Genomic DNA, 71592 nt, shown 5'->3' with positions numbered 1-71592 from the left:
CGTCTTTAGACCATGATGTCCCGGGCCATGAATTATGTGGTAAAGGATTCGCAGGATATGAAATGATATTCTCGGGCTATGAAGATGGTGCCTCTGAACCATGATGCCTTTGAATAATGATGTGCAAGATTAAGAGATCCTCATGCCATGGCATGGTGTCTCCCAGCTATGAGGATGATGCCTTCGGACTATGACGCCTTCGGACAAATTGGCTATGTATCAGCGCATGAGATGCATAGATATGATGCTTGAGATAAAACAAGACAAAGCTTAGTCCTGTGTAGAGTCGGGAGCAGAGCTTAGTCCCGAGAGTAGAGAATAATGAAAGGTTTGGAGCATAGCAACATTTGTGGTTATGCTAGGAGAGACAATGCTTAGTCTCATGCAATGAGAAGTCAATGCTTAGCTTTGTGCAGTTGAGGAGGCAGGGCTTAGCCTCATGCAAGATGGAGACAGTGCTTGGTCTCATGCAAGGGCAAGGCAATGCTTTGCCTTATGCAGTTGAGGAGGCAGGGCTTAGCCTCATGCAATATGTGAGACAATGCTTAGTCTCATGCAATGGGAAGGCAGGACTTAGCCTTATGCAATTGAGGAGGCAAGGCTTAGCCTCATGCAAAATTTGAGACAATGCTTAGTCTCATGTAAGGAAAGGGAGAGCTTAGCCTTATGCAGCTAAGGAGGAAGGGCTTAGCCTCATGCAAGATTTGAGACAATGCTTAGTCTCATGCAATGGGAAGACAGAGCTTAGCCTTATGCAATTGAGGAGGCAGGGCTTTGCCTCATGCAAGATTTGAGACAATGCTTAGTCCCATGCAATGGGAAGGCAGAGCTTAGCCTTATGCAATTGAGGAGGCAGGGCTTAGCCTCATGCAAGATTTGAGGCAATGCTTAGTCTCATGCAATGGGAAGGCAGAGCTTAGCCTTATGCAATTGAAGAGACAGGGCTTAGCCTTATGCAAGATTTGAGACAATGCTTAGTCTCATGCAATGGGAAGGTAGAGCTTAGCCTTATGCAATTGAGGAGTCAGGGCTTAGCCTCGTGCAAGATTTGAGACAATGCTTAGTCTCATGCAATAGGAAGGCAGAGCTTAGCCTTATGCAATTAAGGAGGCAGAGCTTAGCCTCATGCAAGATTTGAGACATCGCTTAGTCTCATGCAGTGAATAAATAATAAGTGATAGCGGAGTATTTCTTAGCTGTGGATGAGTTCAGTAGCTTTGTTGTTGTGAAGACAGTGATTCTAAGGTGCGCACGTACTGGCGACTATCTCTTGTTCCTGCATTCAAAGAAAAATCGTGAGTTTTGCGAGGGAGGTTGGTTTGTGCCTTTGTCTGCCCCGCTCCACGTTGGAATCCTATTCAAGTTACCATGGGTGCATCTGGCTAAAAATAAAGTTTTCGAAAAATATGCATGCATAGTTATTCAAAACACAGTAATGTGCAATTTAAAAATTGATTAGATGAACCAGTAACTGTGACACTATCAGAGACATTGCGACCTTCTTGCCATAGAATTTTGAGGGCCCTCCTCAAATTTCTGCCCCAGTTATCTAGACAAATTTCTGGCTATTCCGCATACGGTGCCGTTGGCTGAGCTTGCCCCGGAACTTTGAGGGTCCTCCTCAAAATTCTGCCCTAGTTTTCGATTATGGGGAAAATAAAAATTTTATTGAATTGTGACCGAACCCATAGGGCTGCCTACGTATCCCCTCTTAAATGGGAATCAGGTCAAGCGTAGTTCAGTTACATCATAAGAAGAAATGCAAATAGTTTAAACATAGTATCTTTTGATTGCATCTGAGTTGAAAGGCTTTGGCCAAATTTCTCCATCCATTTCTGCGAGTATGAGTGCTCCACCTGTTAGTACCCTGTGAACCATATAAGGTCCTTGCCAGTTGGGTGAGAATTTTCCTTTGGCTTCATCCTGATGTGGAAAGATTCGTTTCAACACTAGCTGCCCCGGTACGAACTGTCTAGGTTTAACCCTTTTGTTGAAAGCTCTGGACATTCTGTTCTGATAAAGTTGACCATGACACACTGTACTCATTCTTTTCCCGTCAATGAGAGATAATTGTTCATAGCGACTTCTTACCCACTCTGCATCACTGATTTTAGCTTCCTATATAATTCTTAGGGAGGGAATTTCTACCTCGGCGGGAATGACGGCTTCAGTACCGTAGACCAATAGGTAAGGAATTGCCCCGGTTGACATGCGGACTGTGGTCCGGTACCCCAATAAGGAAAATGGTAACCTCTCGTGCCATTACTTGTGGTTGTCTACCATCTTCCTCAGTATTTTCTTGATATTCTTGTTTGCGGCCTCCACAGCTCCATTCATTTGAGGCATGTATGATGTGGAATTCTTGTGCTTGATTTTGAAGGTCTCGCACATAGCTTTCATTAGGTCACTGTTGAGATTGGCGGCGTTATCGGTGACGATGGACTCTGGAACCCTGAATCGACAAACAATACAGTTCCTGACAAAATCTGCGACGACTTTCTAGGTTACAGCTTTGTAAGATGCAGCTTTAACCCACTTTGTGAAATAGTCGATGGCCACTAGAATGAACCTGTGCCTGTTTGAAGCGGTGGGCTCGATTGGTCTGATGGCATCCATTCCCCAAGCAGCAAAAGGCCAAGGTGCACTGGTTGCATTAAGTTCATTTGGAGGTACTCGTATCATATCTGCGTGTATCTGGCACTGATGACATTTCTGGACATACCGGATGCAGTCTGTTTCCATAGTCATCCAAAAGTATCCGGCTCTAAGTATCTTCTTGGCTAGGACGAAACCATTCATATGTGGGCCGCAGGTTCCGGCGTGTATCTCTTCAAGTGGTTTGGAGGCTTCTTTGGCGTCAACACACCGTAATAGCCCTAGATCTGGAGTTCTTCTATATAGAATTCTTCCACTCTGGAAGAAATGGTTAGACAACCTCCGAAGTGTGCGTTTATGGGTGTGGATTGCGTGCTCTGGATATTCTCTTTTTGTCAAATATTCCCTTATATCATGGAACCATGGATTCCTATCTGTTTCTTCTCAACATGAGCACAGTAAGCCGGCTGATTATGGATTCTTACCGGAATGGGATCGATGAAGTTCTTGTCCGGGTGTTGTATCATGGAGGACAAAGTGGCCAATGCGTCTGCGAACTCATTCTGGATTCTCGGGATATGTATAAACTCTATCTTCGTGAACCTCTTCATCATCTCTTGCACATGATATAGATATGGTAATATCTTGGTATTCTTTGTAGCCCATTCTCCCTGCACCTGATGTACCAGCAAATTTGAATCGCCAATTACCAGTAATTCCTGGATATTTATGTCAACAGCCAAATTGAGCCCCAATATGCAAGCCTCATATTTTGCCATATTATTGGTTCACAAAAATCTGAGTTTTACAGATACCGGATAATGTTGACCTGTTTCTGACACCAAAACGGCTCCAATACCCACTCTTTTGAAGTTTGCGGCTCCATCAAAAAATATTCTACACCGGTCGTAAGCTTTGGCGATATCTTCTCCTACGAATGATACTTCTTCATCAGGAAAATACGTTTTTAGTGGTTCGTATTCTCCTCCTACAGGAATTTTCGCAAGATGATCCGCTAATGTTTGTCCCTTAACCGCCTTTTGAGTCACATAGACAATGTCGAATTCACTCAACAATATCTGTCATTTTGCCAGCTTCCCTGTAGGCATGGGTTTCTGGAAGATGTACTTCAGAGGGTCCATCTTTGATATAAGATATGTGGTATAGGAACAGAAGTAGTGCCTCAGTTTCTAGGCTATCCAGGTCAAAGCGCAGCAGGTGTGTTCCAGCAAAGAATACCGTACTTCGTAGGGTGTGAACTTCTTACTCAAATAGTATATGGCATGTTCTTTCCTTCTCGTCTCGTCGTGTTGTCCCAAGACACAACCGAAATCCCCATCTAATACGAAGAGATAGAGTAGCAGTGGTCTACCAGGTTCTGGCGGGACAAGGACTGGCGGTGTGGACAAATATTCTTTGATTCTGTCAAAAGCTTTCTGGCAGTCTTCAGTCCAATTGGGTGCGGCATCCTTCTTTAACATTTTAAAAATCGGCTCACAGATCATGGTTCATTGTGCTATGAAGCGGCAGATGTAATTAAGACATCCCAAGAAACTCATCATGTCTTTCTTGTTCTTTGGAGGCGGCAAATCCTGGGTAGTCTTGACCTTTAATGGGTCTAGCTCAATTCTTTAGTGGCTGACGATGAACCCTAATAAATTTCCTGTGAGGACCCCGAAGGCACATTTTGCGGGATTCAATTTCAAATTGTACCTCCGAAGCCGATCAAAAAATTTTCTCAAGTCTGCTATGTGATATGTACTCTTCTTGGATTTGATACTGACGTCATCCACATATGCCCCTATCTCCTTGTATATCATGTCATGGAAAATAGTTGTCATGGACCTCATATAAGTGGCACCAGCATTCTACAGACCGAACGACATCATTTTATAGTAGTACACCCCACATGGTGTGATAAAAGCCGTCTTTTTGGCATCCTCTTCATCCATCCAGATCTGATGATTTCCTGCGAAGCAATCCACAAAGGATTGGAGTTCATGCTTGGCGCAATTGTCGATCAGTATGTGTATGTTGGGTAACAGGAAATCATCTTTGGGACTTGCTCCGTTTAGGTCCCCGATAATCAACGCATACTCTAACTTTCCCAACCTTCTTCGGAACTGGCACGATGTTAGCCAACCAAGTTGGATATTCAACCACTCTGAGAACCTTAGCTTTGATCTGTTTGGTGACTTTTTCTTTGATTTTCAAACTCATATTTGGCTTGAACTTTCTGAGCTTCTGCTTTACAGGCGTACACATTAGGTTGGAAGGTAGTTTATGAGCCACTATAGACGTGCTCAAACCGGTCATATCATCATAGGACCATGCAAAGATATCCTCATATTCCTTTAGGAAATGAGTGTATTCTTCTTTCTCTGATGGTGACAGGTGAATGCTTACACGTATTTTCTTGACTGTTTCGGAGTCTCCTAGATTAACTGTTTCAGTCTCATCCGAATTGGACTTAGGCTTGTTTTCAAAGTTTTCCACTTCTCTGACAATTTACTCGGGTATTATATCCTCTTTCAGATCCTCTAAGTCATTATCCTTATGTTGCGTCGTCTCATTACATGTCATAGTCGTAAGTTCATCGGGGTAGGTAATAATAATGCTGTAGAAAAAAAACGTAAAGAATAATAATAAATACTAAAACATCAATGCATTTAGATAAATCTTGAAAACGTCAAACAGGTGCAGCTCGATGACCCGAGCAATTATTTCAAAACAAAACATGCTTAAAACAAAATGCTGAAAAAGTCTTAAATGCTCATAAAAATTACTTTTAAAAATAAATGATGCTAATTGCCAGGCTACCCAGGAACTCGATGGGCCCTTGATGGTGCAGCAGTCCAGTTCTTGAGAACAGCTCCCTTCTCCAAGGTCTGAATAATGAGTTCTTCCTCCTCTTCCTCCTCAACTATCGCATTGTAATCCATGTCTCCATCGTCCAAAAATAGATTCCTTATACCAGCTAGAACTTCATCTTCTTCGGACTCCCACATCATGTCAGCTTGGTGAAATGACTAGCTCAAATGTGGTACTGGTTTCTCTAGAGGGTAATAAGGACCACGCCATGGTCGCGACCAATTCTGATACTCGTGCCAGGTGTATTCATACCAAAGCCGAAATGTTGTGCCGTGACACTTTAACTGTATTGGTTTGGTGATCCCCTGGAGATTCTTGCCGAGACCTTTTCCATGCTCATACCCTGTCCATGCCAATATGCCTTCTATCTTACTGCTCCACCATTTGTCCTTTTCAATTGCGTTGACGCGCTCGATGCGATGGTATGTTTCTCCACCCAACTTCCTTCTATTCTCGATGACTAGAACAGTTTGACTAGTGTAAATGGGATTACTTCCGTCCCCATGGATGATCACTTCCTGATGGTTCCACTCAAAATTCACGACTTGATGTAGAGTAGAAGCTACGGCCCCAGCGACATGTATCCAAGGTCATCCCAACAATAGGTTGTAGGTAGCAGATATGTCCAACACTTGAAACTCAACATCAAACCAGGTTGGACCCATCTGTAGGCTGAGGTTGGTTTCCCCAATTGTGGCCCTTTGAGACCCATCAAATGCCTTCACGTTCATAGTCCCTGCTCGTATTTCATGCAAACCTTTACCCAATCTTTTCAAAGTTGTCAGTGGATAGATGTTGAGGCTGGAACCTCCATCTATCAAGACCCTGGCAATAAACGTATCCTCAAATTGCACTGTGATATGCAGTGCCTTGTTGTGACTTAGTCCTTCTGGTGGTAGCTCGTCTTTATGAAAAGTGATCTTGTGGCTTTCCAACACTTATCCTACCATATTGGCCATCTCTCCACTGGTAATGTTGTTGGATACACAAGCCTCATTCAACTTTTTCATCAATGTGTTCCTGTGTGCCTTAGAATTCTGCAGTAGTGATAGAATGGATATCTGAGCAGGGGTTTTGTTCAAATGATCAACCACAGAATAATCCCTTGCTTGCACCTTTCTCCAAAGATCATCCGGGCCGGTTTCAATGATGGGCTACTTGGAAGAGGCTTCTTTACTTGTTCCCTCAAAATGCTCGTGTGTGTAAATTCTAAGAGTCCTGGTCATCCCTTGTGCTGCACCAAATTCTTCCATTTTTCCTTTCCTCTTGGCTTCTGCAACATAGTCCCAGGGTACGGCATTGGACTTGAAGGACGGTGTGGGTGCTACCGTCACAGTGAAGGGTATGGTTACTTATACTTCAAATGGAGCAGGTGCAGCTGTTGTTACTTCAACCTCAAACGGGGTTGGTGTGGCTACTTCAACTTCGACTGGTGGTTGTATCTGTACCACAATAGGAGTGAGAGTGACCGTAGGTTTCTTTGGGTCATCCCCTTCTCGAATAAGCCCAATTGACCCTTTCGGGTCCCATTCTTCATTAGTTTCTATCACATTCACACCCTCGCCCCTGTGATCTGGGAGGGGATTGTTGCGGACGTTAGGTGTAGCCTCCTTTTCTTGTATGACCTTGGTATCAATTAATGTCTGTATCTTGTCCTTCAAAGTGCAACATTCATCGATGGTGTGACCTTTCATGCCGGAGTGGTAGGCACATATTTTATTTGGATTGACCCATTGAGAAGAGTTTTACATGGCAACAGCGGGAATAGGGATGACATATCTAGCAGCTTTCAGTCTCTCATATAACTGATCGATAGGTTCAGCAATAGGGGTGTATTGTCTGGGCGGCCTGCAGTCAAAATTTGGTCTAGGTTTCTGATAGTTTTGGCGGGCTGGCAGGGAGTGATAGTATGCTGGCTGGGTGTTATAAGTATGGTAGGCAGTGGTGGGTTGTGGATATCTGGGAGGTGAAGGATGATATGTGGGTGGAGGTGTTTGGTATGTAAGAGGAGATTTTGGACCTTGGGCTACCATCACGGCCCCTACTTCTTTCTTCTTGGATATACCCCTGACTGCAAAGCTTTATTCGTAGCCTGTAATGCCTCAAAATTAGTTACCATTGTACTCTTGATCCCTTCTTTAATCCTTTCCCCCAATTTGATGATGTCGGAGAATTTGTGATTCTCGATAACCATTAACCTTTCGTAGTATTGTGGATCCTGGGCCCTGGCGAAGAACTTATTCATCTGTTCTTCTTCCAGTGCTGGTCTTACTTTTGCAGCTTCAGACCTCCACCGAGTAGCATACTCACGGAAAGTTTCCGTTGACGTCTTCTTGAGATTTTGAATATAGAAAACGTCCGGTGCATTTCTGTGTTAAACCTGAACCAATCCATGAAATCCGATGCCATGCCTACCCAACTAACCCATTTCTTTGGGTTCTGACTGATGTACTAAGACAAGGCGTCTCCAGTGAGGCTTCTCATGAACAGCTTCATGTGGATTCTTTCATCCCTGCCAACTCCTACAAGCTTGTCACAATATGTTCTCAAATGCACCTTCAGGTCATCTGTTCCGTCAAACATCTCGAACTTGGGAGGTTTGTAACCCTTCAGCAGTTCTACGTCTGGCTGAATACACAAATCTTCATAGTTCAAACCCTCAATGCCTTTACCACCTTCGACAACCTGGACTCGGCTTGTGAGCTTCTTAAGTTCCTCTGCCATATTCTTGATGAGCAGGTCCTTCTCAGCGGATTCTGGTGTGTATGGGGTTTGTTGAGTGGGGTGAGGTAGAGTTTCTACGTATATGGGGTTACTTTGGTAGATACCGGGGATTTGGGTGTAGTGATGATCATTGGTTGAGTTCTGCAGATCAGGGATATATTGCGGTGTATTTTGAGGAGTATAGTAGGTAGTACTTTGTGGATACTAAGTCGGAAGATGTTGGTGTTGAGGAGGAGTTGGCACTGGTGGAGGGTTAGAATTTTGAGGAGGTGTGGCGTATTGATGAGGTGCGGGAGGATTGTGTTTTGAGGAGGTGCTTGGTTTTGGGCGTTCTGTTGGTTAATATCCGGGACGTTTAAGGTGAGGGAGAGGTTTTCCAAGTTGTGGACCTGCTCAAGTTCCCCTTGCAATTCAAATATTTTCTACTCCAACCGTAGAACCAAATCATTCTGTGCCGGAGTACTCCGACCATCTGAAGTTTCAACATTTTCCGCATGCGCATAGTTATCTTTCCTGATACCACTCATGTCATCCATCTTAGCATTTCCCTTACTTTTAGGATCACTTGGAGGATGAGGAGGTGGAGGGCCTCTGGATCTGGTATGATACGCTGATGATGCCAGTATGCAAGAACCAACCTTAGGGGATGGGAATAATCAAAACAAAGAAAAGCAAAAAGGTAAACAAGTCAGTAGGGGATTTTGGAAGGATATTTGCAGTATTTAAACATGTATTGTGAAATTATAAATTCGCGTCCTAATTTTGGGGACCTCATTGTGCCTGAGGTAGGCCTAGCGACACATAGATTTGGAGAAACTTGATGCCGATAACTGCCTTATTTCATTAATGTAATAAATAGATCAAACCTCTAAAATGACAATAATTAAAAGAGTTTCTAGTGGCATTTTCCTTATTACAATCAATTTCTAAAATGACTCTAGAAAAGCAAATAAATAATAATTCTATTCTATTTGGTCCCGGAAGGACCCTCTCAAAGCTTGGCCTTCTTGGCCCCATTGATCAGATTCCCTAGGTCGCGCATGTCCAGCAGCAGATATACCCTTGCTAGGTGTCCTCCTTCATTGCCCTCTGCATTCTGACAATCCACGATCCTTTTCCTCATCTTCCCTTCAAGTTCCATCAGACCCTACTCTAAGTACTCCAATCTCTCTGTTGATTTTGCAGCAACTTCCCTCCATTCATTGATTGATTCCATGTCTATCTTGTGTTATTCCAAATGTCTGGCTTCAGACTCAAGGATTCTCTTGCGCAACCTCTTGTATTTTACTTGTGCTTCAGCAACATCGTCTATGACCCTGTTTCCTCGATCGACCCCTGGCTCGACTTCTCCTGCTATGTCATCATCCAACCATGATAGGTAGAAATATACATGACCGATGTGGTACCGATCTGGTTCGATGGTATCCTTTTTCACAATAATCTTCAGATGCCACATGTGTTGGGCCTCACACTTGAATGGAATGGCACCACCCTGAAAGTCTGCTTTGTAGTGAACTATCTTAGAAACTCGCGGTATGACTTATTTTCTCCCAGCCTGTCTCATGACATTGATAGGAGCATAAAGATAGATACCCCTCAACTCGATCAGCACTAAGTGAGGAACACCCTTGGACCTGATGATGAACTCGCTAGTAGGGAACCACTCGAACATCCAATGGACCTTGTCATCAGTCAAATTGCTAAAGAAGTGTACCCAATCCAGGGCGTTTTCCGGTTGTGCAAACCTGTCTAGGATGAAAGTCATTCTTTTTGGATGGTGAAAGGCTATGTGGACTGTCCTCATTGAAGATGCTCCAACAACCATATTTGCGGTAACAAATTACAACCCTCAAAATATTTGAATCCCTTCGTACAACGGTCCAAAGCTCTGTATATCTCTGCCACGATCATTGGGACAATAGTGTAAGTCTGTCCCTTAATCCCTTCCATTAAGGTCTTGGTAACCATAGCCAAACGAGTGTGAATCCTGTCTCCTTGAATTGGAAATACCATCATACCCAGAAAATAGACGATGAACACAAAAACCCGACGATGAGTCCAGTCCCGGAAAGTAATGGCAAACTCATCATGATAGATACGGTAGGATGTGTTATGCCCATAAAGCGCGTAGAGGAAGTCGAAAGGTATGTAGGACTTTTTCAGGCAGACTAACTCGTCATTCTTTCTAAGACCCATCATTTTCAGAAATCCCCTAGAAGTACGATTTTCCGGTACCAGCAGACCAGGGCTATCCCAGGGTAGCCCGGTAAAACCTCCTATTTCCTCAAGAAGGGGAGTCATCTCTATATTACCAAAATGGAAAGCAGCCTTTTTTCCTCCCAGAACATAGTAGCGGCCTCGGTCAGTATATTTTTTGGCTGAATGTCCAGCAAAGAAGGTAAATTTCCAAGAATTATTTTCACATGGTTCTTGTCGCTTGGCGAGAGATTTTCCCACCATTCTAGCAATAGAGGTGAGATACTCGAACCATGCCGAACATGGGGACTTCGTGCCTCATTTCTGTAAAACAAATAAAGTTAGCCCTTTTCCCCTCCGGGTTTGACTACTTACACATTAATGATTAGCATATCGGCACGTTTTCTCCAAATAATGCACATATCATGATCGTGCCCGTTGGGATTATGGAAATCCCGTTGGACTTTGGACAAGGCTTTCCTTAGAGAGTTATTATGCGTACAACATTCTAACTCATGCTAGGTTTGGACATGATGCATGCACAATTAACATCAGAGTAGGGTTTTCTATAGAAGTCTAGACCGGTAACCTCAAGCGGACAATTTGAGAGGGAAAGGCATGGAACCGTCGACTGCACCGTTGATCGACTAGTTTTACCGCGAATAAGCCTTTCTAAATTTAAAAAGGGTAATATAGGAAGAGCGCGGACACTCATCAAGTGCCGCTATGGTATTAATTGCGCACGAGTGGAATATGATGCAGAGCATGTAATTATGCAAAAAATAAAACAACACCTTGTCAAGTATTTTGCATGATAAAAGCGATAAATGCGGTATTTAATAAATGTAAAGACAAGAAAGAAAGAAAAACAAAGAATAAGTTAGTTCGCATAATGGAAAATTATAATAAAGCGGTAAAGGGGGTAGGGATTGGGAAATACATAAAGATTGAAGCCAGCGAACAAGGTTAAACGAAAAGTTGCATGTAAGTTCATGTAAAAAGGAAAATAGGGAAGGGGGTGTGCATGTAGCAAATAAATGGTGAATTTGAGCATAAAATAATAAAGACACGTTTATCGGGGGAGACTAATTCACACAGACCAAGTTCATTATGGTAAGAGCCTAAGGATATCCCCAGCAGAGTCGCCATGCTGACGCGCCCCTCTTTCTCGCGAAATTGGGTTTCGACATTGACAACTCTTTTAAAAGGAAGGGTTATTAAAAGAGAGAGTCGCCACCTAACGATTAAGGTGTGTCACCAAAGATCGGGTAAGGGCTCAAATTACCTCGAGGAGAAGGTGTTAGGCACTCCTCGACATCCACAACGGTGGGTCCCGGGCGAACTCAAATCATGTGAATTAGTCTAAGAGAAAAGAAACAATTTGGACAAAGAAAGAACTATTTTAACAGGAATGGGGGGTCCTAAGTTTTTTAGCCTAAAGGATTACCCCGTGCAACATAAATAATACTTCGTAACTCCCTCAAGACGGGGTGTTACTCATATTATTCAGCGGGCACAGACTATCATCTCCTGCTACCCGATTACTATCTTTAAGTTGTTTACCTAAAGCGCTCTATTTGATTCTAAGTTGTACCCTATGCGTGCACTACCCGTCCCATGCCTATGGTCCGGGAGGCATTTGGACCTCTATTTCAGGGTAGTTCTAGACTTAACTTAGGTTGCTCAAAAGGAGAAAACTAGGCGACATACAAAAAAATAGTTAGGACTTTCAAATAGAAACAAGTATGGGCTCAAGTTACCCTCTGCATTTAGATATCAAATGCACGCCAAACTGATTAGCATTAACAGGTTTTATTAATTGCAAAATCCTACAGGCAGGATATCTATGTGATATTGACGAACGAGCAGACAGTCGTATACAAAGTCAATTTCTTAATGCGATTATTAGGACCTACAAAGTTTGCCTACTGATTTTAGCATGATACAATTAAGCCTACCAGCATGGTATCTAGGTGTTTTGTGCGATAGTAAATAGTGGCAGGTCACATAAACAAACCTAGAATTATTTGTTTTAATCCTATAGGCATGTTTTCTACTGAAGGTAACAGCACAGAAAACGGGCATAAACAACAACTAAACAGATTCAGGCGTGCATTCTATAACTTGATCCAGTTTGAATCCTATAGGCATGATTTCTATAATCTGAACAGTTTTGAATCCTATAGACATTATTTCTACAATCTGAATAGTTTTTGAATCCTATAGACATGATTTCTATAATCTGAACGAAATAGTATGCAAGCAAGAATTCACATACACATCGGACCATACCATTTCTATAGGCATGGTTTGTAACGGAACATAATTAAGCCAAACATTGAGCCTATGGACATGGTTGCTAACACATAATGACTGAACACAATAAGACACTTAGAAGCATGATTTCTAACATATAACATCCAACATCACAGCATTAACCCTATAGGCAGGATTTCTACCCCCACTTTATAGCAAGTATAAAATAAGAACATAATGCTGAGAGAAGAAGCCTAACACAACCTACTCGAAAAAAATCTTACCATGGGAACGGGCCTCCCAACAGCCCTTCGAGAGTTTGCGCCATGAGTGCTTGGAGTAGGGCATCTGTGAGACGATACCTTCGACCCATTTCTTGAGTCGAGGAACAGTATTTGGGACTCGGACAATAGCTGCACCACCACGGATATTAATGAGAAAAAGAGGGATGAACACGGAATCAACATTCTAAGGAAAGTTTTTACTTACGTGATGCATTCTACCTCTTGGGGAATGGCCTGAACTCGTCCGGGATCAAATCTGAGGTCCTCACACAGACAAAACGACCATGCCAGCCTCGATCCCGATCCTCATCGATGCTCAAAAATGGGGCTTTGCTAGCTCGGCGAACAAGGCTTGATCAGTCCCTCCCCCCCCCCCCAAAAGATTCGGGGACTGTATAAACGGAGCATATGGTTGATGGTAAAGGCGCACGAATCGATTTTATCCACAAAAAATCAGAGGAGGATCACAATCCTCCAGAGTGAGGGGTGAATTTGGCCGAGACATACCTCGTACCTCTTGCAGAAATCCAAGATGACCGGATCCACTGGGCCCAGTGTAAAGGGATAAGTGTAGACACTTAGGTATCCCTCAAAGTGAGTAGTAATGGCCACCTCAGGGTCAGGGATCACTATATCCTTTTCAGCCCAGTTACAGTCCTTTTGGACTAAGGGGAGATCATCTTCAGTGATCGAGCAAATATACCTCGATGCATCCTCGCATCGACCCTGCACCGTGGAGGGTTTCTCGATCTTGAAGTCATCGAAAATCGAACAACCCCCGGGAATGAACATCTTCAAGGGAGGTTCGGGAAACGGTTCGTCGATGGCCGCGTTAGCAGCGGATCTCCCGAGGTCGACCACATCGGAAGTGGTCTCATTGGTTCCGGCAGTTGTTTGGGAGGTAGAAGTAACCTTTTGGGGGACAGATTTTGAGGTTTTAGCCATTGTTCTAAGAGAAAGCTTGAAGAAGATGGAAAAAGGTTGAAAACTGGAGGCTCAGATATGTTGGCTTGAGTGGATGTTGAGTAAAGATTTCAAAGGAATATCGAATACCGGAGGTAAAAATGCTAGAATGTGAAAGAGAGTAGTGAAATCCTGAGGGTACGAGGGTAGACGGTTTAATGAAAAGTAAAAAATGAACGAAATAGGGGTTATTTATAGTGGTGTTGTGACGCTTCGCCTCTAGGGACAGCCAACCAGCGGCTGACATACATTTAATGTCATTATGACATGACTGACGAGACATTATAGGTTTTATGCCGTTTATGTTTCGGTGTATCGAAGAAGGAATCGGGACGCTCATGTCGTTTCTCATCAACTTACTCTCCGAGAAACGAGGGGACTATCTGTGTATGGGTAAAAATCGGGCTCATGATACACTTCGGCCTCCAACAGGGTAAAACGAGCTCGAGATATGATTGCAAAAGATCGGAATCGAAGCAAGGATATCCTCGAGTCAGAGTACAGGGGCCGACCATCGACCCTCGATAATATCGGAGTCATGATTCGAGATCGACCTAAAACCTGAAGGACTTCGGAGAGCGTCGCCGGGCAATCAAGCACGGCCAACACGAGGCTATAATATCCGTGACCGGCCGGATATTACGGCGTGGATCTCGACACGTATCGATATAGAACCGGCAATTAATTAAACAAAAGATTTTTTACTTTTTATAGAGTTATACTTAGAGTAGGATTCCCCTACTATATAAATGGGGGTCTGATAAGTCATTAAGCACATTGTAACACGCATTCCAAAGCAATATACTATTATTTTCACTGTTATTCTAAGCTTTTCTTTTATTCATCAATATTGACTATTGTGAGCCTGGATCGAGGGCAAATAGTTCACTAAGGATGAAGACATCCTCCCCGCGTGGTTTGAACTTACTGTATTTCTATTTGTTCGTTTTAATCCAATTTATCATTTTGTATAAAATTAATTCGCATATCCTTAAAACCATTTAACATCCTTCAATCAAATCTTTATATTCATATTTTCAGTAAAGTCAATTGATTTAAAGGAGAATATGAAATTCACTGGGCGTGAGCGTCTTCGACTTTCTCATACAGTCTTTTCTTGCCACGTGGCATCCATGCACGCACCTCCAATTTCTTTTGGACAGCAAAATATCTGTTTTTTTTTTTAAGTTCAAAATGTATAATGTACTTCGAAGAACACAATTTTACACATCATTACATTCTTACGGCTATAAAAATATATCAATATAGCTAACATAAGAAATTTTGAGTTAAATAGTTTTTATATATATATATATATATATCGTTATTCTTTTCTAATAGGTTAAAAAGAAAAAGAAGTCATACAAAAAAGAATCAGAATGCAATAATTAATCAATCTATATTTACCATATACTCAAGGAAACAAACATAGAGGAGTCATATATCTCCAACTACACGAATACATCAAACTCGCAAACTCTGATCTGTCTACGGTTTCAGCTAACTGAAAATTAAAGAAAAAACAAATCTTAATTTTTTCAAACATCAGAAAAAGGAAGAAAATATTAGAAAGAGATAATGTCTCTCTGTGTATTGAAAAGTGAGAGTTTAACTCAGTTTTTGGTGTTCATGCTCTTATTAACATTTTCCTTTATAATCTCTGTGGATTCTTCAGCATTTCCCTTCACTGTATCTTTCATTTTTTGTGTGGTTTCCTTAACTGAATCCCATGTTTGTTGAGCTGTGTGTTTTGCTTTTCCAGCCACGTCTTGTGCTGTGTCTGCCACCTTATCTCCCATTGCTTTCGTCCTGCTTATTGCCTTTCATACACACATCGAAAATAAGTATTAATTGATAACTTGAAATAATTTATAAACGATAAGTAATACTTATAGTATAACATGTTATATAATCTTATCATTAGAAATGGCATTAAAGGTGACTAGATACAGTTATACCTTTTTATAACAGACATCCTTTATATCAATATTTTACTGTAACAGTCAAGTTATTTTTGGAATCAATTTTTTATGTTATATCATTATATATATTTTCTATAATAGCACTTTATAATAGTAGTTAAAAGACTATATATGGAAACAAACAAGTATGTTATAAAGAGTTTTGGTTGATAACAAATATTGATTGATTAATTGGCTGAGAAAGGTCCGTTAGTTTATTTCCCTCCTACTTCAATGTGTTTCTTTTTCTAATCTTTGTTTTCTATTTTAGTTTAAATTTGATATTTTCACTCAAATCAAATAGTAAGAATTATATTATATCATCTATTTAATTACTTCAAGAAACCAAAATTATCTAGAAAGTTCTTACATAAATTTTGATAAAATATGTAATTGAAACAACTGATATTATTTTTTTGTTAGTTAATCTTAAATTAGTTTATGCTAAATTATTTACTGTGTTACACGATAATTGTTAGTTTATTTTATAAGTCCTCTTATATTATACTTAGTTTCTATTAGTTTATATGTATTTGTTTTTCTTGTTGTCTTTCTTTTTTTTTTTAAATACAACTTTATCAAAATAAGATTTTAGGTAAATTCTCTCCGATACTTTATTTAATTTTAACAAATCTTTAAATTCTCTGAGGTAAAATTATTTGATTAAATAGATCAAATTTAAATATTTTGAGTTAAAGTAAATTAATGTTTTAAATTTTTTAAATTGTTTGCCCAACATTTTTTTTAAAAAGGTATCAACCTCAACTTTTATAAAATTTTCATTTTGTGGTAGCATTATAAAACAAAAAGAAAAAAAAGTGTTGCATAAATCTCTCTTGTTGTGCCGTGTAATATTCCAATTATCAATTAATATCTTTATTTACTAAATTCGCTTATATAAAATTTTGGGTCAGTCATTGCATGCAAATAAATTTAACTTACCTCGTCAGCAGCCGAGGCAGTCTCGTTTTTAACTTCTTGACTGGCTCTCTTGGCGGCATCAGCCCCTTGCTTCATTGCGTCTGCACCCTTTCGTACTGAGTTTTGAGCCTCATCTTTAAATGCCGTTGCTAGGTGACGATTAGTTGTCCGCTGCACAAATTCATGTATTACACATTAATTAATGCTTAAACAAAAGAAATACCTTATTAATGGCGATATGAATTATTAATAGCAACGTGGCAGAGCCGGTAAAGTTATCTCCGTGTGATTTATAAGCAGTGGTGGGCGCACGTGGTGGCAAGCGGGTTCAACTGAAGCCGCTTCATCAAAAAATAATACTGTGTATATGTATAAATTAGGATTAAAACTGCGTAAATTTTGTATAAATATTTTATTTGAACTCACTTGACAACTACTATTTTACGACTAAAGTTATGTACTTCTAAGATTGAACCCGCTTGCATAAAATTTCGGGTCCGCTACTGCTTATAAGTCACCGATTCAAATCGTGGAAGCAACCAATAATGTGGCAGAGATACCTTTGTACAAGAGTGTCATCCAATCTGTTAGGATCGAGAACCTGGGTAGTGCGGAATATAGCCTAACAACGGTATAATGGCAATAACAAAGACAATGGAAGTTGATAACAACGACAATTAAAGTAGATAAAGAAGACACAAATTTAACGTGGTTCGGTCAAAGTGACCTACGTCCACAAGCGGAGAAAGATAATTTACTATAACAATAAGAGTACAAAAGAGAGTACAAAATTAGAGTAAATACTCTAATTAATCCCAAATACCCTAAGGGAATAACCTCACAAGATCACTCCAAAGAAAGGGTTCACACAAGTGCTTCCCAACACTAACTCTCATACAAAACACTCTTAATAAAGGAAGAAAGGAAGAAACAAGAAATGAAAACTCAAGTCTTATTGGTGTGTTTCCAAATGAGCAGAGAGTCCTCATTATATAGGAAGAGAAGAAAGAAATGCTTGGCTAACAATTAGCCACATTCTCTCAAAATACAAGGCCATTTATTTGGCCAACAAGGCCTTAAATAAAAGGCTCCAAATGTGCCAACAAGGCTCACAAATAAAAAAGCCTAAAAATAAGGCCACCTTTTATAAATCTCCACCTTGGCATAATTTTGACTGATATAGTAAATTTGCTTCACCTTCTCCGCAAAAACCCCAATGGGCATATGTCAAAATTTAATGCCATCAAAATCAGACAAGTTGTCTGATACCGAAACTGCAGTAGGGCCTATAACAGTGAAGCCCAATAAAGTATACAACGAACCAGATCTGTGTGCTTTCATGATCACAAGAGCATCTTGAAAAACTTTTAAAACTCCGCCTTCACTAGCGAATTTGCACCCTAGGGATTCTAAAGTGCCCAAAGATATGAGATTTTTCTTCAACTCAGGAACATATCTAACATCAGTGAGAGTTCTCACCACATCATCGTGCATTCTGAACCGAATTGTACCTTTGCCAATAACGTTGCAAGTAACATTGTTACCCAGTTGGACAACTCCACCTGCAACTGAATCATATGTAGAAAACAAGTCCCTGCTAGGACACATATGATATGAACAACCGAAATCTAAAATCCACTCATTGTCTAATCTGAAACTAGTTTCAGTTGCTAAAAATATAGTTCCCTCAATCTCATCAGTTGCTACACTAGCTTCGACGGTGTCAGTATTTTTGTGCTCATTTTTTCTTTCTTTATACTTTTCTTTATTTTTCAGTTTATAGCATTCTGAGATATTGCGACCTTTCTTATGACAATAATGACACTGTAAATTATTGTATCTGGATATGAAGTCGGATTTGTCCCTAACAAACAAGCCAACTTCCGCTTGAGTTCCACTAGCTTCCCCAGTAATATCACTATCTATCTGTTCTTTTGATTTTAAGATAGATTTAATATCCTTATAAGAGATATTATCCTTTGTATAAAGCATAGTATCTCTTATATGCTTAAAAGATGGGGGTAGAGAACAAAGCAGTAACACGGCTTGATCATCATCTTTAATTTCAGCATCTATATTACTCAAATCCATAAGAATGGAATCAAAGGTGTCAAGATGAGAGAGAATAGAGGTACCTTCACCCATACGAATTGTATAAAGCTTCTGCTTCAGGTAAAGTCTATTTTCCACCGTCCTCTTCATATATAAGGTTTTCAATTTTTCCCACATGCCTTTGGCTGTGGTTTCTACAGAAACTTTACGTAAAACCTCATTTGAGAGATTTAAAATGATACATGCTTTTGCCCTTTTGTCTATGACTACAAACTCCTCATCCGTCATTTTATCCGGCTTCTTCTCCTTTCCTTGTAATGCCAAGTCTAAGCCATCCTGAATTAGGATAGCTTCCATCTTTAATTGCCACATTCCGAAGTTTGCACTTCGATCAAATTTCTCAACATAGGTCTTTGTTAGAGTCATTTTGGCTATTGAAACTAACCCGGTTAGATCCGGCTCTGATACCAATTTGTTAGGATCAGGAACCCGGGTAGTGCGGTATATAGCCAAACAACTGTATAATGGCAATAACAAAGACAATGGAAGTTGATAACAACGACAATTAAAGTAGATAAAAAAGATACAAATTTAACGTGGTTCGGTCAAAGTGACATACGTCCACAAGCGGAGAAGGGCAATTTACTATAACAATAAGAGTCAAAAGAGAGTACAAAATTAGAGTAAATACTCTAATTAATCCCAAATACCCTAAGGGAATAACCTCGCAAGATCACTCCAAAGAAAGGGTTCACACAAGTGCTTCCCAACACTAACTCTCATACAAAACACTCTTAATAAAGGAAGAAAGGAAGAAACAAGAAATGAATACTCAAGTCTTGTTGGTGTGTTTCCAAATGAGTAGAGAGTCCTCATTATATAGGAAGAGAAGAAAGAAATGCTTGGCCAACAATTGGCAACATCCTCTCAAAATACAAGGTCATTTATTTGGCCAACAAGACCTTAAATAAAAGGCTCCAAATGTGCCAACAAGGCTCACAAATAAAAAAGCCTAAAAATAAGGCCACCTTTTACACAATCGATATCACTTCGGCTATATATATATATATTTGGAACACGAATACAAGCTTTAGAACCTCCGCAAACTTACGCTCGGACCAAGTTATAATTTAATAATAATTCGATATTGCTTGCACAAAATCTCGCGTATGGCACTAAATAACAATGATCACGAGAAGGATTGTAACGAATTCCAACCTTCTCAAAAACTTTAATATGGATTTACATCTAATAGATAGATCATAAATTCAAGTTATATTCGTAAAACCCAAAAAAAAAGAAGACAATAAGCACCTGGAAAGGTCTGAATGCTCCACTAACAAAAACTCTACTAAGAGCAGACGTCATGCTTGCCATATCTCTCTAATTGAATTTTTTGAGTTTGTTTCTTGAAATTGATTTGGTTTTTCTGTTCTTTTTCTAGTCTACTTTCTAGTAGAGTTATAAATAGGGAAAAATTGCCAATATTTTCTCTGTTTTCATGGCTGACAAAAATTCCTTTAAGCTAACCATTGTTAGGAACTTACAAGAGCAATACACGGATCACTGTCTACTTTAATGCCTCTCGTCTTCTTCTTTTTTCTTTTTTCTTTTCCCTTCTTTGGAAAAAGAAACCAAATAAATAGTACCATAAATAAATCGAGTATTTAGAACAATTTTTTTCTGTTGACAAATCTCTTTCTTCTTTTCGGGTTATTACTCATACCCGATACTTACACCAAATAATAATTTATCATTGTTAGGTGAAAATTGATGAGATAGTAAGATATACTTTAAATAACCATACTTAGTGGTAAAATGCATACTCCTATATAAGTGAGTAAGTTTTTTTCGATATTCCCCATTCTTTATCTTTCGTTTTTTGGTATTTATTCTGTCAAAATTCATTTTGCTTGTTTTAGCATTTCAAATATATATAAAGGAGAAATAGTCCACGTTCATAATAAGGATTAATCATAGAAGATAAGGATTAATTGACAGATTGAACTCATTGGATATATATAGAGGACTTTGTATATATTAATTGATCATACTGAATATATGAATTTTGGAACAGCCCAAAAACTGTGGAGAATACAAATTATTCATGAACCAATAAAATAGCAGTAATTAAAAAGTAATTTGACTAAGGATCAGCACAATAACAACCCAAAATCCCAGCACCAATCTTAGTACAAACGCCATTCTGATATCCTTCCTTAATACAAGCTGCATTACAATCTGGAAATTGAGAACATTGTCCTATAAAGACCACATCTGCTGCTTCACTTGAAATCAAAAGAATAGCCAAACAAAAAAATCCAATTAGTAAAATAGATGTGTTAATAGCATTCACCTTTCCCTTTGCCATTTTACTGTATTGTCTGTCTGTCTCGTTCTGTGTACAAACATGTATGTCTTGGAATGTCTATTTATACAAAAAAATTGGTCCTTTTTTGGAATACTTTTAACACTGTATATTATGTTAGATTATGTTCATAGTATGAAAATCAACTGAACAGACCTCCTATGGTAATTTTATTTTTTACTTGCAATGATAAAATACATTCTATATAAAAGGAGCTGAATCAGATCTTCGTTGGCCAATTTAGGTTATTATAGTAACATAATGAAGGGGTTGCAACATTCACACTATTCCTTTTTCAATGTATATTTTAGGTCCAATGCTAGTCAAATCTTAATCGACATATGCATTTCTGCATAGAATATATATTGTCGAAGAGGTGCCATTTTTTAAAGTTTTTCTGGCCAGTTTCTATACAGAAGAAAGTTAAGCAAAAGACAAAAAGGCCCTATATACGAGGTATCAAAAAATAAACCAAAATTTTAACAATACACTTTTATCATCTTATTGATTAGAAAATCTAAATTAGATTAGATAGTCAATAATTTCCCAGCCTTAATTGGCTTCCTTTAACGTGTGCATTGCATATTACAATCTCTGTAAGATACAGCATGGAGAAATTACTTGGAAAACTAATTAATACCGGTATTGAATTTTTTTCTATAGAATCTTGCATTACATTGGGGATTCAGGTAGGAAAACGGGAATGGGAATGGGAATGGAAATCGAATCCACACCTGCTGTGTGAAAAACTTCCACTAATATCATTAGTGACTCTGTTTAAATTTTAGCTTAATGTTTTAGGACCTTTGACAAGAGTGGATTGCTCTAGTGGTGAGCACCCTCCACGAGGTTGTGAGTTCGAGTCACCCCAAGAACAAAGTGGGAATCTTTGGAGGGAGGGAACCGAGGGTCTATTGTTTAGACCTTTTACATAGTTTCGCGATTAAGTGGAAAGATCTCTTCCGTTTCTCTTTCCAATCTCTGTTTGGCATCGAACCATGTAAAGCAAATCTAGTGCACAACTCAACAAGGAAACTTGAAAGACTTTGCAATGTATCTATCTTTTGCCCTCAACATTGTAAGCACCCAATTAAAAATTATGACAACTCTAAAAACAGATGGAAGTACTGAAGAATAGCACTTCCAATTTCCAAATCGACGTATCTTTTGCCCTCGGAATGGTCAAGCGCACTGGCTTATACCCCTCGGAATGTTCAGAACGCTATCTTATTTTATAAGCACTCGGAACCAATTAGATACCGAAAACAGATTCAGCACCCAATGAAAATGGCTGATGAAAAGCACAATAATTTAATGTTGAAACGGATGAAGCGCAAATTGAGGCTGACATAACCAACCAGATGTTCTCAATGAAATATTTTGTTTTTTGCCAGAAGATCAGAAGGCAACATAGGTAAAGAGAACTAAAGTGTTTAACTGAAAACAGAGTAATCAAAGTCATGAACAAGATGAACAGACGTAAAACACTATGATTACATGTAAAGTCCTTCTGGCACTCCCTCTTTCTTCTTGAACATGACCTTGTCTTTGGCCTTCTTGAAATCTGGATGAGTAACCTGTAGAAATAGAATACATTTGTGTCAACAATCTACAGCGCCAGGTAAACTATCAACCCCAAAGTTTCAGAGAAAAGACAACAGATATTTTTGGCGACCACCACAGACCACAGAACAGGAGTAGGATCAGGAAATTTAAAATGTATTTTTGAATATATTATGCCTTGGTAAAGAACAGTACCACAATTCAACTATAATTAGATATTTGATCTTCCCTTCTCCTCATAATCTTTTTACTTTTCCAGACTAAACTTTCAATATGCCAAAGATTTGTTTTTAAGGTTAAGGATTTTATATGCAGAGCACAAAGCTGACGAAGTATAACATCAATATGCTAAAGAAAATTAATGGTCCAATTTACAACATACCAAAAGAAACTCAAATATATCTTCCATTTTTCAACATCCTGAACATGTTAAAGAATCAATTACAATCTACAGTCTATATTTCCTTGACCAATAAACCTCGTCTTTCCAGACCATCTTCACAACTCTTCCAACTGCATGAGTACAATAAGATGGACAATGCACATATTCGGGCACATAACACCATATAACAAGACGGAGGATGCACTTATTCAGGAGCAAATAAGATCAAACTCCATCTCACCACTCCACAAAGCTTAAAATAATAATAAAGTAAGAGCATTTCATTTCAAGTGGGATTTGCTAACCCAGAACTGCGTGCCTATGATGAATAAACCTCGAAATAGACATGTCATACCAACAAAAGAAAGAAGTTATCTGAAATTGAATCAAACATGCAACCCATCCCCTACCCCCCGGAGGGGGGTGCTTTTTAGACATATATTAGAGCATGCCTACCTATCATGAAATATAAATTGAACTGATTACCCATTTTACGTCTCACCTTCATACGCCGCTCTCTTAAAGCGAGTAATCCAGCTTCAGTACATATTGCCTTGATATCAGCTCCCGAAAACTCATCCTTGGTCATAACAAATTCTTCCAAGTTGACATCATCAGCCAAAGTCATCCTTGCTGTGTGTATCTGCATACCACATACAAATGTTTCACGAAACGGTATGTAATCCAGGAAGCATCACACAAAGTATGTTTCCCAATAATAGTAATCTTTTCTATAAGTCAAAAGGTTACAAAACAATAATACTGTAATGCACAAACCTGGAAAATGCGCCTCCTTGTTTTAATATCTGGAAGAGGGAACTCAATTTTCCTGTCTATCCTACCAGGCCGAAGAAGGGCGGGATCCAGGCTCTCAATTTTATTTGTTGCAAGAATCACCTTAACATCTCCTCTGGAATCAAAGCCATCTAACTGGTTCAGCAGTTCCAACATAGTCCTCTGAATCTCTCTTTCACCACCTGAGTGTGCATCATACCTGAAAACAAACACATTAATTAGCACACATCACGAATTCCAACCTCAAGAACAGATGCCAGAAATAGACCTTTTTGTACCGACTGCATCAATTTCATCAATAAAGACAATTGAAGGTGAGAGATCATCAGCAACTCTGAAGAGTTCCCTGACCAATTTAGGCCCATCGCCCAAATACTTCTGGATCAATTCACTTCCAACAACACGTAAGAAAGTGGCTGAAGTGGAGTTTGCAACTGCCTGAACAAAAAGGTTAAATAAAGTGCTTGAGTATTTTCATATTATGGGCTAGAGAAACATCATATTCTAAAAGTAACGGAAAAAGGGTCAATAACAAGTTGATTCCAACTGTTTGCACTAGAGAGACATTCGATTCCAGAAGTAGATAAGAAAACACCTAATAACTAGTTGAGTACAACTGTTTGCACATGTACATTGAAATGTATCAGAATCTATTTCACTCGAAAGTCAAAATAGTGAAGTGCCACAACCACCTTGCTAAATTCGAACTTCGCTACACATTTCCCTCATCAAGTCACAGGTAGTCTTGTAAGAAGTAGATATACTTCAAATTTCAAGAATTCCACTTACATTATAAGACTTGTTAATTCCAACTAGGGAAGTGAAAATGGAAGCTCAACCAAATCTCTAAACTCAGCAAACACAAAAAGAAATTTCACAAACCTTCGCAAGCAAGGTTTTGCCTGTGCCAGGCTCTCCATACAGAATGACCCCTTTAGGAGGTTTAATACCAATGTCTTCATATAATTCAGGGTGAGTCAAAGGAAGCTCAACCGCTTCTTTAATCTCCTGAATCTGGGCATCTAATCCACCAATGTCAGCATATGATTCCAAGGGAGCTTTCTCAACCTTCATGACAGACACCATTGGATCAACGTCATCTTGTAGAAGCCCAACAACCGATAGAACCTGAATGAGGAAACATATATTGTCAAAATGACCCACCCTCAGACTTAACACACTCACTTTACTACTACTTCAAAGGAATAAAAGGAAGAGATCTGCAGAGAACAATTATCAGCTTTTTTTGATAAACCTGCAGAGAAACTCTTATCAAATTGAACAAACTAACAAACAAGATAAAAAATCAAAAATAAATTACCCAAAAAGTACTACAGAAGGCACTAAATTTGGAGTCTAAATACAATGAGTAAATTGGCTAATAAAGGAGGTTACAGCTAGTCAAAATCACTGACCATCTAACTTGTTAATAAAAATAACTTAGAAGCTCTCTTACGTAGTTATCCTTACAAGTAACAAAATCTGATTAAATGAATTCTTTTAGCATTATGACTAATCAGTCACCTACAATACAGTGATACCAAACATAAATTCCAGTCACTTAATTTTTCATATTGCTTCCACATTCCAAATCCCAAACTTACTAAAAGCTAAAAAACTAAATATCAGAACTTAACAAATAGAATTATAGAACCATAACCCTACCTAAATTTTTGAACTTAAAGCTAACTGAATCACAAAATTACTCAGTATTAGGTCTAAATTGTACAAACGCCTCAGTCTACTAGTGAAACCCTAAAAACTAAGAGGCAATCACATATTACCAAAAAAAGCAACAAAATAAACAAAATACAAACCTTGTTATGCATCAAAATAGCACATCCAGGTTCAAGCTGATCCTTATCAACAAACGATAAGATTCCAACATAATACTCCGGTCCGACCGACGACGAAACAATAGCATGATTCTCATCAATAAGTTCCTCCAAATTCCCTACACTCATCGGAGATCCACGTAGATCGTCAACTTTAGATCGATCCTCTTCCGTTTTCTCTTCCTGAGGTTTCAATCGTTCCTGATTAGCCACAAATTCCTCTTCCATTAACAAGTAATCCTTGATTCGCTCGAGCTTTAGGAGACGGAGTTTGCATTTTGTTAACGGTGTAACCGTTGGGAGTCGAGCTGCTGCTTCGGAACCTTTCTGTTTGCGCTGTTTCCGACCGACGCGTGCCGGTGGTGCAGCTGGTTCGAACTTCTTCTCCTTCTTGTCTCCGTCGTTCTTCCGGTCGCCGGGCTGTTGCCGGTTAAGTCCGCCGGGTGTTCCCTGACCCATGACTTTTAGCTGTGACTGAGAAGAGAGAGTGGAGGAAGGGGTTTCGAAATAGGTTTCGGATTTTTGTTTGTGCTTTTCTTTCTTTCCAAGATATAGATATTCGCGTGAGTAATTTTGAATAGAGTTTTTATTTTATTTTTTTGGTTAATTTTGAATGGAGTTTCACATCTATAATTATCTCACATCGTTTGGTATAATAATTTCGGGATTAAATGCAAGATTATTTTATCTTATATTTGGATGAATTGTTAAATTTATAATTAGTAATTTCGGAATAAATTAATCCCACAATGTCAGTATTATTTTATCCCACATTGTAGTATAATAAACTCGGGATAACATTAAAATGATAAGATGCTCTTCTCCAAGGCACTTTCTCAAAGTATTTTAAACAATTCTAGTTAAAAATAAAAATAAAACTTTATCTCGACTTATCTATTATACACTAAATACATGTTTATATTATACATCGTATATCCTATTTTTAGTCCAATGATCCAAACATCTTCCAATAGAATTATATTTACTAAATAATTCCGTCATTATTTAATCATCATACTATAATCTCGAGATAACTTGTTATCCTATTAAACAACCCCTTATCGAAATTAGAAAAACTCGATGCCATCATGAAAAATAATTACAGGTATTATTGATAATAAGTAAATTAATTAGGTGAAAACTAAAATAAACAATTTATTATTACAAGTTAAATTGCACCTACACCACAAACATTATTTACGCCAGCAATTGATCTTAGGCTGAATAGATAAATTGTCAACCTTCTTTGTGGATTCATTTCAATATAATTCGATGAAGTTGAGACCATTTATATTTCATCAGAGATGGTTGAGTCTCTGATTGAGTGGGTAAAAACATCTTTTTTTTTGAGTAAAAACTAAAGAAATGTTGGTTGTCTTCAAATTAACATACAATCTACAGAGCGTTGCATAAAACTTTTGGAAATTTCTTCTACGGAATTGTCACCTTCTTCTCAATCATCTTTAATGTGTGAATAGCTTTTAGAGTCAATTGAAACAGAACTTGTAAAGACAACAAAAGGAAAACAATCGCTGTAAACGTTACATTGCAATGTCAGTGTAAATCCTACACCAAAACTGTTTACATTACTTCACAGAAGACAGCTGCTGAACCATATTAGTGGTGGGGCATGACTATTCTTTTTCAAAAGAACCAATTGAGACTTATCTTTCCAAGCCAAAAGAGAAGTGGAAACTGAGCTAGAGCAATGAAGAGGAGGAGGTAATGATGTCTGCTTGAATCATAAGTCCTCACTTCTGCGAAAAGAACTCTCTTCATCGTCTTCACTAAGAATATTCCCATGCATAAGCTTGTCCATGGCATCAAGAAGTAGTAAGAATGGCTCCATATAATTGTTCCAAGAAGAGCTATGGACAATCCTGTGAAAGCATATCCAGAGTATGACACGATATCAAGGAGAGGAGCCTCTCCACTACCCAGTGACAACAATGTCATCTTCAGCAAAGAAACTTGTAAAAACCAACCAACCAACCCCTTGATGAACAGCCAGTTTAGAACTTCTGGGGTAAACCTGGCAAGAGAAGAAAAGATTCAGAATCAACATAAACAAAAGGATGAAGAAGCAATGGTGGAAATCATTCCATACTTCAATAGTATTGCAACATGATACCTAGAAGTCGAGTCACATTACCAACTGCATCCCACCACTACTACAAAATATCACTCTTACGACCCAATTTATTCTCCTACCTATTTTGGATAGTCTCTGATTGGTTTGCTCACTCTTAAAAGGGTAAAAGTTTTTCTCCATATTCTCCAAATCTTTTTCAACCCCATACTATGGAAACCACTTCCATAGTTAAAAGAATTTTTAATTCTTCAAAATTAACCGTATGTTCACTTTTCAATCCACGTCTATTTTAAATACAATAAAATTCAACAGCCATGCCTCACAAACTAGGACATCTAAATATAAGAGGAAGAGATATCTCAAAGAAACGAACTATGTCTATTAAGTTCAGTTTAAGCAGCAGTTTTGTTCTTCTGTACAAGCATGCGACATCTATTGGCACTTTAAACAAAAATGAGCTAAGCAACCACTTGCCTAATTCGACACACAAATTTGCCAGTAAAGAATCAAAGAAACTTCTTAGTATTGACCACCAAGAGACCAAAGCCTAGAAAGTTTGAGGAAACACTAAGCTTACCTTCCCTGGAGACCCAGTGATAAGCCAGCAAGAACAACGTAGGTACCAAATGCCATGAATGGAATGTACAAATCAGGAGCATTTATGTCATAGATAGGGGGTTTATAGGATAGCCTGCCACCTACCGGCTCTGTGATTCTTGTCCAATGACCCTACAGACAAATGAAAAGTTACAATATCGAGATCTAACGCAACAATGAGAAAGATCAAGGGTTTCAAGAGCTTACTCTGTGTAGAAAAGGGAAAAGAACAACTTTCAATTTGTTTCTCACGTACTGGTCATTCACTTGGAAGTAGTACTGGGGATCGGAAAAATACCTACTTATCTGTTCAATTGAGAAGTTGTTAACAGGAATTCCATTTCCAACACATAAGCTAAACCACTTGAACAAAATAATCCAGCAATAAAATGTCCACAGACAGAAAATGTTTTTGATGAAGTAGTCAGAATGGAAAAATGTATTGGGCAATAAAAACGTTACTTATGTACGGCTTCAAAGAAATGTTTAGGGAACTTTAACAAAAGGGTAAATGCTACACCATATCAAAGAGAAGGGGGAAGGCGATCTGGCTTAATTTTGTTTCGAAGGGGATTTTTCTGTGGCTGCCTACAGGAAAATCATTTGTATAACAACATCGATTTTATATTTAAAAAAATTGATAAGTACGTAACCTTACTTCCATGCCTCATTATGAATGGCTAATTGTTCTTCTTAATTAACAAGGGCTAATCTTAAATTATTTTTTTAGGAAAGTTTGGAACACAATTGTCATGTAAAGGCAAAGCTTTTTCTTTGAAACTCACATAACTTGCACACCCGATTCAGCCTAGTACCAGGAAACAAAGATGACTAATCTTTTGTGTAGTCGCCAACCAATACCTGCGATACGAGCGTTCCCCTCAAGCCCACTAATGAACCAAAACCTTCAGTACTTATCATTGGATGTTGGTCATTTCCACTCCAATTGAATTAGCTTAGCTAGACTCCACCACTATATTGCGTAGACAAAATCACTGATAACCCCTTTCAAGCTTTCTCCCGAGTCCTGCCCCTACTGAATACCATACTATACCACCCCCATGCCCTATCGTACTCAACGTATCCTTCCAAGCTCAGCCAATATGGGAGTTCCCTATTTCAACTTACACTTACTTTTTGCAACAGCAACTAAACACACTTGAGGAAATTAGTGAACTTCATGGTAACAGAGCAAATTCAGAAGACTGTACCAAAATTTTCCAGTTCTAAATTATATTTTATTTCTTCTCCGTTTGACCTCCTTTTCCTTCTCTTATTTGGAGTAAATGGGGCTTGACATTAGTCATTCCATGCTTCTCCAGAACAATATGTCCATCAGAGCTACTCTTCCCACAGAAATTCTACTATTACCACTAAATATGAATATCTATCTACCTAAATAATACTGCCTTCGTTTCAATATATGTGAACCTATTTGACTGGGCACGGAGTTTAAGAAAAAGAGAAGACTTTTGAACTTTTGGTGTAAAATGAGGCACACATGTGTGACTATAAATCATTGCATAAAGGTAAGTTGTTTCCAAATATTGAAAGGGGTCATCAAATCCTAATGTAATCCAAGGCACGCTATAGGGATAAGATTATATATCTATATACCTGATTGTTGGTTGAATTGCGCAAAGAAATTTTCAAGCTTTTCTAGTTCTCTGCTCACGCCAATTATGTATCCTCAAACTCCTCAAATAATAATGACCCAAGCAACAGATCAAACAATTGTTCTTCTTTGTTACTACTTAACGCGGCCGTCGGGAACAAGTCTTCCGCAGCTTCTTTTTCTTAATTTGATTCCAAAGCTAATGAGGTTTAATTTTTCCTTTTTCTTCCTTAAGCCATTCTAAGGCTCTGTAAAGTAAAGAACACTGAGAAGCTGGGTTGGCCCACTTGTTTCCTCATTTAATCTAAAGTTTGGTCCAATATATATATTCTTAATCAAGTAAATGGTATTTATAAGGCTATTGATGGCCTCATATACTGTCAGCCACGTTTTTGGCCTCCAAGTCAAACAAAAGTTTGGTTCATCCATAAGCTCTATTTCCATATTTAAGGTTAAATTAGACCAAAAATGACGGGGTATTATATTTTTTTGGCACGAACTAAAAATGAAATAAGTTCATATAAATTGAAACGGAGGGAGTAGGATTTATGTCTCCTCCCTAAATAATTTTTCTTTTTCTATTCTTTTTAAAGTTAATCTTATGAGTTTACTGCTCAATTATGGAGCAAGGAATAAGGAAAAGGACATACTGAGGACAGATTTGTAAATTGAAAAATGAAGAATGTGATTAACAATTGAAGAATGGGAATAGCTTCACCTAGCTTCAATTGCTATTCTGTGACATCTTCTGGCTTTTGAAGTTCAACTTAGTTCTAAAGCTAATCATGCATAGCTCACTTTTCTATTATGTGACAATGCCAGTTAGATGGTGTCATCAAAGTGAAGGAAAATTGTAAATGCTATTTAAAAGTTATTGATTTTCAAAAAGTTGTAGAACTAACCTACCTAAAAACAACAATGCAAAAATAAAACAAAGAGAAGTACTGTTTCCTTGCTGATCTAATGTCATAATGTATTTTCAAAAACCAAAAACTTCACGATCAATCTATAGAAAAAACTTCCTTAGTAAGTAGCAAAATGTAGAAATATGACCAGTCCATGAAACAACTTACATTGCTTTGAACATATTCAGAACTGGAACCAAGGATTTTTTCTCCATAAGCACCTAGGCCACTTCTAATGAATCCCGAGCTACCACCAGAGAATGCATTTCCAAAAGGACTTGCCTGTGGATTAACAGGCGGTCTTGGCATTCCAGACTGTGCTCCCAGGTTATCATACATTTCTGCAGAAGGATTCTTCTTTAATCAAGACAAATGTTAGTAACTCGACATAAGCATAGTTCATTTGTCTGATTGCTTGATTAGGTCTAAGGTATAAACTACCAAACAGGGCCAACCCAATTTTCTAACATCAAGAACAATGCCGACAGGCAGCTCATTATTCCCGGTATCTCATATTTCTTTCTTGCTATAAGCTTGACATAAACCAAAGATGATTGTCCAGCCCAATTCAGAAACTTCACTTATCCCACCCAAAATCGTTTTAGCCATTTTTATCAGTAAATGCTACCCTCAGGGCACCCCCCAATAAGTGCATAACCTCAATACGAACATATTCAGAGAAAGGACAGGCAAAGACTAAGTAGTCCAAAAAGTCTGTAGAGCCAGAAAAAGATTTAAGTTATATACACCAACACTGTAAAGATTTTCTTAGACCATCAGTGTATTTTGACCTATTATAAAAGACTGCTTTCCATATTTTAAGGTTAATAATTAATGTTTGTAAAAAGAATCACATGCAATTGCCTAGTTTCCTTTTAATCAGTGCATAAAACTTATACACGCCAGAAAATGACTCCATCACTTCGTTTAAACCACATCCCACTTAAATTTATCTTCTTATCATATCTAGTTTTGACTGAACACGGATTTCCATGCAAATTTATCATCTTATAATTACATTACTAATTTTTCTGCAGGATAAGAGAGAATTCATCACTTAATAGCAACTTCAGAAACCAGAAAAAGGAGAATTCCTCAGGTTACACGTACATTTTGCAACTCTTTTGTTGTTAAAAAAAATCACCCGATTACATAACGGCCTTTTTCTGGAAACACTCATCAAACAATTATTTCACAAATCACATTGATTTAAATTACCAATCAACTACCGATGCAATAAGTAAAACAAAATAGAAAAGAAGAGAGAAGGAAGTGTATGCATATAGGAAAAAGAAATCAAATGAAAATTTGAAGATTAAACAAAATAGCGTAGATTACCAGGAAAATGCAGGGAAAAAAAGTTTAATGAAATAGAGATCCTAAAAACTAATAATGGAGATCTGTAATAAAGGCTACTATAAGAAAAATTCTCAGAAAGAGAAAAAACTGAAGGACTTACAGATTGAAAGTCTGTCTGAGGAACAGATGGAAGCCAAGTTTGCAGAAGAATCTCAGAGTTTACAGTTAACTCTTAACTCCAGATTTCAGAGTTCTAAAGTTCTAACTTCTAGAGAAGGGTCAATTCCTAACTTCAGACGCAGACCCGTATATTAGAACCCGACCCACTGGACTTCGTCTATTCGGGAAAATGACAAAATTGGTCCTTATGTTTGGTGATATGTTCAAAATTATCCCTTATATATATACTTGAGCAGTTTTAATCCTCTAAGTTTGACAAAAGGGATCACACTTTCAGTTTCCATCAAATATTTTAAAAACGTTGGTTGTTATTCTTAACGAAAACTGTGGGAAAAAAAAATCTTTAACACGAGCTCACACTTTGAAGCACACTTTTTAAACTTTCTTCTATTTTTGGTCTATTTGTTGAGTTTAGTATAGTTTTTTTAATACAGTTTCTACTTTTTTTAAATCTATTTTCTAGCGTCTAGTGCAATTTTGAATATTGCAGGTCTGTAAAATTTGATGAAACTTTTCTTCGCCTTTCTGATTAATTTTTTTTTTACATTTCCTATTTAATCTAACAACAAGAGTTCGTTAAATATTTGACGGAGACAAAAGTATTACCTTTTACAAATTTAATTTAAAGGACCAGAACTGTTCGTGAATATATTTAACGAATCATATTAAACCTATTTTTGCCTTTCTCTTTCCTTTTTGTTTCCACCTCTCTATGCTTTTGCACTTAGTGATAGAGTTTGAATCGGTGACATGCGCCTAATCCTTATTCTCATGTTGCTAAATTACCACAAAATTTTTATGTACTGGAATCACAAACTAAGTATGTTAAATCAGAATAGCTTCACTTCAGTAGTTAATGATTGAACAAGACGGTCTAGTGCACTCCTTCCCAATCTTTTTACTATTCGGATTCAATTTTGTAATTAACAATTTTCCACATTGCATTCAAAAATAGAAAAATCAAGAGTTAACATCTAACAGCTTTCTATCCGTGTTAAAAACCTTTTCCAAGCATAATCTGATTAATTGCCAGTTACAAACTTGGATCAGTAAGTACAACCACAGCTCAACTGTTTCAAGAAAAAAAAATGAACTTGGAGAGGCTAATCACATCTTTATATGGGATCAAAAATGCCTCAACTTTATCAAACGGAAAAAAACCCTCAAATTTATATAATCAAAACAATTAAACAGTGTGGCATTCACAACAAACTTTCAAAACAAGAAACACTATGTATTAGTCTCAATATTACATTCACTAGGGATAATCTGACTGAGCTACTAATACTGATGGCTCTCCCAAAAAAGTAGAAACCTGAGAAAAGTAGCTCAGCTCCTTTTTAAGGTCATTACTCATCAGTCTTATGTCCTGTCATACAACACAACATATTCTGGAATGACTAATATTTAGTGTTACAGAAATATCATTATCCTTTTCTTAAACTCCATATTTGTTGTTTCCAGCTATAAAACTCGGATAAGGGGTCCACACCTCTGCCCTTCTCCATTTGATACCAAACTCGAATCATAGCAGGATCAGAACTCGTCAAACACGCCTACCACACACCATGTGTTGTACTATCTTTGCCGTTGAACTAAAGGCCCGGGGGCATAGAACGATTATTATCCGCGCTCTAAGCTTTCACCTGACAGCTGAAGCACAACTAAGGATCATCATCATAAGGTACATTTTGGGCTGGTGAAGAAGAGAGTTCCAGAACAAAATTTCCACTGGTTCGAAGCTCAGCCAGCTCAGAAAAATCAGCAAGTTCTTCTTCACATATAATATTTCCTCTCAAATCCAAATGCTCCAGTTTACCTAAACCAATGGCAGAGGAAAAAGGTCAATGAGTTCCAAAATTAACTGACATTAAAGGTACAGAATAATAGAAAACATATATCTCTTCTAGTTTCTCAAAAAAGCATTAGAACCATCAGGCCCCTAGGAACCAAATGAAGACTAAAAAACATCCAAATTAGGAAATTGTTTTATATGGGAGAAATCGCCTGTGAGCCCAACCCCACTTCGTAAAGTATTAGCAGGTTCCAAACTCCGGGGAGTATGGGCCTGCCTCTCCACCCTCCTCGGAAAACCTATATCTCTTCTAGTTTCTCAAAAAAGCATTAGAACCATCAGGCCCCTAGGAACCAAATGAATACTAAAAAACATCCAAATTAGGAAATTGTTTTATATGGGAGAAATCGCCTGTGAGCCCAACCCCACTTCGTAAAGTATTAGCAGGTTCCAAACTCTGGGGAGTATGGGCCTGCCTTTCCACCCTCCTCGGAACTTAAATACCGTACTTTTGTCCACTGCATGATTTGAACCCCTGACGTGCACATACTCACACTAGAGGTGCTGCGTCCTTACAGTTGAACCTAAGAACTTAAAGCTAAAATCAGCTGAAACAAACAACTTCTGAATGAGACTATGCACAAAAGAACACAGTTCACATAATTAAAATCTTCTTTTACGCATCAATTTACTTGCTGATCATATGAATGAGGTGAAAGATTCATGAAATAGCCGATTTCAACGTATTACTTGTGAACTCGACTAAATGTTTTATCCCAAAACTCTTAAACTGTGGTTCACCTACATTAGTCATCATGGTCATTTTTCCAATGGCAGTTTAGAAAATTCACCATTTGCAAGGGAAAACTATCAGCTTGGAACTTGTAGAAACAAAAGTCCTGGGGTGTCGTCTGCCATCAGTTCACACTTTCTCGTTCCATTATTATCAATTAACAAAAAGAAGATATAAGATTGATATGATTTCAATGCTTTACCAGAAAAGCTGTCAATTTCTAGTGGTCACACGTTGTCAGTTCTATTTTGACAAGTTAACTTACGCTACAGAAAGAATCCAAAACGAGCGAAGAAACAGAGCACTAGAAGGTTGTACCTTTTGCAACTTTTACACCGGAGCTCAGGATTGACAAAGATTCTTTGGCCATAAAGTTGTATTTTGCATTTACTGATGAAAGATCTGGGGCATGAGAGAAAAGCTTTGACAGAAATCTTGCAGTTTCAATTCCACCTCGATTCTTGCTGCATAAGTTTAATGAACATTTTACTACTCTCTGTTAAAATTCCATAATCAGAAGTTCAATGGAAACTCCATTTAACCTTATGTTGATGGAGCGGAGCTTTGATTCCTTGACTAACTCTTTGCCTGCTTTCAAGAAGCCAGAAGAACCTAGTCCAATGTCTTCAATATCAAAAGCCTGAATACCTCCGCATAGAAACTTACCTAATGGTGTCCCTATCTCACTACAAAAAGTTAGGCAACGAGAGCGTCAAAAAAATGTTCACATTTTGCAATGGAAGTGTCAAATGAGGATAACAAAGGGAGAAATATGACACAGATGAGGTTCTGGCAGTATGAATAGTGTACTACATTTTGCTGCAATGCTTATGATATAATTTAGAGAGTTAACTTCACAACAAATGGAAAGCTATTAGAACACCAAATAATGAAATGACTTGATATACAGTTCCCAGGACAAAAAGGAAAGATTAGATTTGCAGCAAATTTGCCAGGCAGAGATGGAAGAGATCAAACATGGGAATAAGAAGCAAGCTCGCCTTCCTTTTTGATCCATGACAGCATCACCTTATCAGTCCAGCATTTTAACATGGCATAATATAACCCAAAACGTAGCTTAAAATGTCTCCCCACGTTAGTTGACAGAGTGAAACAGAAAACTCTTAGGAACTTCAAGCACAAAGAAAGCATGTGAAAGGCCAAGTGATAAACCATGAGGCACTCTCCGGGTCATATGTGATTTTTCCCTCGGAAAATATATTCTATTTAGGAGAAGTATTATGAAAATTGAATATAATTTGCAATCATATTTATTTTACCAACCTGCCAAGATAATTGCCTCCAATTGAGAGAAAACTGAGTGGTTTTCTCAAAGCAGAAAGAACTACTAGAAGTTCACAAACTCCAGAGCAAGTAAGCTCACAACTTTCCAACTTCAATTCGACAAGGGAGAAATACCTTTGTGACATCTCTGTGAAGTAGGTACTCAAGCACCTGAAAAAAAAAATGCGGTTGTGAGATCTTAGCAAGGTGGTCACTGTACACAGAAACTAAATTCAACCAACCTGAATCCATCATCCTCGATAGGGTTGTCACTGAGATCAAGTTGCTCCAGATTAGGAATGTGGACTAGCACATATCTGAGACAATCCACATCGTCCCTCTGTAGATTGCAGTTCCTGAAGTTAGAGAAATAAGTAAACTTTGTATTGTACTAAAGATGACAATACAAATACTACACCTCTCCTGAAGACTCATTAAGTCAGCTTGTGACCAAAATTCCTATGGAACTGTTTATACAACGACAGGTCAGTGTGAATAGAAAAGCCAAAACATACCTTAAATTAAGTTTCTTTAATGACTTTAATGAATTGTATGTCCCAGATAGCTCTGTGATACTTTTGCCCTTCCATTTAAAATGAGAAAGCCATCCCGTAATCTGCAGTGTAAAATCTTCTATAGGTTGATTGATGATTACATCAGTAATTCTGAATACAACAACAGGAGTAAATGTCATTACTCACATTGTTTTCTGAAAGATCCAGAATGGTAATACTAGATGAAGCATCAAGGAGGGTATCAAAAACTATCCTCGCAAAATGTCGATGAAGATGATTGTCTGATAAGCATAATGAAGACAAGGACCTAACAGAAACACGATGCACAATTGTTAGTCTATGGAATCATTGTTTAGGGTTAGAGCTGATAGTATTTAGCATGATGCAAAGAACGAACAAGGAACAGTAATACATAAGTACGCAAATCATTACTATCACATGACCATCTTTGTATCTCTAAAATGATCGATCGTCAATTACAGGCTTAAATAGAATTATCTCCTATTTAGGAATAATATTGGCAGCATGAAATTTGTCACCAACCGAAGAGAAGCTATGAGTCAAGTGTGAACTCTCTGAAACTGTTACTAAATCCCACATTGTTAGCAAATTCCGCTTGAAAGAAATGAGATTATCATGGACATACACATTAGGGATATTAACCAAAATTTGCCAGAATTACCCAGGAACACATATTGAATTAATAAAAAGTATATATGCATTTTAAGAAAAAGTAAATAGAGGATCTCTGTCATCTAAAACACTGTCATTGCACTTGTATTGAGCTTTTTATAAAATTGCAAATTCTTCCAAGAACTAGAAAACTTCCAGAAATATCAGATTCTGTAAGATTACTGTCGCTAGTACCTTTGCAATTTCCTCCAAGCGTTAAACTTCACAAGATCAATACTACACACGCACCATTATTGCCGTAAGACGGAATTCTACCTATGAGCTCACATGACATCCTTGGTTTTATGATAGCATGAATATGAAGATACACCTCACATTAAACAACTCTTTTATTCAAAATACTTAGTAGTAGTTAACTGCTAACTATGAGTATACAGCATAGAACACTTAAATAAATGAGCTGATGGGAACTAAGGTGAAATCCACCATACCTCCTTAATGATATAAAAGATACTAGTCCAGCAGGCAAAGAAGAAATGTTGTTCTCTAGGAAGCTTGATGTCTTGATTGAGAAATGTTGCATTTCAGGTGCTTGAGGACAATGCATGCATAGCAAGTCGCAAATTGCATTAAGAGAAGCCACTGTAAACTTGCAATACATGAATTTAATCGACTTTAGGGATCGATAGTTCTGGTTGATGAGTTTGCATAACCCCTCGACCTGCAAGGTTGAAAACCACGGAAACGAAGTAGTGTAAGAGTCAAGTAGTCAACATTTAAGCATAACAAGTTCCGCTCAAGAAGATATAAGAATTCGATACAAAGATATGTTTCCTATTTACTACATATGCCAAATAAAAAAATGCACAAGCACTTGAGATAACATGGCATAAAATCTTAAGAAACCAATATAACTCTATCATGAATCAGATATCATTGTCAGAAATCAATCCTGATGGGGAAAACAGTGTTACAAAGCTGAATCCCTGATCACTGATTATGGATCCACTTCTTTTACAACTCAATATAGTAAACCAAAAATAGAAAAAGAAGTCTGCAGGAGACACCAAAATTGTTCTACTATCAGCATTTGTACCTTTCAGAGCACAGTGACTTGAACATAGGTGCCAACAAAGACATGACCGGATTTAAGATCGCTTTCAAGATAAAGTTGTAACTTGACACAGCCGTCGTTTTGGAACTTCTCTTTCCTTTTTCTTGTTTTCTTTTCTGTGCATTCTTGTACTTTCCGGGGGGGGGGGGAATTGGTTTTCTTAAGTTAGAATATTTCTACCCTTATCATCTCATCAACACATGGTTTGTATGCCATGCTTAACATAGGATAGTTAATAGGAAATGGAAGGTAAAGAACTAACACATATTGGAACAAATGAGGGAGCTCTGCTTAACGATTTTATACTCAAGTGCAACCTGAAGACCTTAAGAAACAAGCTACATAAAATCAGATGAAAGCTAAGAGCATGTTTCACATATTTAGTTCTGACTTGAATTCCAAAAATAAATTTGCTTCAAAGTATACATTAGGATCTATTGTCAGTGGGGTATTTTGCATCTTATTCCATAAAGTTTTTATCTTTCCTCTTCTTTGTTCTGTTACTTGTGCATTTTGCTCTTTCCTGAAAGCTAACATGCACAACACATAACAAAAACCGCTAAACTTACATGCTCATCAGACTTAATCCACTGTAATTCCAGACTCTCCAACCTTGCATTTCTAAGTAAATGCTGCAACAAAGAAATGTAAGGTGATTATACACACAAACTAAAGGAAGCATTACGTTGTTCTTTTTCTATTTGACGACTAAACTAGGATCGACAATTTTACGCAACAAGTATTATCATTTTGAGGCTTTCTTTTTTCTACACAATATGTACAACTTACACAAATTTCTTCCACACACAGAACATTTGGCAGTCTCAGGTGTCTGCAATCAAAACAAAAGTAATTCAAAAAGGAGCTACGTTTGAGAAAATCAAGAGCGGTAGATGAAACACAATATGTAGCATGAATGCACAAATCATAAGTAATAATGAAGGAACTACATGCACATGATGGCACCAATTTTATCCTTTTAATGTTCAAAATCAATCACTTATTCTGCGCACCCCTACGTACTATTTCAAAGGGGAAAAGAATGCAGAAAACTGCAGACAAGAGAACCCCAGTTCCAAACTTTGTTATACTTCACAAATGCAGTGTTGAAGATGATGACACATATTAATAGGAACATTTATTTGCATATGGCGTTTAAAGATATTTCTGTCATGAGGCTCGTTGTCCTCTGAATGGTTAAGGCCTGCAGGTTTAAAAACTGAAGTGAAAATACACCTGGCATATGATCTGAATTTTTGGCAGTGATAAGCAAACTTGGAGTAGTCACATGTGATTTTGCCGATGTGTCCCGTATGATCAATATAATTTAAAATTGAATCTGCACAAACAAAAGAAGCCTGTATCAACGAAATGTTACGTTGCTAGTTCAGGGAACTCCTGTTGAACTTTCTTTGCTTGAGCCATAATATTTTCAGAACAGGAGAAGACTTCTGGATAGAAGTACAACCTGTGATACACAATATACAGACAAATAAAGGCATCTACAAATCAACATGAATTTCTTACCGGGAACTTCTATTTCACTAATCTGACCATGAAAAGCTGGGAATAAAGCTATCTCTGCTGCTGTATCCAGGCATCTGTTTCTCAGAAAAATGTGAAATTTTAAAATGACAGGTGAAATGAAGCTGTATAATTTTAGTGATAACCACCAATAAGTAGATTTTGATGTTCGTACTTCTGCAAATGTGCTTCCCAGTACATCTGTTGCCAATCATCTGTGGATTCACGCTCTGCTTCTTTTCCTTTTGCTGAGCTGTCAAATGACTTATTCTTGGAATTCTTACTCTGCCGGCCAAGAGCAGGCCACCGTAATTCATAGAGAGTTTTCCACTCTTCCTCAAAATTCAGATATCTGCAGAAACATATTCCAAGTTCCATTCAAAAGAAAAACATCTGCAGATCATGTAAATATGGGCATCCTCTCTCTATACACATTTACTCATGATGTAACATAATCTTTCTTTATGACCGGGAACTAAAGAAAAATTCACTCAATTTCCTATATGAAACTACAAATGCAAACCTTTTACGCTTTCTCTGATTATCAACACCATCAGTCAAAAGCTCATAATCATTCAAGACATCAGATTTCCTGCAACACAAGATTTTCTGGTTAAAATCAGGTAATATTATGCACTTGTGCCACTACATAAAGGTGCGTGTGAAAAACCTAAATAATATCTACCAACTATATCAGTTATAAAGCACCTAAAAATGTTGATCAATTCCCCGTTAACTAGCTTCATCACTCTAAATTCCAAATCACTTTCTCAAACAATCGATGCACCAAAAGTTTCAAACTATACACCATTATTCGTCCTCTTAATTTAGCAGAAGTTGACAAATGGACTTTCAGCAGATTAAAAGAGATTCTAGATTATTGAGAACAGCAATGGAACCAAGATGCAAATGACGTGTACGGCTGATAAGCAGATACGACGTCTTACTAGTAGTATTAGCAGTACTAGATTCTCACAATGTTTAGATAAGTAATCATGTTCATGCAATTGGAAGTACAATGCGGTTAACTACGTCACAGCTGTTTCATATAAAGCTTTACAATGTGGTCAATCCCAAACTAGTCGTCAACTATTCAACTCCATTTAGGCTAGTTTCAATCCAATACTCAACTATTTCTCCGTTAAACAAAATATGGGTTCTCTAATAATAAGGATTCTCTAATGACTCCACCTTTGTGAATTTAGCATCGAATCTAAGCTCATATTGCTGTACTAAAGAAAAAGGAGGAGGGTCGGGGGTACATTGATACCCAATATAAATGAGAAGATTCTGGAAAATAGGGGGAAAACAGAGTTTACGTTCTACGCACTGTCATGTTAAGATGACTTACAACAACAGGTAAGTATCGAGTAGTAACCTGCTATAGCGTGTTAAATTGAACATTTACTAAAGACACATATAATCTTAAAATTTGAGTGTTGAGCTAACAACCTTTCTTGTAACTTTTGCAATGCCAAAGGAGGCAACTGCGGCAACAACTGGTCGAACAACTCCGTGGGAAGTTGATATAAGACTGATGAAAGTTCAACATCATCCCCTGAAAACAAAAACAAAAATGCTAAGCAATAGCTTTGTATAGTTCCATAAAAACAAAAAATAAAAATACAAATATCACCTTGAATGAGTTCATCTCTGATTGTGTATATGCATAAGGTGATTAATGATGGAACTTCCCGCATTTTTTCACAACCCTGATATTACTACTCCATAAAGCTGCGATTTTTACAATTGGATTGCAAAAATTCAGAAACAAATGTGAATCTGCACGAAATAACTAAAAAATCTAGGCAAGAATTTACAGTAAAAAGGAAAAGGGCTGTGACTTTAAGGGAAAAACAAAACAAGAATCGAAGTGTATTAAAATGAATAACTCTACAGTATGAGCTGCAGCGTAAGTAGAACTTGCCATATAGAGGGATGCAAGCCGAGAAAAAGAAAAGACCGATGGCTTCAGGCTAATTTCCCGAGTCTTGACCCCCGTGAAGTTTTGGGGTAAATTTCACGGTCATATAATTGTTATATTTTTTTCACCAAAGTTATATATCTATATTTTCTCACATAAAAATTATAAAATTTTCATTAACTCACACAAAATCATAGTAACCGAAAAATATAATTTTCTATAATATTTTCTCATCCACAGTTTTTTTTTATTTTCAGTCTAATAAATAATAACTCGATAAAAATTGAAATGACTCAACTTAACCCGATTCAATACCCATATATAAAAATTAAAATAATATTAAAAGTGAATTCTCCAAAACACGATACTTCATTTTTTAAAAAAAATTTCATTAAAATTGATAGCATTATTGTTTCAAGAGCTCTCTAATTATCCATATATTTTATTTTTTTATTTTTTTGTCAGAACCTCATGCATTCCAAAATAAGATTTTGGGTGAAGGATTCACTTTCATATTATTTTACTTTATATATATGGGTATTGAATTAGGTCGGGTTGGATAATTTTTATTTTAAGGGTAAAAAAATTGATAGGTCGGCCAAGGTAGAGGCAGAGGTAGAACCTTAGGTGGATCTTCAGGAGGAGGTTCTCGTTCAGACTGTTCCGGTTGGACCAGTTCAGGCCCCAGAAGGATTTATAGCTACTCTAGTGCTTCAGGACGCTCTAGTCCGTTTGGTGAGTCTTGTGGAGGGCGTGGCCCAGAATGGTACATTTGCAGTGGCACCAGCCGTCTCACAGGCTAGGGGAGGAGCACAAACTCCCACTACCCCCGCTCCGGAGCAGATGGCTCCCCAGAATCAGGCTCCAGCAGCCCCACCAGTTGGGATAATTCAACCAGTTATTGCGGCACAGGCCGGTAATAGGCTCGCCATGTCTTCTGAGGCCTTATTGAGACTGGATAAGTTTACTAAGCTCTTTCCAGTTCACTTTAGTGATACACCTTCTGAGGACCCACAGGATTATCTTGACTGCTACCATGAGGTGCTGCGAAATATGGGTATAGTTGAGACTAATGGGGTCGATTTTGCTGTATTTAAGATGACAGGTTTCGCCAAGAGATGGTGGAGAGATTTTACGTTGACCAGACCAGCTAGGCCACCTACACTGACTTGGGAACAATTCTCACGGCTATTTCTAGAGAAGTTTCTCCCTATCACATTGAGAGAGGATTACCGCAGGCAATTTGAGCGTCTACAGCAGGGCAGTATGACTGTTACTCAATATGAATCTTGTTTTGTGGATTTAATCCGCCATGCTCTCTTTTTACTACCTACTGGGGGGGGAGGGGGAGTGAGGAGGCTTATTGAGGGACTCACTCACCCTATCAGGCTTTAGATGGCTAAGGAGGCCGGAAATGAGATTTTCTTTCAAGCGACTGCTAATGTCGCGAGGAGGATCGAGATGGTTCTTGCACAGGAGAGAAGGCAGAGGTCTGATAAGAGGACTCGTTAGTTCGGTGGTTTCAGTAGTGCCTCGTCTGGAGGCAGGGGTAATTTTGGTAGGGGTCATCCTCCCTGACCATTTCATTCAGCACTTCAGGCATCTCCCGCTGCTCCAGGGAGTCACGATCCTATTATGCCTTACTCTGGGCAGCCACCATTTAGTGTACATTGAGCTCCTATTAGTGCACCACCACTCCAGAGTTACTACAACGGTTATTCGGCCTGTTCAGGTCAGCAGTCACAACAACCGAGGTCCTGTTATACTTGTGGTGATCCGAGGTACATTGCTAGATTCTGCCCCTTGTCTCTGGGCAACATGCATCATCATGGTTCTCGTGTTATGGATCCAGCACCGGTTGCTTCACCGCCTGCTTAGCTAGATAGAGGTAGGGGTCAGGCAGGTAGAGGTGGAGGTCAGACCATTAGAGGTGAAGGTCAGACCGTTAGAGGTGGAGGCCAGCCAGTTAGAGGCCGTCCTAGGGACGCAATTCAGAGTGGTGGGGCCCAGCCCCGATTTTATGCTTTTCCAGCTAAGCCTGAGGCCGAGTCATCTGATGCTATGATTACAAGTATTGTTCCAATTTGCCATAGAGATGCTTCAGTTCTATTTGATCTAGGATCTACTTATTCCTATGTGTCCTCTTATTTTGCTTCATATATGGTGATTCCTCGTGATTCTCTGAGTGTTCCTGTATTTCTGTCCACTCCGGTGGGAGATTCTATCATGGTAGATCATGTCTATCATTCGTGTGTGGTTACTATTGGGAGTCTTGAGACTAGTGTGGATCTTCTACTTCTTGATATGGTGGATTTTGATGTCATCTTGGGTATGGATTGGTCGTCACCTCATCATGCTATATTGGATTGTCATTCCAAAACGGTGACCCTAGCCATGCTGGGGTTACCTCGATTAGAGTGGAAAGGAACTCTTGGTCATTCTACTAGCATGGTTATTTCTTATATGAAGGCTCGGCGTATGGTCGAGAAAGTGTGTCTAGCCTATTTGGCTTATATTTGTGATCCCAGTGCGGATGTTCCTTCTATTGACTCAGTACCAGTTGTTCGTGAATTTATAGAAGTATTTCCTGCAGATTTGACGGGAATTCTACCCGATAGAGATATTGACTTCTGTATTTATTTAGCTCCGGGCACTCAGCCCATTTCTATCCCACCATACCGTATGGCCCCGCCAGAGTTGAAAAAATTGAAGGAGCAGTTACAAGACTTGCTTGATCAGGGATTCATTAGACCCAGTGTCTCGCTCTGCGGTGTACCAGTATTATTTATAAATAAGAAAGATGGTTCAATGCGAATGTGTATAGATTATCGGCAGTTGAACAAGGCTACTATCAAGAACAAGTATCCACTTCCAAGAATTGATGACTTATTCGATCAGCTTCAGGGTACCAAGGTGTTTTCAAAGATCAACTTGATGTCTAGTTACCATCAGTTGAAGATTAGGGCATCTGATGTCCCTAAGACAGCTTTTCGGACTCGATATGGGCATTACGAGTTCCTAGTGATGTCATTTGGGTTGACAAATGCCCCAGCATCATTTATGGATTTGATGAATCGGGTGTTCAATCCCTATTTGGATTCTTTTGTAGTTGTATTCATTGATGATATCTTGATTTACTCCAGCAGTCGAGAGGAGCATGAGCAACATCTTCGGAGTGTGCTTCAGACTTTAAAGAATAATCAGTTATATGCCAAAAATTCAAAATGTGAATTTTGGTTAGACTCGGTTGCCTTTTTGGGGCATGTTGTATCGGTAGAAGGCATAAAAGTGGATCCTAAGAAGATTGAGGCTGTTCAGAATTGGCCTAGACCTACTTTGGTTACAGAGATCTGGAGTTTCCTGGGTTTGGCAGGTTATTATCGTCGGTTCGTGGAGGGGTTTTCATCTATAGCAAGCCCATTGACCAGACTGACCCAGAAAGGTGTTCCATTCGGATGGTCAGACGAGGGTGAGTTGAGCTTTCAAAAGCTCAAGACTGCTTTGACTACGGCGTTAGTGTTGGTATTACCCACAGGTTCAAGGTCTTATACGGTGTAATGTGATTCATCTCGCGTTGGGCTTGGTGCAGTATTGATGCAAGATGGTAGGGTAATTGCATATGTGTCGCGGCAGTTGAAAGTTCATGAGAAGAATTATCTTGTTCATGACTTAGAATTGGCAGTCATTGTCCACGTTTTGAAGATTTGGAGATATTACCTTTACGGTGTCTCGTGTGAGGTATTTACTGATCACCATAGCTTGCAGTATCTGTTCAGGCAAAAAGATCTCAATTTGAGGCAAAGAAGATGGTTGGAGTTGTTGAAAGATTATGATATCACCATTTTGTATCACCTCGGAAAGGCCAATGTGGTGGCTGATGCTTTGAGTAGAAAGGCTGTGAGTATGGACAGTCTTGCATATATTCCGGCTGGTGAGAGACTGTTAGCTACAGATGTTTAGACTTTGGCTAATCAGTTTGTGAGGTTAGATATTTCAGAGCCCAATCGGGTTTTAGCTTGCACAGTCACTCGGTCTTCTTTATATGAGCGCATCAGAGAGAGGCAGTATGATGATCCTCATTTACTTGTCCTCAAGGACACGGTGCGGCACGGTGATGCCAAAAAGGTTATTGTGGGGGAAGATGGAGTTCTACGAATGCATGGTCGTATTTGTGTGCCTAATGTGGATGGGCTTTGTGAATTAATTCTGGAAGAAGCCCACAGTTCCAGGTATTCTATTCATCCAGGTGCTGCCAAAATGTATCAAGATTTGCGGCAACAATATTGGTGGAGGAGAATGAAGAAGGATATAGTTGCATATGTAGCTCGGTGTCTGAATTGTCAGCAAGTTAAGTACGAGCATCAGAGACCTGGTGGTTTGCTTCAGAAGTTAGAAATTCCTGAGTAGAAGTGGGAGCGTATCACTATGGATTTTGTTGTTGGACTCCCACAGACTATGAGAAAATTTGACACAGTTTGGGTCATTGTGGACAGGTTGACCAAGTCAGCACATTTCATTCCGGTGGCAATTACCTATTCTTTAGAGCGGTTAGCTGAAATTTACATTCGTGATATTGTCCGCCTTCACGGTGTGCTCGTGTCTATTATTTCTGATCGAGGTACGCAGTTTACCTCACACTTCTGGAGTGCTGTACAACATAAGTTAGGCATGCGGATTGAGTTGAGTACAACATTTCATCCACAGAGAGACGGACAGTCAGAGTGCATTATTCAAATATTGGAAGATATGCTTCGCGCTTGTGTTATAGACTTTGGAGGTTCTTGGGATCAGTTCTTGCCACTTGCGGAGTTTTCTTATAATAATAGCTACCAGTCGAGCATTCAGATGGCTCCATATGAGGCATTATACGGAAGGCGATGTCGTTCACCAGTTGGCTGGTTTGAATCGGGAGAGGCTCGGTTGTTAGGTACCGATTTGGTACAGGATGCCTTGGATAAGGTCAAAGTTATTCAGGATCGACTTCGCACAGCTCAGTCTAAGCAAAAGAGTTATGCCGACCGCAAGGTTCGTGATATTACATTCATGGTTGGAGAAAGAATATTGCTCCGGGTTTCACCTATGAAAGGTGTAATGAGGTTCGGAAAGAAGGGCAAGTTGAGCCCTAGGTATATTGGACCCTTTGAAATTCTTGAAAGAGTGGGTGAAGTAGCCTACATGTTTGCACTACCACCTAGTTTATCAGTGGTTCATCCGGTGTTCCATGTGTCTATGCTCCGAAAATATCATGGTGATTCATCCCATGTGTTAGATTTCAACTCAGTCAAGTTGGACAAAGATTTGAGTTATGAAGAGGAACCGGTAGCTATTCTATCCCAGCAGGTCCGGCAGTTGAGGTCTAAGAGTTATCCTTCAATTCGGGTACATGGAGAGGTCAGCCGGTAGAAGCATCTACCTGGGAGTCCGAGTTAGACATGCGGAGTAAATATCCACATCTTTTCAACAGCTCAGGTACTTTTTCTAATTCCGTTCGAGGACGAATGTTTGTTTTAGAGGTGGAGAATGTGATGACTCAAAAGGTCATCTTTAAATTTAATAATTAATTATGTATTTTAAGATCTCGAAAAGCACTATTTATTATTCTTCGTCTTGTGTGCGCAGTCCATATAATTTTTCGGAAAGATTTTATATGAAAAATTAATTAAAATGTAAAATAGAGCCTTAAAACTTAACTGAGTTGACTTTGGTCATCATTTTGAGCAAACAGATCTGGATCAGTATTTTGACATTTTCGATAGGTCCGTATCGTGATTTGGGACTTGGGCGTATGCCCGAAATTTAATTTGGAGGTCCCTAGCTCAATTTATGACCATTTAACGGAAACTAGAAATTTAAAGGCTAAAGATTTCCAAGTTTGACCACGGAGTTGACTTTTTGATATGGGGGCCGGAATCCGATTCTGGAAATTTGAATAGTTCTGTTATGTCATTTTATGACTTGTGTGCCAAATTTGAAGTCATTCCGGATTCATTTAACATGCTTCGGCACAAGATTTGTAAATTAAAAAGTTTGAAAACTTAAAAATTCGAATCGAGGCGTGAATTGTAATTTCGATATTTTTTATGTGATTTGAGACCCCAAGTAAGTCCGTGTTATATTTTAGAACTTATTGGTATATTTGGTTGAGGTCCCGGGGGCCTTTGGTGGATTCCGCATAGTTAACTGATCAAAATTTGGACTTAAGAAAAAATCTAAACTTTTGGCCTTCTGGTGTAATCGCACCTGCGGATTTTAGACCGCAGATGCGAGCTCGCAGAAGCGAGTTTTGTCTCGTATAAGTGAAAGGGAAGGGGTTGGGCAGTGTGCGCAGGTGCGGAACATTTGCCGTATCTGCGAAGCCGCAGAAGCGGCTTCTTGTCTACAGAAGCGCCCCATCCCGCATAAGCGGCCCCATTTCCGCAAAAGCGGAAACCGCATATGCGGTCAAGCGTCTGCATATGCGGAAAGGCCTAGACATAACCCATAAAATCAGAAGTTAGCCATTTTTACTCATTTTTGAGTTTGGAGTCTCAGATTTAGGCGATTCCAAGGGAATATTTCACGACTTTTAATTGGGTAAGTGTTCAATAACCAAAAATGATTATATTTCATAAATCCATGTCTATATTCATCATTTATTTCGGATTTAGATGGAAGAAATTGGAATTTTTGTAAAACTTTTCAAAAACGAAAAAATAAAATTTGAAAGTCAATTTGACATCGGAATTTGGTAATTTTTGTATGGTTGGACTCGTCTCATAACGAGTGCTCGAATTTCGTAAGTTTTTCCGAGATTCGAGACGTGGGCCCCACTGATGATTTTTTAGATGAATTTCGGATTTTAATTCGAAAAAATTAGTAAATTCATATAGAATTAATCCCTTTGATTTGTATTGAGTATAGTGAATTGTTTATGACTAGATTTGAAGATTTCGGACACGAATTCGCGAGGCAAAGGTTTATTGGATTCTTGAATTTGGTTGCAAGAGAGGTAAGTGTTGTGGTTAACCTTGACTTGAGTGAGTAGGACTTATCTGTCTATTTGCTACATGATTTAATGTGCGGGTACAACGTATATGTGAGGTGACGAGTACTTATGCGTTGTGGTTGAGTCAAAGCATGCGGGTGGAATTTGTTTATTGTGAATAATTATCTATTTAATTAATACATTCCTGCTTAAGTTTATTATTGATTATTTGATCATTATTCGTGAAATTATTATTCATTTAATTATTGTTGAATATTCCCTCCCAATTTATATATTGTTATTTATTGTATCATTGTTACTCTGTGTTTGTATATACTTGTACATGTTGTTTATGTACATGTATTGTCATAGCCTCGTCACTACTTCGTCGAGGTTAGGCTCGGCACTTACCAGAACATGGGGTCGGTTGTACTGATACTGCAATCTACACTTCTTTTGCAGATTTTGGAGTTGGTCCCAGCAGCGTACATTAGAATTGCTTGGATACAGCTACCAGTGGAGACTTGAGGTATAACTGCACATCGTTCGCAGTTCTGAAGTCCCCTTCTATTTTATCTTAGCTATGTATTACCTTTCAAACAACTTGAATTTTATTCGGACCTTTATTTGTATTATCTTAGTAGCTCGTTCACTTGTGACACCAGATTCGGGGATGTATTTCGATAATTCAGTATTTATGGTCTTCCGCACTTTATCTTAGTAATTGATTTCTATTTAATTAAATTTGCTTTAAAATAATTAAGATTATTTTAACGTTGGCTTGCCTAGCAAGTGAAATGTTAGGCGCCATCACGATCCTGAAGGTGGGAAATATCGGGTTGTGACAGTTGGTATCAGAGCACATGCTGTCACGACCCGAAATTTTCCACCTTCAGGATCGTGATGGCGCCTAACATTTCACTTGCTAGGCAAGCCAACGTTAAAATAATCTTAATTATTTTAAAGCAAATTTAATTAAATAGAAATCAATTACTAAGATAAAGTGCGGAAGACCATAAATACTGAATTATCGAAATACATCCCCGAATCTGGTGTCACAAGTGAACGAGCTACTAAGATAATACAAATAAAGGTCCGAATAAAATTCAAGTTGTTTGAAAGGTAATACATAGCTAAGATAAAATAGAAGGGGACTTCAGAACTGCGAACGATGTGCAGTTATACCTCAAGTCTCCACTGGTAGCTGCATCCAGGCAATTCTAATGTACGCTGGGACCAACTCCGAAATCTGCACAAGAAGTGTAGAGTGCAGTATCAGTACAACCGACCCCATGTACTGGTAAGTGTCGAGCCTAATCTCGACGAAGTAGTGACGAGGCTATGACAAGACACGTACATAAACAACCTGTACAAGTATATACAAACACAGAGTAACAATAATATAATAAATAACAATTTATAATTGGGAGGGAACATGCGAAGAAGGATGATATAATAATTTCAGCAGGAGGTGCATCACTTAGCAGTCAATTAATTCATCAACAATAAAATGGGCAAATAATAATATAAAAATGGCACGGCACCACCCTTCGTGCTTTTACTCTCATTTGGCACGGCATCACCCTTCGTGCTTTCACACTCGCTGAAAATGACACGGCATCACCCTTCGTGCTTTTACACTCACAAATGGCACGGTAACACCTTTCGTACTTTTACACTCACAAATGGCATGGCAATACCCTTCGTGCTTTTACACTCACAAATGGCACGGCAACACCCTTCTTGCTTTTACACTCTTCCTTACCATGACAATGATATTATGAATAATTAAAATGGCACGGCATCACCCTTCGTGCTTTTACACTCTTCCTTACCATGAAAATAATAATATAAATTCGAAAGAGTATTTAAATGCGGGGATATACACTTATCAAACAATTCAATACCAGAATACCGACTTCACCTTCCAAAATATTCAACAATAATTAAATGAATAATAATTTCATGAATAATGATCAAATAATCAATAATAAACTTAAGCAGGAATATCTTAATTAAATAGACAATCATTCATAATAAACAAATTCCACCCACATGCTTTGACTCAACCACAATGCATAAGTACTCGTCACCTTACATATACGTTGTACCCGCACATTAAATTATGTAGCAAATAGACATATAACTCCTACTCCCTCAAGTCAAGGTTAACCACAATACTTACCTCACTTTGCAACCAAATTCAAGAATCCAATAAACCCTTGCCTCGCGAATTCGTGCCTAAAATCCTTAAATCTAGTCATAAATAATTCAATATACTTAATACAAATCATAAGAATTAATTCCATATGAATTTACAAATTTTCTGGATAAAAATCCAAAATTCATTTTAAAAATTAACAGTGGGACCCATGTCTCGAATCCTGGAAAAACTCATGAAATCTGAACACCCATTCCGATACGAGTTCAACCATATAAAAATTATCGAATTCCGACAATGGATTAGCTTTCAAATCCTCAATTAAAGTTTTGTTTGAAGATTTCTACCTTTTTCAATTCAATCTTTACCCATTTGAACTCAACAATCTTCCCATAACCTTATTGGTACAAGCATGTATAAATAATACTCTCACATGCACAAATCACACTCACAGTCACCCATCTTTACCCAAACTCGAAATTGAAGAATAGGGGTTAGAACCTTACCTTTTGGGTGAAGATCTTGTGATAGTTCCTTGTTGGATTTCAAAGCTTGAACAAGATTTTTGATGAACAAAGTACTTGAGCTTCTTCATCTCTCTAAAACACTCTCACTTCTCTCTAAAATCATTATATAATTGCCCCAAAGCCTATTTATCAAAATGGGGTTGGGTTATGAAAATAGAAAAATTAACCCTCCGAAATCGGGTTTGCGGTCGCATAATGGACCGCACAATGGGTATGCGGGTCTCACAATGGTCGCAAAAATTGGTGGAACTGGGCTGTTCTGGTCCATTCTACGACCAGTTTGCGGTCGCAGAAGCAGTTTCGCGATCGCATAACTATTCTGCGATCGCAGAATTGATCGCAAAATTACATTTTTCCAGCCTTTGATAATTTGGTCATAACTTCTTGTAGGAGTATCCAAACGATGAACGATTTGAATACTTAGAAACTAGACTCAAAGACCTATCATTTGATAGGTAGACCATCATATAATTCCTTATATATAGGTATATATGCTTGTTCAAAGTTTGATCTTGTGCGTACCCATTTGAAACTTTAGTCTATTATGAAATTTTCCAACTTGACTTAGACTTAGGCCTCTCCTTAGACCTCACGTCGCTTATAATATGCCTCGTACACTTATTATCATATCTAATTAGTATCCATAATATTAATAGTCCTCAAATGAGAAGTAGAGTCTGCCCCCAAACACATAACATAACTTATCTCTTCTTTCACCCATTTCAATTTCCCTAATTTTTACTAACTCCCAAAATTTCCAAAAATTTCGCCAGAGTTTCCTTTATAACTGGGCCTATCCACCTGCCAGAGAATCCCAGAAACCAATCCTAACAACATATATAAAGTCCAATCAACGTAACACAACATGAAAATAACACTGACAATGGCATCATAAGCAATATATTACTAGAAAAGGAACGCCATTAATATCAACTATTCAGGTTGAATTGGCAATGGTTGAATTGGCATGATGGTGGAGATGATCAGTTCCTTCAGCATGAAGTTATACATATGGTTTGTGGTTGTACTCGTGGGTTTGACAGCCACCATAACTTGATTGATTCGGGAGACATTTAATTCAAACGGTCTTGTTATATAAATGGATTCCAGAAAAGTCATGGCAGTTTAGATCGCGACTTGAGGTTGGTATATCTCTGCGGTCTGGGAATTCGGTTGCGTATTGCATTGGTTCTTCGGAAATAAGCTAAGTGAAAGGTTTCTAGCCAATGGGGTGACTTATTCCACTAGTAGTTCAAGGGTTATAGTGAATACATGTATTATCGCACAATGGCATGATAGGTGCAGTGAACGACACGAAATTTGAAAGTTGAGGATCAAGATTGCAGTTCGGTGTTGACAGGGATGTCACGAGCTCAGACGAGCAGGGAAGGATTAAGATGTTTAGAGTAAGCTGGTATCGTCTTTAGCTTCACCTGAAACCGGTGTCATGTGTAAGAAGCTTTGTGTACTGATTTTTGCGAACTTTCGATTCGCTTTACAACATTGTGTAGCTGTCAGTATAGATACATCTATGGATCGCTCCGCACGTCCCTCGACAGTGTACATGATACTCTAGATCTGTCCGTACGGCCTCGGCAGAAATCGTGCCTAATAATAATAATAATTACACGATACTTTGCTATTTTAATTGCAACTTATGAATTTAATTAATAGATTGAGAATTGTTGCATTTGAAGGAATTTAATTATTTATGTTGGTTAAATAAAATTATTGTCATTCCTATAAATCATGTTGATTTAAATATTTCTATTTCAATATCATTGACCTTTAGTGAGTGTCAAAGTCGACCTCTCGTCACTACTTCTTCGAGATTAGGCTTGATACTTACTGGGTACATGTTGTTTTCGTACTCATGCTACACTTGCTGCACATTTTTATTGTGCAGGTACAGATATGTCTAGCAGCCTTGTGGGCGCAGAGGTGTGGTTAAATACGGGGACTTAGGTGAGCTGTATTCTATGTTACGATCCGTAGCCAATAGAGTCTCCCTCAGAGTATTTATATTTTTTTGTCTAATTTGTATTCCGGACAGATGTTGTATTTTATTTTAACTCCCTAGTAAATGCTCATGCACTTGTGACACCGAATTTTGGGAGTGGTTATGAGTTGTTTGGTATTTTAGTTGAGAAAATATTTTTCACTTACTTTGTGAGTTCTATCTTTTACTATTTAAATTGAAGGAAATTACGATTTAAAAATTTCTAAAATGAGTAATTAAGTTAATCAATTATGGTTGGCCTGCCTGACAGTGGTGTTGGGTGCCATCACGACCTTTAATGAATTTTGGGTCGTGATTCCTAGCCTCATCCGCTCATCACCTACCACGTCTCATCATGAAAACATGTAAAATAAGTGGGACCCTAGAAAGGGGCCTCTAAGGGCTGAGTACACCATGACGGTACTCAATAAGTGTCATAGACTCTCTCTAACTCAAGTTTCAGGGACAATGCTTTACAAAAATAATACAACCAACATTTGATATAGAATGATAACAATTATATCAATTCATGCTCTTTATCATTTTAAATGAAAAGACTAGAGATGTAAACCATAATACAAACTTTTAAAACATTTATATCAAACGTGATCCTAATAAGAATCATACAAAAGTATCTCAACTTCATTAAGTCATTGAAATCACTTTCGGCTCTTTAGGCCTAAACATAACAAAATTCTCCTTTATCTTTTTACGGGGAGTACTATACCGACACCGGCATAATAAAAAACTACTAAGTGATCGACCTAGCAACAAGTATTTGACCCTACTTGTCTGAGCGGCTTCCCGCAGTATCGTACGAGTCGACTTAACCTCAGTACTTTAAGTAATGATCATTTGCCCTCACAATGAGGGACTTTATCCCATAAATCTTGGCTTAACCTTTGAATGTGTCCCTACACCGGCACGTGTAGTTCCGTGGTAACGAACTCAACATTTGAACTAATCTCGTTGGTCTCCACTAGTAACTCCCAAAATATTTGATATTTCAAAAATAGATTCATAGCAGCTGTTCGCAACAAATTTTTGTAGTACGAAAAATAAACTGCAACAAAAATAATATGAAGAAAAAGTGATTTTATTGATAAATATTTGTGAGTAATATTCTATGTATCCCTTGATTCTCTTCTATAAAATTCTCCGTGATTCGGGGGCTTGAGAAGCATCTTTCCCGAATGTAGGACAATGCAGACCTCTTTGTGATGTATTTAATGGCCCGGGTTGATCTTCGGGAGGAACTTCGTTGATCACTCCTTTGTTGAAGAACTATTCACTTGATGATTGATCTCTCTGCTTTGTGGATGCCTTCACCAGTTGTGGATTGCTCTTCTCCAACTCTGAATCTCCAAAGAGTATGTAACCCCTCTATTTATAGTGGTAGATGATGGACAGTCCAGCTACATATGAACTCTCTTGCTTGATTCTGATTGGCTCATGTGAGCCATCAAACTTATCACATAAGCTATGTGATAAGCTTGCTTATAAGTCAAGACATGTCATTTTAGGTACTTGACAACTCTTGATTGGTCATCGTTTTAGACTGAGATTGCTACATCATTTTACATGTGGCATCATCTTATTGGCTTTGAGTTTGACTAGATATGCCATGTCACTTGACACATGTCATGTGTCTGGGCCTTAAGATGAAATGGACCTTGGGCTTGAAAATAATAAAATAGACTTATTTAATTTGTAAAGTCCAAATTAATTATTTAACCCAAAAAAATTAAGATTCAATCCAAAATTTGTATGGATTAAACTTAATAAATTTTATATATCTACATATGCCCCTACTTCAAGGTGTAGACTTTTCTAACCTTGAAGACATGTCTTGGAGTATCCGTGACCCGGAAGACGATGCACGATTTTTGTTGGCTTTCCATATTGTAATCCAAGTCATTGCTGGCACTTGTGGATGGCCTTTCCTTCTTCAAATATAGCTCGAGTAAAAAGAAAATATATTCTCCAAGTCGTGTATGATTTCTTGACAAATATCCTTATTATCCAAACAGTAGGCTTTGAATAATATCTAGCAAGAGGCATCATATTCCAAAGTTTAGTACCTAAATTTGACTAAGACAAAAGACTTGCATGGATTTTGTGTTACTGTATAAGGTCATACAATAATAGTTTTTTGCAAATAAGTCCAAATAGCCACTAAAACTTTGTAGGATGTACCACATAGACAATGAGACTTTAATTCCTCAAGTGTATTGAAATTGGTATTTCAACAGATAAAGATTTCTAGCTGAAGTAGAATTCTTCACATGTATTTTTAAATACCAATTCACGGCAAACTCCATCTAGGTCTCTAAGTGCTTAACTGACTCGTCCCTCTATAAAAGCAGCTCACGTGATAATTAATGCAAGTCTTTTCAACATCTTAAGAGGCTACGAAACATGGGTCATGCCTTTGACAATTAACGTTAACTCTCCTTTGGTGAAAGCATAATCATATCAGCAGAAACAAAGATTTGTTATCTTGGGTTTACTTCTACGGTTCTACCTGATATCAAGTTTTATAAATGTTTGTCTATCTTCCTTTTTTCTTTTTTTTTTCTTTTTGTAGATTCTGCCCAAACTTTATATATTTGGCTGTTGGTTTCTCTTAGATAATGGAAAGTTTTCATCCCAGAGAGGTTTGTTGCCGTAGTGCTGAACATACTCAACTTCCTGGCTTTAGCTAGCTTCGAACGAGGCGGCTACGAAGATTGCTATTGTATTAATTAGAGCTACAAAATAGGAGCTACAAAATATTAATTGCTATCTTCGTTATGTTGTTTTCTTAGAGATAAGAAAATTCTCAAAATATCATGGAGGGATTCTTAGCAGATTGTCCGCAGAAATTTTCTGAACTTTGATCATCAATCTGCCAAAATTGCTCTTCAGCTTTGACTCTTTTGTTGAAAAATTCATATCTCAAGCTACAATATCGAAATTGCAAGCCATCTATACTGTTGGAAAGAAAACACTAAAATCTACAACATCTGTAAATACCACATCAGAAATCCTTTCAGAACGTCCACCATAATATTTTAAAGTTGCTACAGATATCTGCCGCACTCGATTTCCAGATTTGTGCACTCTAGAAAAAAAAATCATATCTTGGGCTAGGAACGTCGAAATCGTGAGCCGTCTATGTCAATGGATAGAAGACTCGGAGATAAAAAAATTCTCAAATTATCGTAGAAGAATATCTTCCAAATTGGCCGCAAAAATTTCTTGAAATTGATTTGGACGCCTGCCATACTCGTTTTTTCAGCTTTGGGCACTCTCGTCGAGGAATTCATATCTCGAGCTAGGAATTTCCAAATTGCGATCCATTTATGCCATTAGAAAAAAAATTAGAGACCTGAAACATATATTAATTTCATAGCATAACTCCTTTCTATCTGGAAACAGAAAATTCTCAAAGTCGACCTAGCTGTAGTAAACTTTCATATTCGTGTAGTTCCGACAAAAAGTTCATATCTTGAGCTAGGAGCCTTCAAATCTCAAACGGTTTGTGTTGTTAGAAACTAAACATCCGAATCTACAACATATTAAATGTTAGGGGTAGAATGTCTTCCATATGAACCGCAGTACTCTTTCAAAATTGATCCCATCGTTCATTGAGCTCACTTTCCATCTCTATGCTCTTTGAGTTGTCCTATGAATGTTGTTGTTTTCTTGAAATTGACTCTACAATGTTGCATATAGTAACTTTAGCTATCATGATTCACAAATCTTATTTCTTTATTTATTTCTTTTGCAGACTTGCAACGGAGCTCAAAGTGTCCGGATATCAAATAAAGAAGGTGCACAAGATGTGGATATTTTGATGTTTCGAGTAACAAGCAGCGAGCAAAATCTTCATGCAAAAGACGAACTTGTTGCAGAGAGACTATCATGTGGAAGTACTCATTTTCCAAAAGTTGTGTATACTCGAAGTTTTGATATCCATGAAGCTTGCCCAAGGTGCTCACTAATGATGGAACTTTTGAGAGCGAGGTACATGCTCATGTATGGGAACTTCAAACAGAAAAAGTAGAGTATTGCTCCCACGACTCAACAACAAGACGCGTAGTTAAGGGATTATGGAAGTTGCTAATGTCATGGGCACGCCATCAAGGATGATCCATCATATGGAGAAGTCACGAACGAGTTGGCAACCATGCTTATCTTTCGGTCGTTTACATGACTTTAGATTTCTTGTATAGAATGATGTCTCATTCTACTTTTAACATTGATGTGCATAACTCTTTATATATTGAAACAATGAAATATCTTTTATGCTTTGGCACCAAATTGTCTTCTTTTCCTCAATTACATATGTCTTTACATCCGAAAGAACTAATATGATGATCCCATGATGCCAAACCCTTTGTTTTTATTAAAAACTCATGCGACTGAACTTAGAATGAAACTCTAAGCTGCCAACGTACCTCCTTGAAGAGGATCAAGTCATAACGTAGTTCAGAGGGATGGGTTGTTTTTTGATTTTTTTTATATCCTAATTTTTTCCTAGGCCGCCTCTCGCGAGATTTCAACCTACTAGACTTTTTTTTTTGTCTTGACTTTTGCCTAGGCCGCCTCTTTTGAGGTTTTCATCCTAGCAGACTTTTTTTATTTGTTCCGTATACAGTTTAGACTCATGTGGGCCAGAAGTGTAGCAATATACAGTTTAGGCGCATGCAACAAGGAGCGCCATGACTTGCAGTTTAGGCTCGTACGTCGAGGAGCGTAGGTGACTTTCATGGGAAGTACTGCTCCAAAAATTTGCCGTTGATTGGACCAACTCTGAGACCATCCTTATCAACAATATTGTATGCGCCACTTGAATATGATTCTTTCACAACATATGGTCCATCCCATTTTGAAGTAAACTTGTCGCCTATGCATTTATTGAGGATTATAGGTCTTCGAGCAACTTGGACCAAGTCTCCCTTGGAATGATCGTTGTTGCACTTTCTTGTTGAAGGCTATCTAGCCTAGCTTGATAGCACTCCAATATTTGTTGCGCTTCCAATTTTTTCTCATCCAATGCCTCTAACTCTGCTAGGAGAAGTTGAGCATTCTCTTCGGATGTGAGTCCTTCTTGGATTGCGATTTGCAATGATGGAATTTGTTGCTCTAGTGGAAGAACTGTTTCTACGCCATATACCAAAGAGTAAGGAGTTGCTTGTGTAGCAGTTCTGAAGGTTGTCCGGTATGCCCACAAAGCTTCACCAATTTTCTCATGCTAGTCTCTCTTGTTCTTTGCAACAACTTTCTTCAAAAGGTTACCAAACTTCTTGTTAAAAGCTTCAGCAAGGCCGTTGGCGAGTGCATTATACATTGAAAACTTATGTTGCTTGAAATCGAACTTCTTACACAAACTCTTCACAATATTGTTGTCAAATGGCATTCAATTATCAGTGATTATGTATCTTGGTATGCCGTACCTAAAAATTATATATGACTTGATAAAATCGACAATAATTTTCTTTTTCACATCCTTGAGTGGAACAACTTCAGCCCATCTAGAGAAGTAGTCAGTAGCGGCCACTATGTACATTTGTCCCTTTGATGACTTTGGAAGTGGTCCAACAACGTCAAGTCCTCATGCAACAAAAGGCCATGAAGCTATAGTTTGATGAAGATGCTCTGGATGTTGGTGGACGTAGTTGGCATGAAATTGACACGCTTGACATCTTTTGGCATGCTCCATGCAATCCTTCACCATTGTCGTCCAGTAGTAGCCCATCCTCTTGATGTGAAAATGGAGCTTGGGACCAGATTGGTGTGCTCCACATGAGCCAGAATGTGCTTCCTCCATCGCTTGGTGGGCTTCTTCTTTGTCAAGACATCGCAAGAATAGTCCTTCAAAAGAGCGGCGAAATAATGTCTCCTTATAGAAGATGAATCGTAGTGCTCTTCGTTTGATGTCTGTTCTTAGTCGCGGATCCTTAGGTAACTTTCCATGTTCAAGGTACTCTATTAGTGATTGCCTCCAATCTTCTTCTTCAATCACTCGAACAGATATATGATGACTTTCGTTGATTTGAAGATCAAGAAGTCTAGGATTAACCCATCAATGACACACATATACCTTTGTTAACTCATTCTCTCCAAGTGCCAGTGTCGTGGCCAAGTTAGCCAAAGCATCAGCCTTGCAATTTTCTTCTCTTGGGACGTGGTTTAAGAAAACTTGGTCGATCTTTAAAGTAAACCAAAAGTATATTGATGGTATGGCAAGAGGCCTTCCTTCTTTACCTTGTAACTCCTCAAAGGTTGGTTGATGATCAACTTAGAGTTGTCGTAGATCTCCAATTGTAGAATGTTCATGTCTAATGCCATTTTTGTGAAGCCCCAGAAAAATTTTCTAACAAGATTAAGCCGAACTCAAGCTTAAGAGAATATTTTGCGAGACCTCGAAGTGCTTGCGAACCCACACGAGGGTAATATGATCATTACAATACTTAGGTGTGAAGGTAAGATGGATTTAAGGTCCTCAAGTTGTATGATTAAAGGCATAGATTGGAATGATTGAGCTAAGAGGGAGGAAAGGATTCCAACAGACCTGCGTAGCCTTCTTGGGTAGCCTACGCAGGCTGCGTAGGCAAAACAAAATGGAAGTGAGGGGGAGGACTAAGCTGCGTAGGCTATGCAGGCAAGCTGCGTAGGCTACACAATTTGCCTACGCAGGATATTTTCTATAAAAATAGGGGGATTCGGGGAGAGAGAAAGAAATTTCATTTTTGGCTAAGTTTTGGGTTCTAGAAAGAAGGTGGAGCATCCCCAACCCAAATACACATCAAAGATGAGTTTTATGATATTTTTATAATGGATTAACACTAGTTAATGATAGTATTAATATCTACATGGATTGAAATTCATAGAGATTCCTCTAATCTTCAAGATTCATTCAAAAGGGTTCAAGTTAGGGTTTGAGATACAAGAGGTAAAATTCCTACCTTACACTTAAATACATTTATGGATTAAGTATTTGGAATGTATTGTAAAGTAGAAAGTACCAATTGGTTGAAGAATTATGCTAGTCCTTGAAATGGGTATTGTGAGTTAGGGTTCTTGAATGGAGAAGAAGATGAATAGTGAATTTTTGAATCTTGTTAAGATGATTGGTGATCTTAGTGCTTCAATAGCTTAATCATGATTAAGTATTGAATCGTATAACATGTATTAGGCTTAAAGGCCAATGATGGAAGCAATTAAGGATAAAAGGGATATGTATGGGTGAAATGGGCTTGTTGAAGAATTATAGTTAACTTGTGAACCTTAAATGGGTATCGACATATATTTGGATACATTTTGATGTCTTGGGATGTCTAATGTAGATATTAACTTGTTGGCGACGTTTGAGAGTTATAAATGAATTGAAGCGTCATACTATTATTTTGAAGCTTGGACTCGAGGTAAGTTGATTAATACTTACGCTTCTTGAGGGATTTTCTCTAAAATCATATTTGAGTTATTACGTGAGTTTGTAAATGTGCATCCATACTTGCGGGGACAAGCGGGAAAGGATGTCACTATATATTTGGAGTTGTATTGCATAAAGAAAGTTTGTTGTTTTACAATTGAAAAATCGTGTTTCTAAAGATTCGATGTCAAACGATGCTTGAGGAAAATGTTATAAGTTTTATTCAAACTTGAGTATTGGAAAGAATATAAAATATTTGAGTGCCGAAGATGTATTTTTATGAAAAGTATTTCCTTTTGAAACTTGATTAATGGATAACACTCGTTGTATCTTTGAAAGATGGATGTTAAATTGCTAAAGGCTTTAACATGAAAAAGATCATATGTTTAATTGTTTTATTCAAATGGTTTAGTTTGGCCATGAGCAATTATTTGATAAAAATAGGTCATTTGAGGCTAATATGCTATAAATCTATTTTTGAAATATCAAATGTTTTTGGGAGTTATTAGTGGAGATCACCGAGATTGGTTCGAATGTTGAGTTCATTACTATGGAACTACACGTGCCGGTGTGGGGACACATTCCAAGACTAAGCCGAGGTTTGTGGGATAAAGTCCCCCATTGAGAGGGCAAATGATCATTACTTAAAGTAATGAGGTTAATTCAACTCGTACAACACTACGGGAAGCCGCCCAGACAAGTAGGGTCAAATACTTGTTGCTAGGTCGATCACCTAGTAGTTGTTTATTATGTCGGTGTCGGTATATGTTGGCCCAAGTAAAGGATAGTTTTGAAGATTGACAAAGGAAATCAGGGATGAACTAGGTCCATCACTAGTAGGCATAGACACTGGCAGATTCAAAGCACGTGAGATGCACATGCAAGAGATAAACGAAATCTGGCATAATAATAGATATCTCCTGATCGAAAAGGGTTGCATAATTGATAAGGAGAAGGACTCCTTAATTAAAGAGAACACTATCCAAGATAAGGGAGGAGTTAGAGGTTGAGATCAACTAGAACTCTTCCACCAAGGAAGAGTAGCATTAGAACTCTAGTTATTTTCTTCTCTACTAACTCTATAAATCGCAGGATGTTCTCATTCTACAGGTGACGCACAAAAGTAGAAGTTAAATGTGAATTTAGAACAAAATAACAAGGCATTTTGCAAGCAATTCGTGTGTGATTCAAGTGTGCGAACCTGAAGCTACATGAACCAGATAGAATAACCAGTTCCAAGTGTCTGTCTTTTATTCTAGTTCAATTGTAGTAGGTGTTTTCATATTGTACCTTTCAGCTTTATCTAGAGGCAACTGTAATAGGTACTCAGAGTATTCAAGTTAGAGTTAACTTGAAGTAGTCGCAACAGTTAGAGGCTGGTTGCCACAACGGGATTAGAGTTAATCCTAGGTTTACAAAAGTATTTTGTAAATGTAGTTTTTGGCCTAGTGATTTAGTGAAGAGTTTGGGAAATCCTACTGGAAAGTAGGTCGTGATTTTTTCATATTTTGAGCCAGGTGTTTTCCACGTAAAATACTTGTGTTCTTTAATTTCTATACTTATTATTCCGCAACAGTAGTAGTTGGAACACATAGAAGAACCGGGTCCTTCTATACTCTGTGCACGTAAAAAATTGGACACCACACAAATCACCTGTCACGACCCAAAAACCTAACCTGTCGTGATGGCGCCTATCGTGGAACTAGGCAAGCCAACTCATTTCCAAAGCAAAACGATAATTTCATTTCAAAGATAATTTCAAGGTTATTTAACATAAAACCTCTAATTAAAGAGTTTAAATCAAAGAAAAACAGAAGTGCGGAAAAGAAAAGCCCGACATCGGGGTGTCACTAGTCATGAGCATCTACTACGATCTGTCTAACAACGTCAAGGCTAACTCAGCCTGGAAAATAGCTAAATACAACTAGAGGAAGACAAGAGGGAGAAGAGCAGGGGCTGCGATCGCCAAACAGCTACCTTGCTATCTCCAAGAAAATTTGCAACCAGAACACTCAATAACCGCTACCATGTCCAGCCACACCTGATTCTGCACATAAGGTGCAGGGAGTAACGTGAGTACGCCAACTCAGTAAGTAACAACAATAAATAAAGACTGAGCAGTAGTGACGAGAAATAAAGCATATAATGTTCATATCAGGAAATCTTAGTAAAATACCACATGCTTTTAAAAATCACGATTTGAATCAAACATCTCATTTAAACCCAGTTCCACTAAAAAGAAAATCATTTAAAGACATCTTTCCAACAATTTTTCAAACAAAGGCTCAATGCAAATGTGAGCAAAAATGATGAAATCATAAACAGCCCTTCGGGCAAACCTCACAGTCACTCTTGCCACTCGGGCATACCTCACAATCACTCTTGCCACTCGGGCATACCTCACAATCACTCTTGCCACTCGGGCATACCTCACAGTCACTCAGCACTCAGCACTCGGCACTCGGCACTCGCACTCAGTAGGTACCTGCACTCACTGGGGGTGTGTACAGACTCCGGAGGGGATCCTTCATCCCAAGCGCTATAATCTGCATGGACAACTCATGTGCGATAATAATAAAGTATGCTGCAGGCGGGCAGCCCCGATCCACACTCATCCTCACAAATCAGGCCCTCGGCCTCACTCAGGTATGCTGTAGGCGGGCAGCCCCGATCCACACTCATCCTCACAAATCAGGCCCTCGGCCTCACTCAGTCATAAGTATCTCAAGCCACTCGGGCATTTCAGTAAAACAGGGCATTCGGCCCAAAATATTTATGTGCATAAAAATAGAGTCATAAACTGAGTTATGCGGTAAACAAGCATAAACATGACTGAGTATAGATTTTCAATCGAAAATAATGAGAGGATGGTAAGAAATCAGCCCCTAAGGGTTCAAACAGCATTGGCGCAAGGCCCAAACATGGCATTCAGCCCAATTTACATAAATCTTTCTAAATCATATAAGTATCAAGTCAGAAATCCCCAACAATGCACGCCCACACGCCCGTCACCTAGCATGTGCGTCACTAAAAATAGTAGAATGATACAAAATTCGGGGTTTCATACCCTCAGGACTAGATTTACAATCGTTACTTACCTCAATCCGAGCAATTATTTATTCCAATAAGCCTTTTCCTCGCGATTCGGCCTCCAAACGCCTCGAATCTTAGTCAAAATAATTCGATACAATCAACACGAGGTGTAGGAATCAATTCCATATGAAAATGCCAAATTTCACAAATAAATCCGAAATTAACTCAAAAATCAATAGTGGGGCCCACGTCTCGGAACCCAACAAAAGTTACAAAATATTAACGCCCATTCAACCACGAGTCCAACCATACAAAATTTTCTAAATTCCGACTCCGATTCGGCCTTCAAACCCTCAAATCAATTTTTGAAACATTTCTATTCTAATCCCCCAAATCATGAAATAAGTGCTGGAAATAATGTTAGATTCATGAATAACGGACCAAATCAAGTTAAGATCACTTACCCCAGTCCAATTTGTGAAGTTCGCCTCTGAAAATCGCCCAAACCGAGCTCCCCAACTATTTTTATGTCAAAAATGGCCAAAAGACCCGTTTATAGAGCCTCTGATGTTTTTGAGCGTCACAGGTAGCGTGGGGCGCTGCCTATGGCGCAATTTCCAGTACCCTTAAGCGGCGATGGAAAATCTTTTCCGATACGAAAATGGGCATAACTCTCTCATACGATGTCCGAATTCGACGATTCTTTTTGGTATGGCTCAGAAATTTCAATACGGATCTAATTCTTCAATCAAATATTAATTTAGAACTCATTTGCTTAATGTGATACCACTTATTCTCGAAGAAACGACGTCGAACGTTCTTGAAATGCCAAAATTAAATTTCGTTGACCATCCGAAATTCACCCGAGACCCTCGGGATCTCAACCAAATATACCAACAAGTCTTAAAACATCATATGGACTTACTCGGGGTCTCATATCATGTCAAACGACGCTAAAATTACAATTCACACATCGGTTCGATCTTTTGAGTTTCCAAACTTTTCAATTTACAAATCTTGTGCCAAAACATGTTAAATGAATCCGGAATGACTTCAAATTTGGCACACAAGTCATAAATGACATAACAGAGCTATTCCAATTTCCAGAATCTTATTCCGACCCCGATATCAAAAAGTCAACCCCGTGGTCAAACTTCTCAAAAATTAAACTTTCGGCATTTCAAGCCGAATTCCTCTACGGACTTCCAAATAATATTCTGTACACGCTCCTAAGACCAAAATCACCATACGGAGCTATTGGAATCATCAAAATTCAAATCCTAGGCCGTTTATACATAGGTCCATATCCGATCCACATTTCTAACTTAAAATTTTTAATTATGAGACTAAGTGTCTCATTTCACTCCGAGTTCCTTCCGGACTCGAACTACCTAACCCGATATAATCTAATATTGTTGAATAACACCAAAAGAAGTAGGAATGGGGAAAACAAGTTACAACTCTCGAAACGACCGGCCGGGTCGTTATATCCTCCCCCTCTTAAAAATCCGTTCGTCCTCGAACGGGTCTAGAAACATACCTGGAGTCTCGAATAGGCATGGATATCTGCTCCGCATCTCCCGCTCGGTCTCCCAAGTGGACTCCTCCACAGGCTGACCTCTCCATTGCACCTTCACTGAAGCTATATCCTTTGACCTCAACCTTCGAACCTGCCGATCCAAAATAGCCATCGGCTCCACATCATAAGTCATATCACCCTCTAACTGAACCGTGCTGAAATCCAAAACATGGGACGGATCTCCAATATACTTCCGGAGCATGGAAACATGAAACACTGGATGCACACTCGACAAGCTGGGTGGCAAGGCAAGCTTATAAGCCACCTCTCCTATCCTCTGAAGCACCTCAAAAGGCCCAATGAACCGGGGGCTCAACTTGCCCCTCTTCCCAAACCTCATAACACTCTTCATGGGTGATACCTTCAGCAAAACCTTCTCCCCAACCATAAAAGACACATCACGGACCTTCCTATCCGCGTAGCTCTTCTGCCTAGACTGCGCCGTGCGAAGCCGCTCCTAAATCAATTTCACCTTATCTAATGCATCTTGGACCAAGTCTGTACCTAGGAGCCTAGCCTCACCCGGCTCAAACCATCCAACCGGAGATCTACACCTCCTCGACTGATAACTGTTGTTATATGCAAACTCCGCGAGTGGCAAAAACTGGTCCTATGAACCCCCAAAATCAATGACACAAGCACGCAACATGTCCTCCAATATCTGAATAGTGCGCTTGGACTGCCCGTCCGTCTGAGGGTGAAAAGCTGTGCTTAACTCAACCTGAGTACCCAACTCTCGCTGCACGGCCCTCCAAAACCGCGATGTGAACTGGGTACCCCTATCTGAAATGATGGTAACCGGGACACCATGTAGGCGAACGATCTCTCGGATGTAAATTTCAGCCAACCGCTCTGAAGAGTAAGTAGTACCAATTGGAATGAAGTGCGCGGACTTGGTCAGCCGATCCACAATAACCAAAATAGCGTCGAACTTCCTCGAAGTCTGTGGGAGCCCAACTACAAAGTCCATAGTGATCTGTTCCCATTTCCACTCTGGGATCTCTAGCCTCTGAAGCAAGCCACCCGGTCTCTGATGCTCATACTTAACTTGCTGACAGTTTAGACACCGAGCCACAAACCCAACTATATCCTTCTTCATCTGCCTCCACCAATAGTGCTGCCTCAAATCATGGTACATCTTCGCGGCACCCGGATGGATGGAATACCGCGAGCTGTGGGCCTCTTCAAGAATCAGCTCTCGAAGCCCATCTACATTAGGCACACATATCCGGCCCTGCATTCTCAGCACCCCGTCATCACCAATAGTCACATCCCTAGCATCACTTCTCCAAACCCTGTCTTGAAGAACGAGCAAGTGAGGGTCATCATACTGACGCTCCCTGATACGGTCATAAAGAGAAGACCTGGAGACCACACAAGCCAATACCCGACTAGGCTCCGAAATATCCAATCTGACAAAATGGCCTGCCAAGGTCTGAACATCTAATGCCAAAGGTCTCTCTACTGCTGGAAGATAGGCTAAACTCCCCAAACTCTCTGCCCGGCGACTCAAAGCATCAGCCACCACATTGGCCTTCCCCGGATGGTACAAGATAGTGATATCATAGTCCTTAAGAAGCTCCAACCATCTTCGCTGACGCAAATTAAGATCCTTCTGCTTTAACAGATACTGTAGACTCCGGTGATCAGTATAGATCTCACAATGAACCCCATACAAATAATGACGCCAAATCTTCAAGGCGTGAACAATGGCTGCTAACTCAAGATCATGGATAGGATAGTTCTTCTTATGGGTCTTCAACTGGCGCGAGGCATAGGCAATCACCCTACCCTCCTGCATCAAAACACAACCAATGCCCATTCTTGAGGCATCACAATACACGGTGTAAGAACCTAAAGTTGATGGCAAAACTAACACTGGAGCTGTGGTCAAAGCAGTCTTGAGCTTCTGAAAGCTCTCCTCACATTCATCCAACCACCTGAATGGAGCACCCTTTTGGGTCAATTTGGTCAAGGGCGATGCAATAGATGAAAATCCTTCCACAAAGCGACGGTAGTAACCCGCCAAACCAAGAAATCTCCTAATCTCTGTGGCTGAGGACGGTCTGGGCCAACTCTGCACAGCCTCTATCTTCTTCGGATCTACCTGAATACCCTCATTGGACACCACGTGCCCCAAGAATGCTATTGAACTGAGCCAAAACTCACATTTATAGAACTTTGCATAAAGTTTCCTCTCCCTCAATCTCTGCAATACAACCCTGAAATGCTGAGCGTGCTCTTTCTGGCTACGAGAGTACACCAGGATGTCGTCAATGAATACAACGATGAATGAGTCCAAATAGGGCTGGAATACACTGTTCATCAGATGCATGAACGCTGCTGGGGCATTGATCAGCCCAAAAGACATCACCAAGAACTCATAATGGCCATATCGGGTCCTGAAATCCATTTTAGGAATATCTGAATCCCGAATCTTCAGCTGGTGATAACTGGACCTCAAATCAATCTTGGAGAACACCCTCGCTCCCTGAAGCTGGTCGAATAAATCATCAATACGAGGCAAAGGATACTTGTTCTTGACTGTGACCTTGTTCAACTGCCTGTAATCAATACACATTCTCATGGAACCATCCTTCTTTTTCACAAATAGAACCGGTGCACCCCAAGGTGACACACTAGGCCGAATAAACCCCTTATCAAGGAGTTCCTGAAGCTGTTCTTTCAATTCCTTCAACTCCGCCGGTGCCATACGATACGGTGGAATAGAAATGGGCTGAGTTCCCGGCACCAAATCAATACCAAAGTCAATATCCCTGTCAGGCGGCATGCCCGGTAGGTCTGCAGGAAACACATCCGGAAAATCACGTACCACCGGAACAGAATGAATGACAAGAGTCTTTGCACTAACATCCCTCACAAAAGCCAAATAAGATAGGCAACCCTTCTCAACCATGCACTGAGCCTTCAAATATGAAATCACCCTACTTGGTACATAATCTATAGAACCGTTCCACTCAACCCTCGGAATTCCCGGCATAGCCAATGTCACCGTCTTAGCGTGACAATCTAGAACAACATGACATGGAGATAACCAATCCATACCCAATATCACATCAAAGTCAACCATACTGAGCAACAATAGATCTACTCGGGTCTCCAGACCCCCAATTGTCACCACACATGACCGATATACGTGGTCCACAATAATAGTATCACCCACAGGAGTAGATACATGTACAGATGAAACTAAGGACTCACGAGGCATATCCAGAAAATGGGCGAAATACGAGGAAACATATGAATATGTGGAACCAGGGTCAAATAAAACTGAGGCATCTCTGTGGCAAACTGAGACAATACCTGTAATCGCAGCATCTGAAGCAATAGCATATGGTCTGGCAGGGAGAGCATAGAGACGGGCTTGACCACCCCCTGATCTGCCTCCCCCTCTAGGGCGACCCCTAGCTGACTGACCTCCACCCCGAGCTGACTGGGCGGATGGTGAGGTAGCTGGAGCTGTAGTCGGAGGCTGAATCCTCTGAGATAGACCTCCATGAAGACGAGGACACTGCCTCCACATATGCCCAAGCTCCCCACACTCAAAACAACTCCCTAGTGCTGGCGGCAAAAACTGAAGGGAACCCCTAGCACCGGGATGACTGGTAGAAGAACCTGGCATGGAAGAGCCGTGAACAGGTGGAGCACGGGATGAACTCTGAACTGGAAGGGCACCAAGTGATGAGTGGCCCTGATGAGAACTATAAGAACCATGGCCAGATGATGCACCCCGATGAAATGGTCGAGCTGACTGAGCTTGTCTGAAATGACGACCTCTACTGTGCTGGAACTGACCCCCAAAAGGAGCACTACTGAATCCACCCTGACCACGAGGCCTCTTGGCCTCCCGCTCAACCCTCTCCTGACCACGAACCATCTCAATCTGCCAAGCAATGTCGACAACCTCATCAAAGGTAGCACCCGAAACTCGCTCCCTGGTCATGAGCAACTGTAGCTGATAAGTGAGGCCATCAATAAACCTCATGATCCTCTCTCTGTCCGTGGGAACCAACCAGATAGCATGACGGGCCAACTCGGAGAACCGCATCTCATACTGCATCACATACATATCACCCTGGCGTAGCCGCTCAAACTATCTACGCAGCTCCTCTCTGCGAGATCGAGGCACGAACGTCTCCAAAAAGATCACAGAGAACTGCTGCCAAGTAAGGGGTGCTGCGCCAACAGGCCTACGCCTCTCGTAAGTCTCCCACCATCTGAGTGCAGCCCCAGAAAACTGAAAGGTAGTGAATGAGACCCCACAAGTCTCCAAAATACCAGCAGTACGGAGTATCCTCTGACACCTGTCCAAAAAGTCCTGAGCATCCTCTCTCTCTGTGCCACTAAAAGGTGGTGGCTGAAGTCTCCCAAACCTCTCCAACCTACGCTGATCATCCTCAGGCATAGCAGGAACCACATAATCCTGAGCAACAACAACCGGCTGGGCTGGTGGTAGCTCTGGTGTCTGAAGTCCCTGAATAACCTGCTCGGGTGTCCGAGCGATGGGAGTCTGAGTGCCTCCCCTGGCCTGAGATGTGGTTGCGGCAATCAAAATAGAGATCGCCTGAGCAAAGCCAGTACATGCGGTCAGAATCTGAGCTAGGGCCTCCTGAAGGCCCGGAATCACAATAGGCACATGTGGTGCCTGAGCTGGTGCATCAACAACTGGAACTTGGTCCTGATCTGGGACAACCAGTGGATCTGTAGGCACTACCCCAACTGTTGTACGGGCTGCACCTCTACCCCTACCACGGCCTCTACCGCGGCCTCGGCTTCTCGCGGCCCTGACTGGTGGTACTGGTGGCTGGCCCTCCTGACCGGTAGTACGAGTCCTCACCATCTGTGAGAGAATGAAACAACAGATGTTTAGTTACTAGAATCGACAGATTCGCACGACAAGAATTCAAGAATGTGGAGTTTCCTAAAGGTTCTGCAGCCTCCTGAAGATAAGTAAAGACGTCTCCGTACCGATCCGCAAGACTCTACTAAACCCGCTCATGACTCATGAGACTTATGTAACCTAGGCTCTGATACCAATCTGTCACGACCCAAAAACCTAACCTGTCGTGATGGCGCCTATCATGGAACAAGGCAAGCCAACTCATTTCCAAAGTAAAATGATAATTTCATTTCAAAGATAATTTCAAGGTTATTTAACATAAAACCTCCAATTAAAGAGTTTAAATCAAAGAAAAACAGAAGTGCGGAAAAGAAAAGCCCGACATCGGGTGTCACTAGTCATGAGCATCTACTACGATCTGTCTAACAACGTCAAGGCTAACTCAGCCTGGAAAATAGCTAAATACAACTAGAGGAAGACAAGAGGGAGAAGAGCAGGGGCTGCGATCGCCAAACAGCTACCTTGCTATCTCCAAGAAAATCTGCAAGCAGAACACTCAATAACCGCTACCGTGTCCAATCACATCTGATTCTGCACACAAGGTGCAAGGAGTAACGTGAGTACGCCAACTCAGTAAGTAACAACAATAAATAAAGACTGAGCAGTAGTGATGAGAAATAAAGCATATAACATTCATATCAGAAAATCTCAGTGAAATACCACATGCTTTTAAAAATCACGATTTGAATCAAACATCTCGTTTAAACCCAGTTCCAGTAAAAAGAAAATCATTTAAAGACATCTTTCCAACAGTTTTTCAAACAAAGGCTCAATGCAAAGGTGAGCAAAAATGATGAAATCATAAACAGCCCCTCGGGCAAACCTCACAGTCACTCTTGCCACTCGGGCATACCTCACAATCACTCTTGCCACTCGGGCATACCTCATAGTCACTCATGCCTCCCAGTCACTCAGCACTCGGCACTCGCACTCAGTAGGTACCTGCGCTCAC

General features: G+C 39.1%; 5 protein-coding genes across 7 annotated transcripts; all 5 read right to left on the bottom strand.

Annotated features, from left to right (window-relative positions):
• Positions 1-15269: 15269 nt before the first annotated feature.
• LOC107779200 (uncharacterized) lies at positions 15270-20254 on the bottom strand. Its single transcript, XM_016599572.2, has 3 exons — positions 20138-20254; positions 16793-16942; positions 15270-15709 (listed from the first exon to the last, which is right to left on the bottom strand). The coding sequence occupies exons 1-3, from the start codon at positions 20198-20200 to the stop codon at positions 15503-15505; spliced, it is 420 nt and encodes a 139-aa protein (XP_016455058.1). The 5' UTR covers positions 20201-20254; the 3' UTR covers positions 15270-15502.
• A 2264-nt stretch (positions 20255-22518) lies between these two features.
• On the bottom strand, positions 22519-26326 carry LOC107779199 (26S proteasome regulatory subunit 4 homolog A). Its single transcript, XM_016599570.2, has 6 exons — positions 25749-26326; positions 24814-25059; positions 24200-24369; positions 23914-24130; positions 23639-23779; positions 22519-22768 (listed from the first exon to the last, which is right to left on the bottom strand). The coding sequence occupies exons 1-6, from the start codon at positions 26223-26225 to the stop codon at positions 22685-22687; spliced, it is 1335 nt and encodes a 444-aa protein (XP_016455056.1). The 5' UTR covers positions 26226-26326; the 3' UTR covers positions 22519-22684.
• An 887-nt stretch (positions 26327-27213) lies between these two features.
• Positions 27214-32559, bottom strand: LOC107779198 (uncharacterized). 3 transcript variants are annotated; one of them, XM_016599567.2, is made up of 5 exons: positions 32435-32559; positions 31144-31332; positions 28663-28761; positions 28436-28587; positions 27214-27798 (listed from the first exon to the last, which is right to left on the bottom strand). In XM_016599567.2, the coding sequence occupies exons 2-5, from the start codon at positions 31312-31314 to the stop codon at positions 27411-27413; spliced, it is 810 nt and encodes a 269-aa protein (XP_016455053.1). In that variant the 5' UTR covers positions 31315-31332; positions 32435-32559; the 3' UTR covers positions 27214-27410. The 3 variants fall into 3 exon arrangements, with proteins under 3 accessions (XP_016455053.1, XP_016455055.1, XP_016455054.1); XM_016599569.2 differs by having other exon boundaries at positions 31144-31316; positions 32435-32555; XM_016599568.2 differs by having other exon boundaries at positions 31144-31329; positions 32435-32551.
• Positions 32560-33595: 1036 nt separating this feature from the next.
• Positions 33596-42146, bottom strand: LOC107779196 (uncharacterized). The gene is made up of 17 exons (XM_016599566.2): positions 42040-42146; positions 41749-41846; positions 41565-41670; positions 40636-40704; positions 40288-40464; positions 40116-40189; positions 39825-39927; positions 39378-39420; positions 39158-39220; positions 37966-38195; positions 37028-37148; positions 36842-36942; positions 36569-36682; positions 36327-36497; positions 35585-35728; positions 35361-35506; positions 33596-34273 (listed from the first exon to the last, which is right to left on the bottom strand). The coding sequence occupies exons 2-17, from the start codon at positions 41810-41812 to the stop codon at positions 34119-34121; spliced, it is 1881 nt and encodes a 626-aa protein (XP_016455052.1). The 5' UTR covers positions 41813-41846; positions 42040-42146; the 3' UTR covers positions 33596-34118.
• Positions 42147-58596: 16450 nt separating this feature from the next.
• Positions 58597-59091, bottom strand: LOC142175693 (uncharacterized). Its single transcript, XM_075242671.1, has 2 exons — positions 58971-59091; positions 58597-58835 (listed from the first exon to the last, which is right to left on the bottom strand). Exons 1-2 carry the CDS (start codon positions 59089-59091, stop codon positions 58597-58599), a joined length of 360 nt encoding a protein of 119 aa, XP_075098772.1.
• Positions 59092-71592: the final 12501 nt, after the last annotated feature.

This window comes from Nicotiana tabacum, chromosome 22 (assembly GCF_000715075.1).
Source record: "Nicotiana tabacum cultivar K326 chromosome 22, ASM71507v2, whole genome shotgun sequence".
Classification (NCBI taxonomy): Eukaryota; Viridiplantae; Streptophyta; class Magnoliopsida; order Solanales; family Solanaceae; genus Nicotiana; species Nicotiana tabacum.
The sequence above is the reverse complement of the archived record's forward strand: the minus strand, read 5'-3'. Positions and strand labels throughout refer to the sequence as shown.

Bases quoted from the DNA above. Each gene is read 5' to 3' on its own strand.
- LOC107779200 (XM_016599572.2), bottom strand. From the start codon at position 20,200: ATGGCAAGCATGACGTCTGCTCTTAGTAGAGTTTTTGTTAGTGGAGCA. The intron at 16,943-20,137 runs GTGCTTATTGTC...GAATTTGTGCAG, and splicing joins GAGCATTCAGACCTTTCCAG to CGGACAACTAATCGTCACCT. The intron at 15,710-16,792 runs GTAAGTTAAATT...TGTGTATGAAAG, and splicing joins CTGCCTCGGCTGCTGACGAG to GCAATAAGCAGGACGAAAGC.
- LOC107779199 (XM_016599570.2), bottom strand. From the start codon at position 26,225: ATGGGTCAGGGAACACCCGGCGGACTTAACCGGCAACAGCCCGGCGAC. The intron at 25,060-25,748 runs GTTTGTATTTTG...TTCCTCATTCAG, and splicing joins CTATTTTGATGCATAACAAG to GTTCTATCGGTTGTTGGGCT. The intron at 22,769-23,638 runs GTGAGACGTAAA...CTATTTCTACAG, and splicing joins TAAGAGAGCGGCGTATGAAG to GTTACTCATCCAGATTTCAA.
- LOC107779198 (XM_016599567.2), bottom strand. From the start codon at position 31,314: ATGTATGATAACCTGGGAGCACAGTCTGGAATGCCAAGACCGCCTGTT. The intron at 28,762-31,143 runs GTAAGTTGTTTC...TCAATTGAACAG, and splicing joins CTGAATATGTTCAAAGCAAT to ATAAGTAGGTATTTTTCCGA. The intron at 27,799-28,435 runs GTAAGCTTAGTG...TTCTCTTGCCAG, and splicing joins TCACTGGGTCTCCAGGGAAG to GTTTACCCCAGAAGTTCTAA.
- LOC107779196 (XM_016599566.2), bottom strand. From the start codon at position 41,812: ATGCGGGAAGTTCCATCATTAATCACCTTATGCATATACACAATCAGA. The intron at 40,190-40,287 runs GTACGAACATCA...TCTGAGAAACAG, and splicing joins TGGGAAGCACATTTGCAGAA to ATGCCTGGATACAGCAGCAG. The intron at 35,729-36,326 runs GTTGGTAAAATA...AACTTTTTGTAG, and splicing joins GGAGGCAATTATCTTGGCAG to TGAGATAGGGACACCATTAG.
- LOC142175693 (XM_075242671.1), bottom strand. From the start codon at position 59,091: ATGCCATTTGACAACAATATTGTGAAGAGTTTGTGTAAGAAGTTCGAT. The intron at 58,836-58,970 runs GTAACCTTTTGA...TATATGGCGTAG, and splicing joins AGCTTTTAACAAGAAGTTTG to AAACAGTTCTTCCACTAGAG.